The following is a 60,948-nucleotide window of genomic DNA, read 5'->3' as shown; positions in this document are numbered from 1 at the left end:
CTTCATGACCGCCCTATAGAGTGCTGCTGCCACGTTATAGCCGACACATCCAAGACTCAGAGAGCTTGAATAACCTAACCGAAGGTCACACAGCGACCCAGAGCGGTGGGATCAAACCCAGGCCTCGTTTTCAGGGTCTGCACTCTGCACCCACTATAGTGTTTCCCATTTGCCCTGCTTGATTTCTCACGTATGAAGCTTGGGGTTTTCCCTGCAGCAGTGGGGTGCCTGTCCCAGCTCTAGACAAGAGCTGACTATTGCATTTTCAGGAATTTCTAAACCAGTTGTTATACATGCATTGATAAAAATAAATAAATCATATATACTTAGAATTAAATTTTATTGAAAGCAAAGGCAATGGGACTTCCCTAGTGTTCCAGTGGTTAAGAATCCACATTCCAGTGCTGGTGATGGGCGTTCAATCCTTAGTCAGGGAAATAAGGCCCCACATGGAGCTCCCACATGGCACAGGGCAACTCGGCCCCCTTGCAGCAACTAGAGAGAAGCCCTCGTGAGCAAGGAAGGTCCTGGATGCCACTACTAAGCTCCGACACAACTAAATAAATAAATATAAACAAAGGTAATAAATATTCAAAACATCACCTAGCTATTATTTTACTAAACTTCACTATGGTCTCTGTTCTTCCCACTGTTTATCTGTAGAGTAGAGACACCATATAACAGCTTACTATTGTGTATCTTCTCCCCTGGAGGAGGAAATAGCAACCCACTCCAGTATTCTTGCCTGGAAAATCCCATGGACAGAGGAGCCTGGCGGCCTACAGTCTATGGGGTTGAAAACAGTTGGACACAACTGAGCAACCAAAGAGAGAGAGAGATCTCTTCCACACCAGTTCAGTGATTTCAAGTCAGTGGTGTGAAATTGGCCATGGTCAGGGACTTCCCTGGGGGTCCAGTGGCTAAATCTCCAGGCTCCCAAAGCAGGGAGCCCGAGTTCCCTCCCGGGTCAGGGAACTAAATCCCACCTGCTCCAACTAAAGAGCCTGCCTGTCACAAGGAAGATGGAAACCCTGCATGCAGCAAGTAAGACCCAGAGCAGCCAAATACATAGGTATTTTTTAAAAAGAAACAAAGGAGAAATTGGCACTGGCCACCGTGGGGAAAAGGGCCCACACTACGATCTGGGCCTTTTACCCAGAGTCAGCTGTTGCACACTGTAGGCAAGGGTACTATGGGGTAAGAGCTGCCCTTGGCAAAGGTCATGAGGGCAGAGGGACGGGGGACAACGTGCAAACAGGGAGCGCAGGAACCAAAGGACGCTCACCTTAGCAAGCAGGACCCAGACACGCCTGAAGTCCCTAGGAGTTTACGGCCACTGCTGGCTGATGTCCGGACATGGGAGACTAAGCCACTCCAAACTGGGTCCTCTGGCTGGGTGCCAAGGAGGTAGTTCTGATGATCAGTTCGAGTTTTAAACACGCGCGGCCCAGAAGGAACCTCCCCACGGCCGGATCCGCCTGCTCGGTGATCCACCTGCTTCAGATGCAGCCTGGGGAGGGCGCCCAGGGCTCTGCAAGCAGCGGCACTAAGGCCCGGGGACAGGGCACTGAGGGCCATGACCGCTTCCTTCCGCTACCTAGAGGCGGACAGCTGTGCTGGTCAGCAGTTCCCAGCGGATGTCAAGGCTTCTGCTGCACAAGGACACTGGCCACCTGCCCACCCCACACTCAGACCCGGGGAGACCTGAGTCCACATCCCCCTGGGCCGGGGTAACCAGAGCGGGAGCAAGGGTGGGGGTCCCCCCGCCCCGCCCCCACCCCATCTCCACCCCCCACCTCCATCCCACAACCGTGGGGAGGCTGCACGCCCGGCTTCTTAACTGTGGTGTGACTCCTCTCCCAGCCTCAGCTTCCTACCCTGTAAAATGGGAAGAGTGTGGTTTTCAAGGGGTTGTTTTTTTTTTCCTTCTTGCCAGACGATGTTATGGAGATATTGGGGATGCATTGGGTGGCATTTGGAGGTGTCTGGCTGGGGGACCCCATAGTGCCTGGGTCCTGCTCCCTTAGTCACCCTTGGCCTTCCTGGGAGGTGCCCTTGGGAACAGTGGACAAACAGGACACAGAGCCCTTGGTCCCTCGGTGGTTGGTGTCCAGTAGGACCTCTGGGACAGCTGAGCTGGCTGGGGAGCAGCACTGGCCTGAAATCTGCAGATGATCATCCATGCACACAGAGCTGAGGGAACGGCTGGGACACTCCAGGGCACTTCTGGGGTGCAGGCAGGCCATTTGGGGCAGTCACTGAGTCCAACTGTCCACTGACCAGTGGAGTCTGGCAGAAACACACAGGGCTGGACATGACCCTTCAAAGGGAGAGCAGAGATGTGAACACAGTGGCACTGCCTGACATTTGCACCTGTTTTTAAAAAATAGATTATTTTTTACAGCTGTTTTAGGCTCACAGTAAAACTGAGCAGAAGGTACACAGCATTGCCATCTGCACCCTGTCCCTGCACCCCACTTCCCACACACACACACACAGCACCCCCATTATCAACGTCCCCCACCAGAGTGGCACATTCACGAGTTAATGGACCTTCACCAACACATTACAATCACCCCAAATCTGTAATTTACATCAGGACGCACTCTCGGTGTTGTGCATTCTGTGGGTTTGGGAAACTTAGGTGATATTTACCCACCATTATATCATCCAGAGTATTTTCACTGCCCTGAAGATCCTCTGTGCTCACCTCTGCATCCCTCTCTCCCCATCCCAATTCATGGCAACCACTGATATTTTTACTTTCTCTATCGTTTTGCCTTCTCCAGAGTGTTCTATAGTTGGAATCATACAGGATGCAGCTTTTTCAGATTGACTTCTTTCACTCAGCACTTTCACTTAGTAAGATAAATGTAAGTTTCCTCCATGTCTTTTCATGGCCTCATAGCTCATTTCTTCTTAGCAATGAATAATATTCCATGGTCTGGATGTACCCAATTTATTTGTCCATTCACCTCCTGCAGGATACCTTGGCTCCTTCCAAGTTCTGGCAATTATGAATAAAGCTGTTGTAAATATCTGCGTGTAGGTTTTTGTGTGGATGTAAGTTTTCAGTTCTTTGGGGGTAAATACCAGGGATCACAAATGCTGGATAATATGATGAGAGTATGTTTTGTAAGAAGCTACCAGAGTCTTCCAAAGCAATGGTAGCATTTTTGCATTCTCGTCAGCAATGAGCAGGAGTCACCGCTGCGCTACATCCTCACCAGTATTGGTTGTCGTCGGAGTTTGGGGTTTTGGCCACGCTAATAGATGTGTAGTGGTAGTTCACTCCTGGCTAAATTTGCATTTCCCTAATGCCGTCTGTGGGGTCGCACAGAGTCGGACACGACTGAAGCAACTTAGCAGCAAAGTTATCACAAAATAATGGCTGTAAGTTCCTGTGCTATACAATATATCCTTGTTGCTCATCTATTTTATGCATAGCAGTTTGTGTCTCTTAATCTGTACCTGTAATTACCCCCTTTCCTCTTCCCACTACCAACCGCCGGTTTGTTTTCTGGATCTGTGGGTCTGTTTCTGTTTTGCATGTGCTTCATTTGCATTGTTTTTTTGATTCCACATATAAGTGATACCATACAGTATTTGCCTATCTTTGTCTGACATTTTTACTAAACATAATACTTTCTAGGTCCATATACATTGCTGAAAGTGGCAAAATTTCTTTCTTTTTATGGATGAGTAATATTCCAATGTGTGTGCAAATATTAAATATATATACATTATATATATAATATATATATTATATATAATTATATATTATATTATATTATATAATAATTATTATATTATAATAATATAACATATGTGTAATATAATATATATTATATAATATATTATTATATAATAATTATTATAATATTATGATAAAATAATATAATATATGTGTAATATAATATATATATTATATTATATATATAATAAAATATATATAATATATAATAATATATAGTAATAATAAAATATATTATATATTATATTATATTATAGTTATATATATTATATATATTATATTTATATTTATATTTATATATAATTATATATATTATAATTATATGATATTATATATCATATCATATATATATTACAATTATATGATATATATCATATAATATATTATAATAATATATAATATATTATAATATATATCATAATGTATTATATATAATAATATATATTATACATATAGAATATGATATATAAATATATAAATATATAATATTATATATCATATATATCATATATTATCATATAATATATAATATATTATAATATTACAATATATAATATTATAATATATATTATATATATAGAATATGTTTATATATAATATATAATATATCATATATTATATATCCTATATTATCATATAATATATATCATATAATATATAATATATACAATTTAAATATAATATATATAATATATTATATATTATATATTATTATACTATAATATATATCATAATATATATAACATATATAATGTTATAATATATATATACATATAGAATATGTATATATATAATATATAAATATATAATATTTATATATATTATATATTATATATAGATAATCATATATAATATATATTATATTTATATATATTATATATAATCATATATAATATATATTATATTTATATATATTATATATAATAATATATAATTATAATATATATAATATATTTTATATATATCAAATAATATATAATTTATATAATATATATAATTAATATTAATATATAATATTAATAATATAATTATATATAATATTACATATTATGTTATATGTTATATAATTATATTATAATACATTATAATATAATATATTAATATAATTATATAAATAACATTATAATATATAATATTATATATAATTATATATAAAAATATATAATTATATATTATATTATAATGTATAAAATATATAATATTATATATAATATATATTATATATAATAAATATATTATATATTATATATACATGTATATATAATAATATATAATTATATAATACCTATATTATATAATTATATATTATTATATATAATATATAATTCTATATTATAATTTAATAAATATATTATTATATATAATTATATATTATATTATTTAATTACTATATATGTTATAATTATATATAATATTATATAATTATATTATATAACTATATTATATTATAATACATTATAATATAATATAGTAATATAATAATATAATATATATAATAATATAATATTATATATATTATATATATATATAAGGAGCTTCCCTCGTGGCTCAGATGGTAAAAGCATCTACTTGCAATGCGGGAGACCCGGGTTCGATCCTTGGGTGGGGAAGATCCTCTGGAGAAGGAAATGGCAACCCACTCCATTACTCTTGCCTGGAAAATTCCATGGGTGGAGGAGCCTCGTGGGCTACAGTCCATGGGATCGCAAAGAGTCGGACACGACTGAGCGACTTCACTTTCACTTTCTATATATATATAATGTATGTATATATATGTAACATCTTCTTTATCCATTCTCTGCCTATAGGTACTTGGGTAGCTTCAAAATCTAGCTATTGTAAAGAAAGCTGCTGTGAACACTGGGATAAGCCTTTGACTGTCTGGATCACAACAAACTGTGGAAAATTCTTAAAGAGATGGGAATACCACACCACCTTACCTGCCTCCTGAGAAACCTGTATGCAAATAAAGAAGCAACAGTCAGAACCAGACATGGAACAACAAACTGGTTCATAATTGGGAAAGGAGTACATCAAGGCTGTATATTGTCACCCTGCTTGTTTAACTTCTATGCAGAGTATACCATTCGAAAATGCCAGGCTGGATGAAGCACAAGCTCGAATCAAGATTGACAGGAAAAATATCAACAACCTCAGATGTGCAGATGATACCACTCTAATGGCAGAAAGTGAAGAGGACCTTAAGAGACTCTTGATGAAGGTGAAAGAAGAGAGTGAAAAAGGTGGCTTAAAACTCAGCATTCAAAAAACAAAGATCATAGCATCCAGCCCCATCACTTCATGGCAAATAGATGGGGAAAAAGTAGAAACAGTTACAGATTTCATTTTCTTGGGCTCCAAAATCACTGTGGAGAGTGACTGCAGCCATGAAATTAAAAGACGCTTTCTCCTTGGAAGAAAAGCTATGACAAACCTAGACAGTGTATTAAAAAGCAGAGACATCACTTTGCCAACAAAGGCCCATATAGTCAAATCTATGGTTTCTACAGTAGTCATGTATGGATGTGAGAGTTGGACCATAAAGAAGGCTGAGCGCCAAAGAACTGATGTTTTCAAACTGTGGTGCTGGAGAAGACTCTTGCGAGTCCCTTGGACTGAAGGAGATCAAACCAGTCAATCCTAAAGGAAATCAGTCCTGAATATTCACTGGAAGGACTGATGCTGAAGCTGAAGCTCCAATTCTTTGGCCACCTGATGCAAACAGCTGACTCATTGGAAAAGACCCTTATGCTGGGAAAGATTGAAGGTAAAAGGAGAAGGAGGCAACAGAGGATGAGCTGGTTGGATGGCATCACCGATTCAATAGACATGAACTTGAGCAAACTCCAGGAGAGAGAGGAGGACAGAGGAGCCTGGCATGTTGCAGTTCATGGGGCTGCAAAGAGTCAGACACGACTGAGCAACTGAACAACAGTTGAGATATTCTTAAACTCAGAGATTCTTTCCTTAGCCGTGTCCAGTCTACTAATAAGCCTTTTAAAGACATTCTGCATTTCTGAGAGTGTGTTTGATGTATAGCATTTCTTCTTGGTTCTTTTTCCTTGTAATTTCCATCTTTCTGCTTACACTGCACATCTGTCCTTGCATGCTGTCAACTTTATCCATGAGAGCCCTAGCGTATTAATCATGGTTGTCTTAAATTCCTGATCTGATCATTTCAACCTCTCTGCCATAGCTAAATCAGATTCTGATGCCTATTCTCTCTTTCAACTGCTTTTTGCCTTTAGTGTGTCTGATTGTTATTGCTGTTTAGTCGCTAAGTCGTGTCCAGCTCTTTTGTGACCCCAGGGACTATAGCCTGCCAGGCTCCTCTGTCCATGGGCAAGAATACTGGAGTGGGTTGCCATTTCCTTCTCCAGGGAATCTTCGACCCAGGGATTGAACCCACGCCTCCTGCTTGGCAGGCAGATTCTCTACCACTGAACCACCTGGGAAGCCCCATGAGTCTGAGAGCAGGACATAATGTACTGGGTAAAGGGAACTTCCGTAAAGCTGTAAAATTTCTCAGGAACTCTAATAATGCAGTAGTGAGGTCAGGGAGGGGAAGAGTTCACAGCCTAGGAGGTCCCAGTGGGCCTGTGCTCTGGACTGGGAACTTCATGAGTGTGTCTCACTTTTCCCCTCTCTCCCCGCTTAACTGGGACAGGATAGCTGGAGTGGGCTGGAATTGGGTGTTTTCCTCCCCCCAGGTCACTTCGACTCTGATCAAACCCCAGCAGGTTAGGCTCTGGCTAACCATTTCTCCTGAGAGCAAACCCCCTGAAGAACCCAGCGTCTGGGATATTTCAGGATGGTTCACCTCCCCCTCCTCCTGCCAGGATCGTGAGGGGATTGTTCCCCAGTATTCACTGTGGGAACCTGGTCAAGCTCCGGGAGGTCAAACTCACAAAGCGTGAGGTCCTTCTCTGACTGGGTTATCTGGAATCTTAGTTCTCAGATTTGTCCACACTGAGCCTTCAGCAATTCATCAACTCTCATCTGGGTTTTCCTACCCACCGCCGGTTCCCTCAGCGGTGTCTGCTCATGGGTTTCTGCTCTGGGAAGTTGCGATTCTCTGTATTTACCTGTCAGTGGCTTGCCCTGTGACCTCATTGCTCTTGCAGATGGAAGAATCATTGCTTTTGCAGTTTTTCAGTTTTTTTACTTGTTTTTAATACAGAGCAGCAACTTGAAGCATCTTACATGCCAAACCAGAAACCAGAATCAGTCTCTCCTTTTTTTTTTTTTAATGTATTCTGACTGCCCTCTGTGTTTATTTGAAGAGCGTGGAGTCAACTTGGAGTGTGGCTGACCCTCTCCAGGAGGAAGGAACCATTCCCACCTTCTTATCTGTACCTCCCCCTACATTTACCCAAATTCGTTGGTATTCTTCTGGAACCAAAGAGAAGACCGAGTCTGTTGTCTTCCCTCTAACTCGCACCAAAAACCAGTTCGCAATCTTACCCCTTCCCCATTAGAATGATACTCAGTCTGGGGCCAGGCAAGCTCATAGGAGGGTCCAGGGGACAGCGCAGCCCAGACGGTCCCAGTGCCAAAACGATGCAAGGCGAACCCCTGTGAAGCCCCTCTCCTTAGTCAGAAGTTAGAAAGCAAAAGGTCTCCCACAGAAAGTGAAATTTCAAAGCCCCCCACCCCCAACCGCATCTGACAGACTCATCCGTCAGGCTCTGAGCGTGGTGAGGCCAGTGGGGGCTCGTGAAGGACCAGGCGGACCCCCAGCTGAGCTACCAGGGAAGCCCCATCACTTCCCCAGGAGGAGTTAATCCAGCCTCAAGTTTCACACAGGTCCCCAGAGTGGCCAGGATGGTCCAGACAGGCCTCCATACCCCATGTCAGCCCAAGGAAACAGTCACCCCCATGCCCACCCCCGCAGTAGGGGAGGGACTGGGGGCACCTGGGTGGAGACGGAGCCAGGAGGAAGGGACTCCTGCGCTTTATGCACTAAGATACCAGTTGTTCTCAGTTCACATGTTAAGCTTAAAACTCAGAAGAAAAGCTATGGGCCTCCCTCTGCTTCGCACACTCTCGGGAGAGCCTCCTTCACACGGCTGCTTCTCCCGGAAAAGAGGGTTCATACACTCTTCCTCACCGTGATGGGGTGGTCCCGGTGCCTAGACTCACCTCAGATCCTCCGACGGGGGTGTCTGCTGCTTTTGTGTCATGCTATCCATTCTCCCAGCAATCGGGCCCCACTTTCGCTGGAGGAACGCCCCTCTCAGCCATGCCTGTTTGCCGCCCCCAAGACTACAAGACGATGGTGACCCGGGGACAACGATCCAGAACACTCTGTTGGCTTGTGAAAAGAAGAGGCACAGGGCCCTGGGCTTCGGTGGGTAACATCCTGAGGCTACAGGACACACTCAAGCGGCCTGAAGACACCCAGCTGAGCATCCCGCCGACCTCGCTGGAGCCCCTGTCATGTTGCGCCTGAAGCCAGTCTAGGCTCTTCCAGCTTTTGTGAACCGACAGATTGATTTCCTTCTCACTTAAGCAAGGCTGAGTCAGATTTTCTGCACCTCATACAACTAGTGATGTCTTCCTCTAGAGTCCTGGGCATCTAAGAATTCTTTGTTTGTATTTCCTCTTTGACACTGTAGAGAAACAGCAATTAGCCAAGATCCAATGGTCAGGCTCTCTCGCTCTTGCCCCTGCCCCAATTCTGTAAACAATGACTTTGCATGGTTATGTAACGGCTGAGATCATTTACAGCAATGTGCACACGCATTATGGTATACTCACTTGGCCACGTGCCACCTTTGTTCTGTATACCTATGTAAGCATCACCTGAAACAGCCCTTGTGGCTGTGTCAGTCACGGGAGCATAAAGGAGTCTACATGCTTGCTGCGGCATCAGCCATTAGCGAATAAAGCATGTCTGCAGTTCCTACGGCTCCTCGCATTTTCTTCCAGCTTCCCCGCACCTGCCTTGCCTACCCTGGGTTCAGCGATCAGCAAGACAGACACCCTTTGCCCTATGCAAAGGGTGCCACACACGTATGCCCACACAACAGGAAAGTATCCAAGGAAAGTTCTAGACCTCATGGTCCCTGAGCCAATAGCCTGCTATGACCCTGCTCTGCCCTGGGCCTGAAGCTGTTGCCATCTCTTCTTCTAGAATATTCCTTCATGGATGAGGCTGCTCCCAGGCAGTGTTCTCCCAGCTCCCCAAGCTCATCACAGTGGGGAAGTGACCCTCAATGTACTGGCAACTCCCCACAACCTGGCTGGTCCTCAGCTCCTGACTTTCCCTGAATCTCCCAGGGGAAACTGGATCCCCTCCCACCCCGTCTTTCTTCCTGCAGCCCTGGGCTTCCCTGATGTTCCTCTCGCTCTGTCCCCAGGGCCCTGAGGTCCACTGCTCACCAAGTCTCCTTCTACCCGTGCCTGCAGGGTGAACAAACAAAGGTTGGAGCAAACAAGATCTCATCCTTCTGTTCCCCATCCCTGCTTTGCCTGCAGGACCAACTCCTGTTTCTAAATTTAGACCAGGTCCTCCAAGGCTGATGTCCTGCTCCCAGAACCCAGACGACCACCTTCTGAGGCCTGTCCCCTCTTGCTTCATCCCCCTCCCCACCCCGCCTCCTGACACACCTGATCCAGAGTCCATGGGTTCCAACTCTGCTGCTGCTAAGTCGCTTCAGTCGTGTCCAACTCTGTGCGACCCCATAGACAGCAGCCCACCAGGCTCCGCCGTCCCTAGGATTCTCCAGGCAAGAATACTGGAGTGGGTTGCCATTTCCTTCTCCAGTGCATAAAAGGGAAAAGTGAAAGTGAAGTCGCTCGGTCGTGTCCGACTCTTAGCGACCCCATGGACTATAGCCTACCAGGCTCCTCCATCCATGGGATTTTCCAGGCAAGAGTACTGGAGTGGGGTGCCATTGCCTTCTCTAGACCTTGTTAACTCCCTTCTTGTCTCCTGAGATGGTCCTCAGTCTCAGCTCACCACGAAGATGAAGAGTCACAGCTGTCTCTCCCCTTACCTGGTCACTGGACACCCACCACCACTGTAGACTGAGGGTGGAGAGGTGAAGGCAGAGGCTGGGACCCCCTGGAGGTGGCTGCTGCTGGGATCCTGGCCGGGACGATGGCTGCACAGGCGGGGAGTCGGGGTCAGATTCTGGATCTATTTTGAAAGAGAGGCCAGTGGGTTTCCCGGTGGCTTCCATGTGGGACGTGAGGATAGAGGCAGGGCTGACTCTGGAGTTTGGGCCTGAGCACGTGAACGGGTGAGGTTGCCAACCATTGCCCTTCACTGACAGGGAGGAGGGAGCCGCAGGAGAATCTCGGAGGCAGGGGCAGCAGAGGAGAGCTGAGTTTGGGGCTGAGAAGTCTGCCACATCCCCTGCCGCACTGAGCAACAGCTGGGGGTGGGCGGGAGGTGTCAATCCAGGCGATCTCGGCAGGTGGGTGAGACCTCCATGGGGTGAGCGTAGATAAAGACAGGGACCAAGAATGGGGAGAAGAAACCGAAAGCGTGTCCTGGGGACACTGGTGGGCGGGGCAAAAGCCCCCCCCCAAAATAAATTCCAGCTCGATCCCTGGCTGGAGACCAAACAGAAGGAACTTAACTGGGGAAGGTCAGTCTCATGCCATCTACACTTAGATTTGCAAAGCCCCAGATCTTAGATGCCACAGACCACAGTCTTGGAGGAGAAAGGGACGTGGGGATTAAAATACAAGCAGTACCACTCACCAAACAGCCCAGTCTTGGGTCCTGCCTTTATTGAAATGGGGTCTCCCCCACCCCGTGATCTGACATGGGCCCCCACTGACAGTCTCCGCTGCTGCTAAGTCACTTCAGTCGTGTCCGACTCTGTGCGACCCCATAGATGGCAGCCCACCAGGCTCCGCCGTCCCTGGGATTCTCCAGGCAAGAATACTGGCGTGGGTTGCCATTTCCTTCTCCAGTGCATGAAAGGGAAAAGTGAAAGTGAAGTCGCTCAGTCATGTCCGACTCTTAACAACCCCATGGACCGTAGCCTACCAGGCTCCTCCATCCATGGGATTTTCCAGGCAAGAGTACTGGAGTGGGGTGCCATTGCCTTCTCCAACAGTCTCCACTACACTTGCTCAATCACCCGAGGCTGCCGCAGAGAGCTGAGTGGGAGAGAAAGGATGCACTGCCCCAGTTCCCACAGCCGGATCGGTCCGTCCACGTAGGCCTGCCTCTAGCCCAGGCCAGCGCTGGAGACCTGCTTCCCTTCCACCTGCTAGCAGGAGATCCAGCAGCTGGGGAAGATGTGGGGCCTTTTATACGGTGACTGGGCCACCAGACCACACCCACCACGAACCGTGGCTACCACGCCCACCGACCACACCCACCACGTGCTGTGGCTGCTTTGTACTGTGGTCGACCACGCCCACCGACCACGCCCATCATGAACTGTGACTACCACTCCCACCGGCCATGCCCACCGGCCATGCCCACCGGCCATGCCCACCGCCATGCCCGCCACGTACTGTGGTCGGCCATGCCCACTGTGAACTCGAACGCAACCAGAAGCTCACCAACATCAACGCAACCTGAGTTTGTCCCCGCCAGGGGAGGAGCTGGGGAGGAAGTAGGCTCAGAGCTGACCTGGGATCAAGACGATCTATCCCCATGCCCCCACCCCCCAACCCCCGCCCAAACATCTTAGGTGGGACCCACACACGAAAGACAGAAGCAAAGCTGTTCTGGCTGAAAGGGTCGGGGAGCCCAGAGCCCACCTGCTCAACCTCACTAGGACAAATAGGGGTGCACTGCCCTGGAGAATGACGGGCGCCCACTCAGTCCTTCAGACCACCCTGCGAAGCCAGTGTCATCATCGTGCAGAACAGGAAGCCGAGGTTCAGGGAGGACACGGGGCCCTGGAGCTGCAGCCTTGTCAGTCTCCCGTGGGGCTTGTTCTTCATGTGGTTTTCCTGGGCGCACCTCCCCAGGCACAGGATGTCTGTCTGGGAGGTTCATGCCTTGTTTTGTCTAATTATTTGTCATTTTATTTTAAATATAATTGTACATTATATTTTATTTCATGTTATGTCTTGCTGTTCGGATTACATTATTTTTAGCACGAAGAACCTAGAGCCACCTCCTGTGCCTGCCTGGAGTCACCTCCTGTGCCAGCTTGGGGCACCAGGAGTGGGTTGGGACAGGCCCACTCCCCACCAGCTCCCCCAGCCTCTTAACAGCTCATCCAGTCACTGAATGGAAACCCCATCAGGGCCTGTCTCTGGGCCCCCAGGATGGGAGTAGGCAGGTTTAGTCACTAAGGTGTGTACAACTCTTGCAGCTCCATGGGCTGTAGCCCACCAAGCTCCTCTGTCTGTGGGATTTTCCAGGCAAGAATGCTGGACTGGGTTGCCATTTCCTTCTCCAGGGGATCTTCCCAACCCAGGGCTTGAGCCCAGGTCTCCTGCACTGCAGACTCTTTACCGACTGAGCTACGAGGGAAGCCCAGGGGTGAGGGAAGGAAGGGACCAAGTAGAGTAAAGCCCCACCCTCAGCACAGTGCCCAGGCTCAGATGGGAGGCACATCTCTGTTTGGGGAGGGGTGGCAGCCTGGGAGCAGAAGCTGGGGCTGAGAAGACACTCAGCAGATGTTTGCCAGAAGCTTCGACCACGTCTGGGGTGGCCCCTCCTGCAGCCTAGATGTGCAAGCGGACGGGGAGAGGTGCAAGGCTGGGAGCAGCTGGCTTCAGCACAGCCCCACCGCAGTCTCACACCCCGTTTCCTTCCGTCCTCTTTGAACAAGCCCGTGAGAAGCTGCTGGGGATCCCCAGGCGCCACTTGTGGAGCTGAGAAAGTTCTGGTTTGGGGCTGGCCGCCTACTGCCTCCTGGATGATCTTACTAAGCCTCTTCCTCTCCCAGAACCATCCAGAACTGTGCTGTCCCTGTGCAGGTACCGGGCCGGTGGGAGCTGAGCTGTAAGTGCAAAACACACCCTGGGAAGTAAAGACAGTCGTTGTTCAGTCGCTCAGTCGTGTCCGACTCCTTGCAACCCCATGGACTGGAGCATGCCAGGCTTCCCTGTCCTTCACCATCTTCCAGAGTTTGCACAAACTCCTGTCCATTGAGTCGGTGATGCCATCCAACTATCTCTTCCTCTGTCGTCCCCTTGTCCTCCCACCTTCAATCCTTCCCAGCATCGAGGTCTTTTCCAATGAGTTCGTTCTTTGCATCAGGTGGCCAAAGTATTGGAGCTTCAGCATCAGCATCAGTCCTTCCAGTGAATATTCAGGACTGATCTCCTTTAGGATTGACTGGTTTGACCTCCTTGCAGTCCGAGGGATTCTCAAGAGTCTTCTCCAGCACCATAATACAAAAACATCAATTCTTTGGTCTTTCTTTATGGTTCAAATCTCACATCCGTGCATGACTACTGGAAAAACCATAGCTTTGACTGTATAGACCTTTGTTGGCAAAGTGATGTCCGGGTTTGCCATAGCTTTCCTTCCAAGGAACAAGTGTCTTTTAATTTTGTGGCTGCGGGAAAAAAATGCAGACTATCTCATTAGTAAATTTTATACTAATTGCATGTTGAAATGATGCTTCAGATGTGTCGGTTAAATCAAATATATATTAAAACCAGTGTCACCCATTTCATTTTACTTTTTCTATGTGGTACTAGAACACCAACCAGTCCATCCTAAAGGAGATCAGTCCTGAGTGTTCATTGGAAGGACTGACGTTGAAGCTGAAACTCCAATAATTTGGCCACCTGATGCGAAGAGCTGAAAGATTGAAGGCGGGAGGAGAAGGGGACGACAGAGGATGAGATGGTTGGATGGCATCACCGACTCAATGGACATGAGTTTGGGTAAACTCTGGGAGTTGGTAATGGACAGGGAGGCCCGGCGTGCTGCAGTCCATGGGATCACAAAGAGTCGGACACGACTGAGCAACTGAACTGAACTGAACTAGAACATTTTAAATTATATGTGGGGACTTCCCTGGTGGTCCAGTGGTTAAGAAATCTGCCTCCCAGTGCAGGAAACACAGATTTGATCCTTGGTTGGGGAACTAAGATCCCACATGTGTACTGCAACTCCTGAGCCTGCGTGCTGCAATTAAGACCCAACGCAGCAAAATAAATAAATAAAAAGTACGTACATGGCTGTCATTCTGTTTGTACTGGAGGGCGCCATTCTGGAGCGTTCTAAGGCCTTGAGTGCTATATGAGGGTGATACCCACCCCATATACACACACACAGTAAGGAGGATCTTGACCTTGTTTTCTGGTTGACTGATGAGTTAAGGAAGCATGATATTAAGGTGGGGAGGGCCAGGCCACCTGGGGAAACAGGGGCTTCAGGAGGATCTCGCTTAGCTAGGATGGGGAGGGGCTACTTGCCTTTCTCTCTTTGGGTCTTCCAGAGCTTGCCTGGAAACACCAGTCAGGATTGGTGCGGAGAAAAAGGTCCAGATCTCAGAGTTTGCCTTCCCCAGAAGCCCCACTCTGCAGAAAGAGGGTCAGTGTTGATGACTTAGCCTTTCGGTGGAGGTCCCTGACAAGGTCACTTCCTTCCTCAGCTTCTAGAGCTGAGACGCCACCAGCAGCTCCAGCAGGGGCGCCCTGTCTGGCCCAGGCCTGGCCAGCTCCGGCCTCAAAGGGGCTGGAGGCAGTCACCGCCCGTCAGCCCTGGACTCTTCATCCCTGCGGAGGCTCAGCTTGACGGATGCACGCCCCCAGGTCCCAGTGACCCGAGAGTGGCTGCAGGAAGTGGAGCCGCCCCTGGGAAAAGCCCAGGATGGGGGTCAAGGGCTCTGGGTGTGGGGCAGCGGGGCGGGCCCTCTGGGAACGGGGCTGGCTAGGGAGAGGGCCCCGGCCCTTCCTTGGGTCAGGACAGATCCCTCTGACCTGGGCCCCAGGGCTCCAGGCCTCCACCTAGGAGCTGGCCACAGTCTGTCCTTCTCACGCAAATTTACTCCAAGACTGTGGCCTCTCCGCCTTTTGAGCCATGGGATATCGAACTTCCAACAGGCTGGGTGGAACTGCTAACAGGGTGGTCACCCCTCTCCCCATCCCCAAACCCCCCCACCCCCAGGGTTTCCCCTGCTGGCCCCAGCCCTCCATTCTGTTCCCACCATGCCATTTCAGCTCAGCTCACCCCTGTACTGGTGGCTCAGACAGCAAAGAATTTGCCTGCAACGCAGGAGACACGGGTTCAATCCCTGGGTCAGGAAGATCCCCCAAAGAAGGGAATGGCAACTTGCCTGGAGAATTCCGTGGACAGAGGAACCTGGTGAGCTACAGTCCATGGGGTCACAAGAGTCAGACACGCCTGAGCGACTTTCACTTTTACACTTGTACCTTTGTCCCCCCTCCACAGCCCTCATCCATCCCAAGCCTCCCAGCTCTCCCACCGCCCCTCCTCCCTGCATCCCTGTGACCTCTCCATCCCCCACGCCCTCCACCAGACAGTCTTCTCAAAATGAGACTCTGCCCAAGACCCAGCCCAGCATTCCCTCCTGGGGCACCTCCCTCGACTTCTAGAATGCCGCCCGGCCCCCACCCCACCTGGTCAGCCTACAGGGAGTCTCGGTGCCAATTAGGAGAAGGTGCCCTCTGTGGTTGCAGGGGAGGGACGTGGAGGAAGTGGGGGTGCCGCCCTCCGGCAGCAGTTACAACACTGCCTGCCGTCTGTTCTTCCCTGGCCGGACGTCCCCCTCTGACCGTGAGCTCTGGGCGCACTGCTGGTCCGCAGGTGCTGGTCCCCAAGTGCTGGTCACCGCTGCTTCCAGGATGAAGCGTCCACCAAATGACGCAGTAGAATTGGGGATGTGCAGGCATCTGTGTGTTGACCAGCCTGGGTGGGCTGCTGTGTGGCCAGGGCGAAGAGAGAAGTGGGGAAGGAGGGGGACCCGTGGAAATGGGGGGACAAGTGGACAGCCGCCTAGAGGTCCTGAGAGCTATGTTGGGACTACGTAGAGCTGAGGCCAGTGGCCACTTAGACACAGATATGTCAGAGATTCTTCTGGTTTCCTAGGGCTGCTGTGACCACATGCTGAGGGCTGTGATGGACTGAACCATGTCCCCTGAAGTTCATCTGGTGAAGCCCTCACCCCAGGAGCTCAGAAACTGTTTGGTGACAGAGCCTTTAAAGAGGTGTGCGTGCTCAGTCCCTCGGTCTCATCCAACTCTTTACAACTGCATGGACTGTAGCCCACCAGGCTCTTCTATCCATGGGCTTATACCAGCAAGAATACTGGAGTGGGTTGCCATTTCTTCCTCCAGGGGATCTTCCTGACCCAAGGATCGAACCTTCTTCTCCTCTGGCTCCTGCATTGGCAGGCAGATTCTTTACCACTGAGCTCCCTGGGAAGCTCCTTTAAAGAGGGGATTAAGGTTCAATGAGGCCACGTCAAGCCTTTGACTGTGTGGATCACAATAAACTGTGGAAAGTTCTGAAAGAGATGGGAATACCAGGCCACCTGACCTGCCTCTTGAGAAACCTGTATGCAGGTCAGGAAGCACAGTTAGAACTGGACATGGACCAACAGACAGGTTCCAAATAGGAAAAGGAGTACGTCAAGGCTGTATATTGTCACTCTGCTTATTTAACTTACGTGCAGAGTACATCATGAGAAACACTGGGTTACAGGAAGCACAAGCTGAAATCAAGATTGCCGGGAGAAATATCAATAACCTCAGATATGGAGATGACACCACCTTTATGGAAGAAAGTGAAGAAGAACTAAAGAGCCTCTTGATAAAAGTGAAAGGAGAGTGAAAAAGTTGGCTTAAAGCTCAACATTCAGAAAACTAAGATCATGGCATCCAGTCCCATCACTTCACAGCAAATAGATGTGGAAACAGCGGCTGATTTTATTTTTCTGGGCTCCAAAATCACTGCTGATGGCGATTCCAGCCATGAAATTAAAAGAGTAAGCACTCTTTGGAAGGAAAGTTATGACCAACCTAGACAGCATATTGAAAAGCAGAGACATTACTTTGTCAACAAAGGTCCGTCTAGTCAAGGTTATGGTTTTTCCAGTGGTCGTATGGATGTGAGAGTTGGACTATAAAGAAAGCTGAGCACCGAAGAATTGATGCCTTTGAACTGTGGTGTTGGAGAAGACTCTTGAGAGTCCCTTGGACTGCAAGGAGATCCAACCAGTCCATCCTAAAGCAGATCAGTCCTGGGTGTTCATTGGAAGGACTGATGTTGAAGCTGAAACTCCAATACTTTGGCCACCTGATGCGAAGAGCTGACTCATTGGAAAAGACCCTGATGCTGGGAAAGATTGAGGGCAGGAGGAGAAGGGGACGACAGAGGATGAGACGGTTGAATGGCATCCCCGACACAATGGACATGGGTTTGGGTGGACTCTGGGAGTTGGTGTTGGACAGGGAGACCTGGCGTGCTGCAGTTCATGAGGTCTCAAAGAGTCGGACATGACTGAGTGACTGAACTGAACTGAGGCCACGTGGGTGGGTCCTCATCCCTGTGCCTGGTGTACTGATAACTAGAGGGAATTGGACCCATGAAGAGACAGCAGGGAAGCTGAGTACAAAGAGGAGACGATGGAAAGACACGGAGAGAAGATGGCCACCTACAAGCCAAGGAGAGAGGTCCCGGGAGAACCCAGTCTTGCCAACACCTTGATCTGGGCCTTCTAGTCTCCAGAACTTCGAGAAAGAAATACGTGCTGTTTAAGCCCACCAGGCAATGGCATTTTGTTATGGGAACCTGAGCAAACTAACACAGGCGCTTAGGTTAGAAATGCAGCGCCCACAGCTCTGGATGTCAGAGCTCCAGAATCAAGGTGTCAGCAGGCCTCCGGTCCAGGCGTCTCTCCCAGCTGCTGGTGCTTCTTCGGCCATGGAAGCAGGACTCTGGTCTTCCCGTGGCATGCATCTGTGTTCAGAGCTCTTCTTCTTCTTCTTCTTTTTTTTTAGAGCTCTTTTTCTTATAAAGACCTTGGTCATGTCAGATCAGGGCCCACTCTAATGGCCTCACCTTAGTTACCTCTGCAAAGACTCTATTTCCAAATGAGGTTACATTCTGAGGCCCTGGAGGTTAAGGCTTTGGTCTGGGAATTTTTGGGGACACAAATCAATCTGTTAAGGACTGAACTATTCCCCCCAAATTCATATGCTGAATGCCTAAGCCCCATGTGACTCTGTTTGGAGTTAACCGTTTACAGAGGTAATTAAGGATACTTGAGGCCGTAAGAAGCATGTGCTCAGTTGCTACAGCCATGTCCGACTCTTTGCGACCCGTGGACTGTAGCCCACCAGGCTCCTCTGTCCATGGGATTTCCCAGGCGAAAATCCTAGAGTGGGTTGCCATTTCCTCCTCCAGGGCATCTTCCCGACCCAGGGATCGAACCCGTGTCTCCTGCATTACATAAGAGAAAGGCCCTAATCCCATGGGGCTGGCATCCTTATGAGAAAAGGAAGAGACACAGAGACCTCTCACTCTCTGTCTGTCTGTCTGTCTCTCTTTTCACACACACACACACACACAGAAAAAGGCTCTGTGAGGACAGAGCAGGAAGGCAGTGTCTCCAAACCAGAAACCAACCCTGGCAGCACCTTGACCTCGGATTTCCGGCCTCCAGAACCGTGAGAAAATAAAATTTCGTTGTTTAAGTCGCTCATCCTGTGGGGTATTTTTTTTTTTCTTTTTATGGCAGCCCAAGCAGACTAAAACACAGCCCATAACAAAGCCTTATCTATTAAGTCATTTTGTTACAAGTCACAGAAACTCAAATTAAACCACTTTAAACAAAAAGAAAAGGTCTTAGATCGATCACTGAACAGACCGAGACCCAGGCACTACAAGACTCAAGAGTTCTCTCTCTGGCTGTTTATTTCTTTCCCTCTTTCTGCATCTGCCTCTCCTGGGTCTGCTCTCCCCCAGGAGGCTCTGTCTGGGGTGACTCCACACTAGCGTGGGGGGCCGTGGCCATTCCAGGCCAGCTCTGTGCCCCCCTTAGCATCTTCTGTGGAAGGAAGCACCTCCTGAAGGAGGTCAAGGTGCTGAGGGGTTCAGTGGCCAAGACCACACTCGGGGTAGGGGTGGGCAGCTCAAAAAAAAGAAGCCAAAGTGACCACAGAAGTGTGCTTTCAGTTTGTGGTGCTTCTGAACTGCGGTGCTGGAGGAGACTCTTGAGAGTCCCTTGGACAGCGAGGAGATCCAACCAGCCCATCCTAAAGGAGATCAACCCTGAATATTCATTGCAAGGACTGATGCTGAAGCTGAAGCTCCAATACTCTGGCCACCTGATGCAAAGAGCTGACTCACTGGAAAAGACCTTGTTGCTGGGAAGAATTGAAGGCAGGAGGAGAAGGGGCCAACAGAGGATGAGATGGTTGGGTGGCATCCCCAACTCAATGGACGTGAGTTTGAGCAAGCTACAGGAGATAGTGAAGAACAGGGAAGACTGGCATGCTGCAGTCCATGAGGCTGCAAAGAGTCGGACTTGACTTAGTGACTGACTTGAACAACAACAAAGTAATCACACAGGGACCCAGGAGCCAACTGAGAGAGCTCCTAATGGCCAAAACTGGAACAGATTGAGCAAGAAAATAAGTAACCTAGTCTTAGATTATAACCCAAAGTAGAACACAAAGATGCATGAGTCCATAGTCATGGAAATAAATGATGGGATAAATAAATAAATAAGTGTGGGGGAAGGGGTGAATCTCTCACACAGAAGGATTCTAGATAATTTACGTAGCTGCTCCGCCCTCGAAGAGGTGGGCACAGCTCCCCTCTCCTCAGGGGTCAGCTTCACAGTGACTTCCTTCCAGAGACCCCAGTGTGGGAAGTGGAAGATAACTTTTTATTTTTTTTGGTCAGGAGAAACCTGATAAACATCTCAGTCGGGTTATGAATGTCCACATCAACTGGGTTGTTGATAGCAAGTGCCCTTGGTACAATGCGATGGAAATGAAATTTACCTCTGTGGTCGTCCTTCCCAAATCCCATAACCCCGGTGTAATCACGAGAAAAACATCTCTCAAATCCTGGTTGACATCTTATGAAACACTCCACCGAGTCACCCTCAAATATCAAGGTCGTACAAACAAGGAAAGTCTGAGAAACCGACACAGCCAAGAGGAACTCAGGTTGCCGTGACAACTGAATGTGATGCGGTGTCCTGGGAGGGATCCTGGAATTCGGAGAAGGACATTAAGGAAAAACTAAGGGAATCTGAATAAAGTATGCAATTTGGTGAAAAACAATATGTCAGTATAGGCTCAATTATTGTGACAAATGTATCCCGCTGACATCAGGTATTAAGAATAAGAGGCACTATGTGGAGTTTACAAGTGCTCTCTGGACAATCTTCATAATAATTCTGTAGCTGTCCTCAAATAAAAAGATGATTTAAAAGTTTAAATAATGTGGGGACCAGTGAGATTCTGTAAGGGTTAATTTTACGTGTCACCATGATTGGCCACGAGGTACCCAGATCAAACACCCTTTCCGGCGTGTCTAGGAGGGTGTTTCTGGATATGATTACCACTTGAATCAGTGGACTCCGTCAAGCCAATGTCCCTCGCCAGTGGGGGGTGGGCGCCATCCAATCCACAAAAATGACCCAAGAGCTTCCACGTGTGCCCTGAAGGAGATGGTCATCTTCAGAGCTGCCGGGCTGGAACTGCTGACAGTCAAACAGTTCATCCTGTGATTAGCTGAACTACAACACAAATTGAACTCTCAGCCTCAAAGGGCAGCTCCTGTTAAAGTCAGGACATTAAAACTGTGCTCTACACCAAAAACTAACACAACGTTGTTAACCAAATATGTGCCTGTGTGTGTCTGCTCAGTCATGTCTGACTCTCTGTGACCCCATAGACTATAGCCCACCAGGTTTCTCTATCCATGGGATTTTCCAGGTAAGAATACTGGAATGGGCTGCCATTTCCTCCTCCAGGGGATCGTCCCTGACCCAGGGATTGAACCCATGACTCCTGCAGCTCTTACATTGGCAGGCGGATTCTTTATCACAGAACCACCTGGAAAGCCCCAGTATAAAGTAAAATGTTTTAAAAACAGAACAAAAAAACTTGTTAATATTAAATGTAGAGCTTGAGTTACATAATTGTTTTAGATGACAATTGCAGATCATTATTTACTTTAACACATTTTAATATTGCACACTATTTTAGTAAATAAAGATATATTTGGGCTTCCCCGATGGCTCAGCGGTAAAGAATCCACCTGCAAGGCGGAGATGCAGATTCCATCCCTGAGTTAGGAAGATCCCCTGGAGAAGGAAATGGCAACCCACCCCAGTGTTCTTGCCTGGAGAATCCATGGACAGAGGAGACTCGCAGGTTACAGTCCAAAGGGTCTCGAAGAGTCGGACATGACTGAGCAACAGAACACACGTTCTTTCTCATGGCTGCACGGGGTGGTTGCTGCTGTGTGCGGACTTTCTCTAGTTGCCTGTTCCGGCTTCTCATTGCAGTGGCTTCTCTTGTTGCAGAGTGCGGGCTCTAGGCGCCAGGGATCAGTACTTGTGGCAAACAGGCTTAGTTGCTCTGAGGCAGATGAAATCTTCCCTGACCGGGGATCGAACCCATGTTCGCCGCGTTGGCAGGCGGATTCTTGACCCCTGGAGGACCAAGGAAGTCCCTAGGTGTATTCTTAGATGTTTTCCACAAAAGTAATAAAGAGAAGGTGTAGACCGTGGGGCATGAGGATGTGAGGAGAGACCCTGATGAACTGGGAACACGGAGCCTCAGGTTCTGGTGGTCTTCTCTCCCAGTAGCAGGGTCTCCCCACCTTGCAAGGGTGTTGGCCTCTCCTGGGTAAGAACCCGGCTTTCTACCTCGGAGGAGATGAAAACTGCTGGCTTCCTGAGGCAGGTGTCGTGCAGGACAAGGCTGAATCTCCTCAGGATCCATCTCATCACCCCTCTTTGCTTCTAGACCTACTTTTTGCTGTTGTTAGTCTCTCAGTCGTGTCCAACTCTGCAACCCCAAGGAATGTTGCCCGCCAGGCCCCTCTGTCCATGGGATACTCCAGATAAGAATTCTGGGTTGCCATGCCCGCCTCCAGGGGATCTTCCCCACTCAGGGATCGAACCCGGGTCTCTCTCATTGCTGGCAGATTCTTTACCATCTGAGCCACCAGGGAAGCCCGTTACTAGAGTCTAGTCCCAGGAGGACCCTAAAGTGACGTACAAAGCATGGCTCATGAAGGGGAAGCCCTGTGTTGCAAGAGAACTATGTGAGTTTCCTAATTCATAAACAGAAACCAGGAGACGTGTGTGGGAATCGATACTAGGGGTATGGGATATGGGGGAAGAGACAGGTTGGTTGGGCTGAATTTTTTTACATGGACTCACTACGCAGAAATTCTACGTTCATGGAGCAGCTTGGAAAGTTAGAAAGGGCTCCGATGGCTCCAACATGGACCCAGAGGTGGTCCAACCCGAGTGAAACTGCACCATTCTAAGGGGCTCAAAGGCCTAGGGAGACTGGGAGGTTAGAGTGGCTTTATCATCGAAGATCTACTCACCCACAGTGGGAGGGTCCAGAAGACACCTTTCACCGAGGGTGCGAGGAATCAGTTGCTGACGGGAGTCCAGCCATCCCAGCTGGGCTCTGTGATTGCCCTCCTTTGTAGACCAGACCCCCGTGAGAACTGGGGTCACTGAGGTGGGAACTCTAAATGCAAGGGGAGGATTGGACCATGGGATTCCAGGGGCCACGTGGCGGCACTCATCCACCACAGGCAGGAGGTGGGGACACGGTTAGCTCGGCGGACGCAGAGTCAGGGCCGCGGTGAGGGTGGTCTGACTCGCGCAGACCTCTGTGCGATGATCCCGGAGACTCGAGTTTATCATGAACTAGTTGCTTTTTCTGATGCACTGCGTATATCCAGCCAAGAGATTTGAAATCTAGTTTTGTGAAAAACATAAACAGAGTTTTTGTGAGGGCAAACTCTTGACTGAAGAATTAATACCTAGAGTCATGACATCTTTTCTGTCTTGGAATATCAATTTGCCTTCCATGATCATGTCTATGATAAACAGAAAATGAGTTGCTGAGTCATTATAGCCTCTTAAAGAAAAATTTCTCCAGTTGTTCCTTCAGCTGTCTTCCATATACTGGGTACAATTTCGGACCATATACTACAATAAGAAGTAAAGCATTTAGTCTTTTATTTATGTAAAAACTCTATGGAGGCATGGGTCAGCAGTGGGCCGCCTTGGGGACAGGGGCGCTGGCAGCAGCAGTCCTGGGAGGCGCAGGGATGGTGATGTTCCTAGAAGGGAAACGGGCAGGAAGCCTGCTCAGTTCTTACGAGGTCTCTATAAACAGAGCATTTCTGGGTCAAGGGAACACATGACTGACCACAGTCATAAAAGCAGAGTCACAGCCCCTCAGTGGATTCCCAGACTTGGGGCAGTTTACAGACCCAGGACCCCTGAATGAAGGGGAGGCCAGGTCCCAGCACACTACTGAAATGTATCCGGTTAGGTTTCCTCCCAGCCTTCCCCCAGGCCACTGCACCCTGGGGAAAAGGGAAAAATTGGACCTTTTGAGGCTACTGGACACTGGTTCTGAACTGGTTCCAGGAGACCCCAGATGTCACCATGGCCCTCCAGTCACACTAGGGTTTATGGAGGTCAGGTGGTCAATGGAGCTTTAGCTCAAGTCTGTCTCACAGAGGGTCCCCAAGCCCGTCTTGTGGTCATTTTCCCATCCTATCCATAATTGAAAAACACACATTCAGCGGCAGGCAGAGTTCCACATCGGTTCCCTGATCCGTGGAGTAACGGCTCTGACGGTGGGAAGGGCCAAGTGGAATCCCCTAGAACAAACTCTACCCAGGACAATAGTGAACTCTGGAGGGATGTGGAGAAGTGTGCCATCATCAAAGACCTGAAAGATGCTGGCTGGTGATGCCCACCACAGCTCAATTAGCTCATCCATTTGGCCTGTGTGAAGACAGGTGGATCTTGAGAATGACAGAGAATCATCATTGGCTTAACCAGGTGGTGACTCCAATCACAGCTGCTGCACCAGATGTGGCTTCATTGCTTTAGCAAATTGACACATCCCCTGGCACCTGGCATGCAGCTACAGCCCTGGCAAATGTCTTTTCCTCCATCTCTGTCCATGATGCTTAGCAGGAGCCAGATGCCATCAGGTGGCAAGACCATGCACACCTGCACTGCCCTGCCTCAGGGTTGAATCAGCTCTCCCACATGGGCCGTAATTTAGTTCACGGGGACCTCGACCGCTTTTCCTTGCACAGGCATCACACTGGTCCAGTATACTGATGACATTATGCTGACTGGGGGGCTTCCCAGGTGGTGCTAGTGGTAAAGATCACGCCTGCCAATGCAAGAGACATAAGAGATACAGGTTCAATCCCTGGGTCAGGAAGATCCCCTGGAGGAAGGCGTGGCAACCCACTCTGGTATCCTTTCCTGGAGAATCCCATGGACTCTCCTGGCAGGCTATGGTCCATGGGGTTGCACAGGAACAGAAGTGACTGAAGCGATTGATCACGCACTATACCCCTAGTGACCACTAGCAAAATTTTGTTTCCTGTTCTCACAACTTTATGATCTGCTGGCATAGAGATTTGACTTCCAGAGGGAAAATTGCTTCCACCAGGAGGCACAATAATGATATCACTGAACTGGAAGTTAAGACTGTCACCCAGACTCTTTGTCTCCGAACCAACAGGCAAAAAACGGAATTATGAGGACTTCTCTGGTGGTCGAATGGCTAAGACTCTGTGGTCCCAGTGTGGGGGCCAGGGTTCAATCCCTGGTCAGGGAACTAGCTCCCGCATGCCATATCTAAGAGTTCATATGATGCAACTGGAAAGATCCCATTGCCCCAACTAAGACCAGCACAGCCAGATACAAGAAAAGAGGGGGGGAGCTATGGTGCTGGCCGGGATGCCTGATCCTGACTTCAAGGGGAAATTGGACTCCTAATCCGCAATGGAGGTGGTTGCTGTTCGGTCGCTCAGTTGTGCCTGACTCTTTGTGACCCCACGGACGCCAGGCTCCCCTGTCCTCCATTACCGCCTGGAGTTTGCTCAGATTCATGTCCACTGAGTCGGTGATGCCATCCAACCATCTCATCCTCCGTGGACCAGAGTGTGTCTGGAAAACAAGAGGTCCCTTAGAGGGTCTCTGTGATTAGTGTTTATGAAAAACTGAAATGGCCCCCATCCAGGCAGGACTACCAGTGGCCCAGACCCTTTAGGAATGAAGGTTTGGTCACCCAACCGTATAAAGAACCATAACCAGCTAAGGGGTTTACAGAAAGCAAAGAGAAAAAAGAACAGGTAGTGGAAGTAGGTCATCATAAACACCAGCTGTGATCACATGACCCATTACAGAAACAAGGACTGTTACTGTCATGAGTACTTCCTCACTGTTTTGCTATGAATACGCGTGTGTTTTCTTTCCTCTCTTATTCCTTTATCATGTAAGATATATTGACTTTGTATCATAGTAGTTAAATACTGTTCATTTTACATCATAGTATGTACATAACAGGACATCAAGGAGAGAGACCATGTCAGTTAAGGACTTTACCTCCACTTCTAGGGAAAGAGTTAGTGTTTTTCTGTTGTGCACAGGATAGTTATATCGTTAGGCAGAATTATGACCTTGTTCTGGTTTATCTGGAGATAAAGTAGGGCTTTAGGAGGTTTGTGTGGTGCCAGGTTGACAAAGAATGGACTTGTGATGGTTAATTCTGCGTCAACTTGACTGACGCAGAAGGTGCCTGGGTTAAATATCGTTTCGGAGGGTGTATGTGAAGGTGTTTCTGGATGAGATTAGTATTTGAATCAGTGGACTTGCTAGAGTAATTGCCCTCTTAACGGGAGTGGGCATCATTCAGTCTATTGAAGGCCTGAATGGAAGAGAAGCTGGGTGGAGGAGGGGTTTCTCTCCTTTTCCCCCTGCTTCACTCTTGATTCCTGCCGTCTCCTCCTGCCCTCAGGCTGGGGTTCACACTGTCCGCGTCCTGGTTCTCAGGGGCTCAGACTCAGACTGAACTGCAGCACCAGCTCTCCTGGGCCTCTAGCACATTGTGGGATTCCCCAGCCTCCAAAATTGGATGAACCAAGTCCTCATGAGCAACCTCCTTTGATATACATAAATATCCTATTGGTTCTGTTTCTCTGGAGAACAACACAGCTCCTTAAAGGAGCACTGCATGCACGGGCACTATGTCTGCACACAATCTTAAATCTCACATCAAAATACGTTCTGGGTCCTGGATGGGCATAAGATTCAAATATATATGAATACGTATAATATTATATATATATATAATATCTGTATATTTTAACAAAGCTATAAAGTACAACTAAGAAAGTAGTGGTAGATATTTATATAATCTTACAATAAAGTTTTTCCTGAACATCACTTTTAAGGGCAAAACACATAAAAGATATCTCTTCCTACATAAAATTTAACCTCTGCAGATGGCTGATGGGCACATGAAAACACACTCAACATCACTAATCATTAAAGAAAAGCAAATCAAAACGATAATGAAGCATACTCATGCCAGTCAGAATGACCCTCATCAAAAAGTCTATAAAAACAAGTGCTATGAAAGGTGTGGATAAAAGGAAGCCCTCCCACACCGTGGTGGGAAAGTAAGTTGGTGCAGCCATTATGGAACACAGTGTGGAGTTTTCTCAGAAAACTGAAAATAGAGTTACCACATGATTCAGCAATCCCACTCCTGGGCATACATCCACACAAAACCATAATTCAAAAAGATACACGGGCCCCTATGTTCATAATAGCACTACTCACAATGGCTAAGACGCAGAAACAACCCAAATGTCCACCAGCAGATGCATGGATAAAGAAGATGTGGCATGTATACACGAGTGAATCCTGCTCAGCCATAAAAAAGAATGGAATAATGCCATTTGTAGCAACATGGGTGAACCTAGAGCTTATCATACTAAGTGAAGTAAGTCAGAAATAGAAGGACAAATGTCAGATGAAATCACTTATTTGCAGAATCTAAAATATGCCACAAATGAACCTATCTACAAAACAGAAACAGATCACAGACGTCAAGAACAGACTTGTGGTTGCCAAGGGGGAGGGAGTGGGGGATGGGTGGACTGGGAGTTTGGGGTTAGTAAATGCAAACTATTATATATAGAATGGATAAAAAACATGGTCCTACTCTGTGTCACAGGGAACTATATTCAATAACCTGGGATAAACCATAATGGAAAAGAATGTAAAAGAGTATATAGATAGATAGAGAGAGAGAGAAAGAGAGAGATATCTGAGTCACTTTGCTACATGGCAGAAATTAACATAATGTTGTAAATAAGCTATACTTCAATAAAAAAATTTATGTAACCTTTGTGTGGCTAATAAAAAATAATATACATACTAATAAAAAGCAAATAATTATCTCATATATATTGTATTCCAGGCACTGTTATAAGCATGTTATTAAGTCATACAATCCTCATAACAAGCCTAGAGAGTATTAATATTTCCCCCAATTATAGATGAAAAGGGCTTCCCAGGTGGCACTAGTGGTAAAGAACCCACCTGCCAATACAGGAGATACAAGAGATGTGAGTGTGATCCCTGGGTCAGGAAGATTCCTTGGGAGTAGGAAATGGCACCCCACTCCAGTATCCTTGCCTGTAAAATTCCATGGGCAGAGGAGCCTGGAGGGCTGCAGAGTCACACACAACTGAGCACACACACAACCACAGTTGAAAAACAAAGGCTCCAGTAGATAAAGGATGAACCCAAAGTTACACAGTTAGGAGGTGGTAGGGCAGTGTGACCGAGTCCTAACCACAAAAGAGACACATAGCACAGACTGGGAAGCCTGAGAACATTTTGTGAAACACACACAGAAAGCAAAGATGAATATCTTTATGATGGTAACACACGTAGGCACTCTCATCAATAAGGAAACAAAAAAAGACGAACACCTTAATAGAAAAACAAGCAAACGAAGCAATTAAAAAAGGCAGTCCACAAAGGAAGTAATTCAGTCAATGCCTATAAAACAGATGCAACCCCACCAATTATCAAAGTGGCAAATTCTTATGGGCACCTTTCCACCTTATCAAACTGACTCTTTTGAATTCATCCCTGTGGGGTGAGGATTGCCAGTTGGGTTCTTTGGGAAGCAGGGTCTGAGATGGAGTTAGCGATGTTTATTTGGGACTGGCCTCGGGATCATTACCTGTGGACAGGAGGGGAGGGCAGTGCAGGGCAAAGGGAGGGAGAAACTGCAATGCAGACCCCCATGGGGTGTGCATGAGCTGGAATTGTCCCCAGAGAGTAGTCCTGAGTTGGGTGGAGTCAGCCAACCTTATAACCCCAGCAGCTGGGATGACGGTCCTTCCAGGAAGAGGCATCTGGATGACTCATCACAAAAAACAGTAAAATATTAAAAGTTGGTTAAAAAATACACCCCACTTCTCCAGACCCCATGAGAGCGATGCAAAGGCAGCTCTCCATCATTCTTGTAAGACCTCCATGCCTCCCTCCCCTGCCTCCAGCCTCTGCTCTCAAGTCCCCCTCATGCCATCTGGTTTGGAGACCACCAGGATCTATCCTGCATGCTCTGGAGACCACCAGACCCTGTATCCAGTGGTCTGCTGCTGGAACCGGTTTGTACCAGCTTGCAAGAGTCAATTGTTCCATTTTTAGGCATGCTGCAAGCTGGTTGTTAAACCACCTGTAACTTGAAGAATATTTACACCATGGAAATGGGCGATTGCTACAAATCAAGCCAAAAGAGAGTGTTTTCATCCCTGGTCTCCTGATTCACCAAAGAAGCCCAGAGCTCCTGGGTCGTCTCTTAGGAGTGTGGTCCCCACAAGGTTAAGTTCCAGAGGGCCCAGTGAGAAGAGTGGAGAAGGGATGGAAGACGGGTTTGGGTTAGGAGATGAGCAGAATCTTATGGTGAGTATCTCTCCCATGCAAGTTCTCCCCATCTTCTTGGTCCGTGTCCAGAAAGACCCGCTCTTGGTAATGTCCTTATTAACAATAAAATACTGTTTATTTTATTGTTATAAACAACAACAATATTGTTTACTGTTATTTTTAAATGACAAATTTTTTTGTTATATAAAAAACAAAAAAATATAAATTTTTTATATTTACTTTCAGGTTATCATCCCTGCCAACCTTCCACCAACCCTCCAGCTCCTGCCTGTGCTCTCAGCAAATCCCTGGTCCCCCTTACCAGCCAGCTCCTAGAGATCTTCACCTCTGGCTCATTGTCACTCACTCTAAGCCCCTCAAGTTCTGGTTCTGGGTGATCTGAAATCTACAGAGGCAATGTCTCCACTCCTTGACCTCCGCTCCTCTAATGATCTCACCTTCCACTCCCCTTTGGTCACACTTGCCCATGGTCATTCTCTCTGTCCAAGGAAGTGGCCACAGCCACTTGAAACCATGCTGGTCAGTGTGATTTCAAAGACCTAGTGTGGGAAAAAATGTAAAATATCTCACTAATAATTTTTGAGGCCTCAATTAGTCTCAGAAAGTGTTTCCACTTGTATTGACATATAACCGACAAATAAGAATTATATACGTTTACAGTGTCCATGTGACATTTTGATATATGTATACATTGAGAAATGGTTACTGCTGCTGCTGCTGCTAAGTTGCTTCAGTCGTGTTCGACTCTGTGCGACCCCATAGACAGCATCCCACCAGGCTCCTCCGTCCCTGGGATTCTCCAGGCAAGAATACTGGAGTGGGTTGCAATTTGCTCCTCCAATGCATGCATGCACACTAAGACGCTTCAGTCATGTCTGACTCTGTGTGACCCTACGGCCAGCAGCCCACTAGGCTCCTCTGTCCACAGGATTCTCTAGGCAAGAATACTGGAGTGGGTTGCCATTTCCTTCTCCAGAAATGGTTACTACAATCAAGCTAACTAACACATCCATCACCTTACATAGTTTTGGGGGTATATGTGATGAAAACATTTAAGATCTATTCTCTTAGCAAATTTCGAGTATACAGTATAGTATTATTAACGAAGTCAGACATTCATCATACATAACTGAAACTTGATACCCTTTGACCAATACGTCCCCATTTACCCCACTCCTCATCCTGCGATAACCACCATTTACTCTCTGCTTCTATAAGTTTAAATTTTTTAGATTCCACATAAAAGTGAGTTATTGCAGTATTTGTCTCTCTTTGCTTGGCTTTTTTCACTTAGCATATATATATATGTACATGGGGGCTTCCCTGGTGACTCAGATGGTAAAGAATCTGCCTGCAGTGTGGGAGACCCAGTTTTGATCCCTGGAGAAGGAAGATCCCCTGGAGAAGGAAATGGCACCCCACTCCAGTATTCTTGCCTGGAAAATCCCATGGATGGAGGAGCCTGGCTGGCTATAGTCCATGGGGTCCCAAAGAGTTAGACACAACTAAGCGATTTCACTTTCACTTTTCATATATACATGTATATATTGCTTTAGTCCCTGAGTCACGTTCAAATCTTTTGTGACCCCATGGACACACCAGGCTCCTCTGTCCACGGAATTTCCCAGGCAAGAATACTGGAGTGAGTTGCCATTTCCTTCTCCAGGGGGTCTTCCTGACACAGATCAAGCCTGCAGCTCCTGCATCGGCAGGTGGATTCTCTACCGTTTGAGCCACCTGGGAAACATTTTTCACAGTGGCTGTGCCAATTTATGTTCTCACCAACAACACAGGCCAACAACTTTCATATCCGCTGAGCTCTACACGTCATTAATTTCTCTTCCTGCTTTTCAGTTGCCCCTACCCCAGCCCAGGTCCTGGCTCCCTTCCTCCCCGACTGGGGTTCCATAAGCCGTCCCTGCAGCTCCTGTCTTCTCTTGGGCAGATTTTCAGCTCCCTCGCCTCCCTCTCACTTTACTGTATTTGCCTGGGAAAACCTTGAACTTGGTTAAACCATGGCAGCACCTGTTAAGTTGAAGGAGGATGAAGGGAAACTTGCAAACATGGTGACTGGTCTCACTTTAATTCCCGCACATTGGTCTCAAATGTGCCCTTAGTGCAGGCTGGCAATCCTGTCCACTCGTTCTCCCCAAAGCCCCAATGGCTCCCTCCTCATTTCAAGACACTGTGTCCAGCTGATGAACTTATTTCCCTTTTTCACTGAGAAAGGGAAGCCATCCAAGAGCATCAGCACAGTCCCTTCCACATCTTCCCAGCTGCCTGCCCTACGGTACCTTGGCTGTGCCCTAAGGCCAACCCCCGCCCCCCCTTAGGTACCAGCTCCTCAGTCTTCAGCAACTTCCCACCAGCCCTCATTCCCGTCTCTATAGTGGGGATAACTCCCACTATTTCCCATTGAAACAAACAAGAAAACAAACTCATCATTCCTCATTCCATTTCCCCCCTCTTTTCAGTAAGACTTGGAATGTACTGATTTTTGCTATTTCCTATTTTTCTTCTCCCGTTTTCTCTTGAACCCATTTTAATCAGGTCTTCATCTCTTACCACTGCATTAAACTGCTCCAATGCCTCTATTTCACCTGGGATAAAAGCTAAGTCCTTACAATGGCCCACAAGACCCTACCTGATCCCTGCGTGAGCTGGTCTCCTGTCACCATCGCCCCTCAGCAGCCACTGCTCCATGGAGCAGCCAGGCCAACTATTTCTCGGCTCAGATCAGGGAGAACCTGGAGAATATATGTGGACAACAGGACCCCTTCCTCCTGGCTACCAACAGGACCCAGAAATCCTACAGCTCTCCCCCCATATACCAGAGGCAGTCTTGAGAAGTCAAAGATGAGAGCAGGAAGAAATTTGGTTGATCAAGCATTTCAGCCTAAGACTGAAGAGTTTCTCAAAAAAAAAAAAATGTGTACATTAAAATCATTAGACTAAGGTTACTAGAATGGATTCCTGCTTTTCCCCCTTCTTATTACCCAGCAGATGGCATCTCTCAAGAATGATCAGATTAATTAAGTAGGAAAATAAAGAAGCTCTGTTTTCTTTGCACATCTGACGTACTGTGAGTGGTTTTCTGACCCTGCTACATGCACACTTACCCACAGAAAAAAGATGACAAAACGCAGACCAAAGCATTAACAGTGGTTATGGATGAGATGACCTTAGGAGTGATTAGGATTTTCTTCTTTATGTTTTTATTATTTTCTGATTCTTTTTCATTGAATGTGAACTCATTTTGTAATTGGAAGAGTATTTTCAACTTTAAAAGAAGATGAAAACTTTCACTCCCAGACAAGACGGAGTCGTAGAGAATGGATTTACTCTCCTACCTGAAACAACCAAAATAAACTGGACCAAATGTAAGAAATAAAGAGTTCTCAACTCACTAGACATCAGGCAACAGAACACACTAATCCTTGAGAATGTGAAAACAAATGAAGTGAACCCACAATTATCCTAGAATTCTGCACCCAGAAAAAAATAGGTTTTTAATGAAAGCAAAATAAAGATGATTTCAGACATATACGCATGCTTAAAGTATTTACTAGCAGATCTTTACTATAGGACATGTTAAAGGATATCATTTATGCAGAAAGAAAACGACATCAGGTAAAAAGATGGATTTACAGAACGGAATGAATAGCACTGGAAATGTCAACTACGTGGGTTCGCCGTTAAGTTTTTTCTTATTATTTAAATTTTTAAAAGTATAATGTATCATCTACACAAAATCAAAATGATGTGTTGTAGGATTTTATAATCTATATGTAAATAAAATGTATGAGGGCTTCCCTGGTGGCTCAGTGTTAAAGAATCTGCCTGCCAAGGCAGAGACGAGGGTTCAATCCCTGATCTGGAAAGATCTCACATGCTGTGGAACAGCTAAGCCCATGAGCCACAACTACTGAGCCTGTGCTCCAGAGCCCGGGGGCTGCAGCTCCTGAAGCCTGAGCACCTAGAGTCCGTGCTCAGAAACAAGAGAAGCCACCGCCACGAGAAGCTCACGCTCCGCGACAAAGAGGAGACCCCTCGCTGAAACTAGAGAAAGCCCGAGCAGCAACGAAGACGCACCACAGCCAAAAATAAATAAAACAGAATTATAAAAAACAAATAAATAAATGGCTTCCCCAATGGCTCAGTGGTAAAGAATCTGCCTGCAATGCAGGAGACCTAAGTTCAATCCCTGGGTCGGGAAGATCCCTGGAGAAGGAAATGGCAACCCACTCCAGTATTCTTGTCTGGAAAATCCCATGGACAGAGGAGCCTGGAGGGCTATAGTCCATGCAGTCGCAAACAGTCAGACACGAGACTGAGCAACTAACCCACACTCCGGTATTCCTGCCAGGATAATCCCATGAACAGAGGAGCATGGCGGGCTACAGTCCATAGGGTTGCCGAGTTGGACTCTACTGAGCAACTGAGCGTGGGCGCACTTAGACACTGGATGGTTCCAAGAAATAAAAGATCAAATGTCTTGAAAAACAAAGCAGCTGTCTCAAAAAGGAATAGATAACCTGAATAGGCTTATCTATTATCTCATTACCTTTACCTATTGAAGAAATACATTTACAGTGAAAAATTTTTCCTCAGGGAAAGCTCCAGGCTCATATGTCTTCATCGGTGAATTCTACTAAACATTTAAGAAAGAAATAATGCTCGTTCTACTGAAACTCTTTCAGAAAATTGAAAAAGAGTATTTCCCAACTCAGGTGAGACCAGTATTACCTTGACATGAAAACCACGATTTGTTTTTTAAAGGAAGAAAAGAAGAAAGCAAAGGAGGGGAGAAGGAAGAAAAGGACAGACCCTTTTTCTCACGCGTGTCGACACCGAAATTCAAACAACACTGCAGCAGCCATGAAACCGATGACATAAAGCTGGATGGTCCATCATGACCAGGTAGGGCTGATCCCAGAAAGCGCTGTTACTGATAAATGCAGCAAACTGGATGAATCCCAGAACCATGATCCTGAGTGATAGAAAGCAGATGTAAAATGTGCCTACCCTGCACAGTTTGTGTATGAATCTAGGACATGTGTGTAACATATAGTCACAGGGAGCAGCCCAGTTGTTGCCTGGGAGGGGAGGGTCTTTGGGGAAGCAGGAGGGAGGGCTCCAGACAGACACAGGACACTCTGGGGGTGCCCGCTCTGCCTTGTCTGGATGCTAGGGGAGATTTCACGGGTGGATGTCTCCGTTAGAACTTCCCGAATTGTTCACCTTAATTATGGGCAGTGAATGTCAGCCCACTGTGTGCTCAGTCACCTCAGTCGTGTCCGACTCTTTGCCACCGCGGACCGTAGCCCGCCAGGCTCCTCTGTCCATGGGCTTCTCCAGGCAGCAACCCACTTCAGTGTCCTCCTCCAGGGGACCTTCCCCACCCAGGGATTGAATCCGTGTCTCCTGTGTCTCCTGAAATGCAGGCAGATTCTTTACCTCGGAGCCACCGGGGAAGCCCCTTGTTTTAACAATCCCCCCCAAAAAATTTCTAACACCCACAAATGTTTGCCAGCCCCTTGCATGGGTCTGCAGTGCTGTTCCCTGACTGCAATGTGGAAATAAACTCTCCCCCAGGGGTGGCTCAAAGGAGGAGCCAGAGGAGGGCAATGTTCAACAATAAAAGGAAGGATCGCTTTCCCGGAGGCATCTCAGGCAGGAATCACCGCCAGGGGTGTGGACACTGGGAAAAGCGTGGGAGGAAGATGGGTTTCCGGGAACTCTTGGTGCCCAGCGGGTACCAGACAGCCTCAGCCAGACCAGATGGAGCCGGTTTCTACTTTCAGCAGGAAGGGAAGGCCTCCTGTCGACAGCAGAACCATCAGGCTTTCCCTGCCTTTCTCAACTGCTTTCAAGTGGTGGGAGGAGGAAATGAGAGGCTGGAAGGAATGCCCTGTGCTCACCTGTGCGAGCCAAAGACAGCAGCCCGGGAGAGACGGCAGGAGGGCAGGATGGAGTGGGGATGTCCCCAGTGGCTCAGCGGTAAAGAAACCACGTCAATGCAGGAGACGCGGGTTTAATCCCTGGGTCAGGAAGATCCCCTGGAGATGAAAATGGCAACCCACTCCAGTGTTCTTGCCTGGAGAATCCCGTGGACAGAGGAGCCTGGCGGGCTACAGTCCATGGGGTCTCAAAGAGTCGGACTCGACTGAAACGACTTAGCTCGCGCAGGCAGGATGGAGCCGAGCCCAGATGGCAGCGACCGGCCAGAGGACCCCCACGATGGGGCAGGTGCCCAGATACTCTGCTGTTCTGGCAGCCGCTGGCCACCCTGCAGCAGAGAAGCTGGGAGCAGAGTTCAGCTCGCACTGCCGTCTCCCACAGACCTGACTCTTTGGAAAGTGCTGCGTCCCGAGCTTGGACGTGGCCTGCTGTTGCCCATGACCCAGGAAGACTGGCGTGTCACAGAAATATCTTGGACTTTGCATGGACACCCCGGGCTTCAGATTCCAGCATCATCATTTACAGGCTCAAAGGAAGCTAAACAGTTTACCTTTGCGACCCCTGGTTCACGTGGGCCGGCCCAGGGCCTGGGACCTCACCTTGTATTCTAAAGTGCTTCTTTCCCTTCCAGAATCCACCGTAGCTTGAAAGCTTTAGGACTCATAAAACTGGACGCACCCCTGAGAGGTGCCCGGGTCTATGGCGTGGGGACAGTCATTCCCATCTCGCAGGGTTGTTCTAAGGATTTAATGAGGTTGTGAGCAAGGGCCCTGCACCCAGAAGGCAGCCGAGCCCGGCTGTGCGGTGTCGTTACCAGAGCACCTTGCGTCACCCCTGACCACAAGGATCTGACTCATTCGGATTGCTCTCTAAAACTTAGGGCTCTGGAGAGAAACTCATGTTGCCAAGACATCTTGGCAGCTTTTGGAAGCACACCATTTCAATATTTAGACATTGCGGTTTTCCGATTGGTGCTAGGATGAAAATAATAAAAACTCAGCCAGCAAAGGGGGAAGAATAGAAATCAGCAGATTTATTATTTCAGATTGTTCCTCCTAGGTAAACACGCCTAATAATATCTGCTTAACGAGTGAACGCTGCATTGTCTTTGGGGCCTTGGGCTCCACGGATGTTCTGTGTGTCTGTTGCACCCCACACCTGCCCATCTCAGGGTGCTTCGCTGATCATTAAGTGGGCAGAGGTAACTATGCATCTAATAGGCAATATTATGTGTGCATGTTCAAGCATGCCATGTGTAAACAATGGGGTGAAATCGATCGTGTTCGCTTGGTTGGCGCCTCCTGTAAGCACCGTTTCCATCTATTCCAGTTCCTTATTGTTGCCTAATGAACCACCCCCAAAACTTAATGGCTTAACACGACAATAAGCATTTTCAATAAATACGGTGTCATCACCTCCCCGGGCCCTGGGGGTTGACTGGGCTCAGCTGGTGCTCTTGCTGGTGTGCAGCAGTCAGCAGTTTCCCCCAGAGCGAGCTTGGTGCTGCCAGGACACCCACACTTGGCCTCCACGTGTGCACCTGGCTTCCTTCTAGCGTGGCAGCTGAGTTCTAAGTGCAAGGTCCTGCAGGAAAGCCTTTTATGACCTAGCTTTGGTGGTCATCCCACATTACCCACCCTCAGTTTCAAGAGAATGGATGAGTGGGATGTGATTGTCATGTTGTGGCAAAGGGAAACCCGGGACCACAGCGGAACATGCAATCGGCCTCATGTACCTCCCGGGTGCACGCATGCGTGTTAAGTCGCTTCAGTCGTGTCCGGCTCTTTGCAACCCTGTGGACTGTAGTCCACCAGGCTCCTCTGTCCATGGGATTCTCCAGGCAAGAATACTGGAGTGGGTTGCCATGCCCTCCTCCAGGGGATCTTCTGGACCCAGGGATCGAACCCCTGTCTCTTACATCTCCTGCAGGTTCCTTACCACTAGCGCCACCTGGGAAGCCCACTTTCTAGGTACAAACAGTAAATCATTACTTTTTCCTTTAGTTCAGTCTCCAGGGAGGCCTGCTAGATGATTCTTTGTGAGTCTGGTTGCCACTGCTGTCTGTATAAGAAGCTTATAACTATGAGCATGCATTTCTCTGAATGATAATAATCTGTAATTCTGACTATGTACGTTCAAAATTGTCTTCTTCCCACTTTACTCAGGGAGAGCAGTTTTCCATATTTCAGGGCAGATTCACACCCCACCCCAGCCCTGGTCCCCGACACTCTTGCTGCTCCTGAGGCTTCTGCTCCACTGAAGAAGGGCTCCCCCATCACACGGGTTAATGCTAGTGGGGACACAGTGATCTGGGAGCATAAGAAAAAGACCGCAGTTGGGATTCAGCTGCAGCAGCCTTGGATCTTTGCCTGTTTCAGAGTCAAATCAGCAGAGATGTGGGACTTCCCTGGAAGCCCAATGGTTAGGACTTGGAGCTTTCACGGCTGGGGGGCCCGGGTTCAGTCCCTGGTCAGGAAACTAAGATCCCACAACCTGCGTCAGGAGGCCAAAAAAAAAAAGAGGAGGGCTGACAGGTCCTCTGTGGCCCCAAGGCCATTCTGCTCAGGCTGCAGCAAGTGTGGACAAGAAAGGCTCTATCTGGGCAGCTGTGGGCAGGAGACCTTTCCCAAGAGGCCTGGATGCTTCTCTGGGTGCCCTCAGTTCTCTGAGCTCAGGCTGCCCTTCCTGCAAGGTAGCTTATGGTTCAGGCCCCCCAGCACTGTCATCACAGAGGAGAAGTCCTTTCTGCGTCCCACCCCACCCCCCGCCCTCCGCACTTATCACCTGCAGAAAGCCCCTCTCACAGCCCGCGTATGTGACTTTGAACTCCTCCAAGACCTGCAGCACTTGGGATTCAGGGATTGACCCATTTTCTCATCAGTTACCCCTACCTCCACCTGTGGCCTCCTAGTCAAGCCCTCTCCACCTTTTCTCCCCTTATTGTAACAGCCCTACTCCTCCCCACCAACCCCCATAGTCACATGGTTTAGAACTTGACCTTGAGGGTTTCATACTCGAGAGACGCCACCCCAGCAACCTCAGTTTCAGAGTGAGGTTTCCCCCAGGCAAGGCTCCCTCTCCTCCAGGGTCACGCTCCCTCGGGGCCCAGGTGTCTCTCGGCTCTGGTCCCCAGGGCACTGACTGTCCCTCCACCTGGTGAGCCTGGTGGGGCCTCAGGACACACGAAAAAACCCGAAGTCTGAAGCAAAAGGCTCTGTTATGGGCTTGTCCCAGCCACGTGACCCCTGCGTCCCCCACCCCCACTGCTCCTGCTGTCATAGTTCGAATCGTTTACCTCCCCCTAAAAACCACGTTGGGATCCGAACTCCCAGCACTTGAGAACACAACCTATTTGGAGATGAGGTCTTTGCCGAGGTCATCAAGTTGCAGTGACGTCATCAGGGGAGGCCCCTCATTCCATACGACTGGTGTCCTCATCAAACAGAGAAGCTGGGACCCACACACACGGGGAAAACAACGTGAAGACATAGGGAGAAGACAGCAGTCTAGAGGCCGAGCAGAGAGGCCTGGTTTCCCTCATGAACCACAGAGGAAGCAACCCCACCGGCATCTTCAGCGCAGACTGCAGCCTCCAGACCTGGGAGGCAATAACCGTCCCAGGTTTCAGCCTCCTGGGGTGTGCCCTGCAATACTAATACCCCTGCCTGGTCGACATCCCAAAACGAGATAATACACAGAGGTGCTCTGTAAAGGGAAGGTGTTGAGGATTGATTCTTGCCATGAACAATCATTGAGCACCTACGGTATGCTGGGGGCCGTGCCTGAGTGCCAGGGGTCTGCGTGGCCAACTCCCATCAAGTTTTCCTTTGCTTCCTCACAGGCATCTTATTCTCAAAGCCCTTTTTTAAAAATTCATTCATTAATGAATTATGGCCGCCCTGGGTCTTCATTGCTGCGCAGATTTTCTCTAGTTGCAGCGAGAGGGGGCCCCTCTCCAGTTGCCCTGCATGGGCTTCTCAGGGTGTGGAGCCGGGTCTCCAGGCACACGGGCTCAGTATCTGTGGTGCACAGGCTTAGCTGTCCCACAGCATCTGGGATCTTCCCGGACCAGGAATCAAACCCATGTCCTCTGCATTAGCTGCTGGATTCTTTACCACCGGACCACCAGGAAAGGCCTCGCAGCTCCGTTTTAAGTGGAATCGGTGTCAGACTCTTACGGTCCTCACGGCTCCTAGTTAACCATTAAGCACACAGTAGGTACTTTATCAATGCCTATTGCGTGGACTCAGCTCTGGATGTGTAATAGCTCCAAATTATTTACGGTACAAGTCTGCGTGGGCGTGCTGACTATTTTACAGTCTTCAGCAACGTGCAGAACAACTAATCATAGTTTAGGTTCAAAACTGCCTCATCTATTTCTCTCCACGACAGGCCTGCCTTGTTCTGTGGGCCACGGGACCTGGCCCCGAAGTGGCTACATCTGCTTGGCTTTTGTGGCCTCATCCCACCCTGCCTGGGTGCAGATCATGGCTTTGGAGGGGGTTTTGCGATGAGGGTACAGTTTCTAGGCAGAGCTGACTGTAGGTGAAAAGCATGTCATGTGATGCATTGCACAGAATGTTACTTCTAATAACCCTGTAGCTCATCTAAAACTGGTGGAAGGAAGGAAGGAAACAAGGAGGGAGGGAAAAGAGGGAAACAGAGGAAGGGGTAAAAGCAAGCAACATATCTGGGGCAAAAGCAGCCTCTGCAGCCATGCCACAGTTCAGTTCAGTTCAGTCACTCAGTCGTGTCCAGCTCTTTGCGATCCCATGCACTGCAGCACACCAGCCTTCCCTGTCCATCACCAACTCCCGGAGCCTACTCAAACTCATGTCCATCACGTCAGTGATGCCATCCAGCCATCTCACCCTCTGTCGTCCCCTTCTCCTCCTGCCTTCAATCTTTCCCAGCATCAAGGTCTTTTCCAAAGAGTCAGTTCTTCACATCAGGTGGCCAAAGTATTGGAGTTTCAGCTTCAGCATCAGTCCTTCCAGTGAATATTCAGGACTGATCTCCCTTAGGATTGACTGCTTGGATCTCCTTGCAGTCCAAGGGACTCTCAAGGGTCTTCTCCAGCACCACAGTTCAAAAGCATCAATTCTTCAGCGCTCAGCTTTCTTTACAGTCCAATTCTCACATCCATACGTGACTACTGGAAAAACCATAGCTTTGACTAGACAGACATTTGTCGGCAAAGTAATGTCTCTACTTCTTAATACGCTGTCTAGTTTGATCATAGCCTTTCTTCCAAGGAGCAAGCGTCTTTTAATTTCATGGCTGCAGTCACCATCTACAGTGATTTTGGAGCCCAAGAAAATAAAGTCTCTCACTGTTTCCATTGTTTCCCCATCTATTTGCCATGAAGTGATGGGACCGGATGCCATGGTCTTTCGTTTTTTGAATGTTGAGTTTTAAAGCTTTTTCACTCTCTTTCACTTTCATCAAGAGGCTCTTTAGTTTCTTCTTCGCTTTCTGCCATAAGGGTGGTGTCATCGGCATGTCTGAGGTTATTGATATTTCTATATTGATATTTCCCTGCTACAGCTCATGAGGTGGCAGAGTAGGACTGCCAAATACAGTCCTGTCAACAACACAGTCTGAGAGGGAAGAAAAACTCTGAAAACTGGGTAATGGGGCTGCTCCATCACTGCAAGTGCTAAGACCTTGCACAAGGTACACAAATATTTCTTTTTTGTTTTAGGATCATTCACACTACCCACAACCATATCTCACCTAAACCAGGCATCCAGGTTGAGAAATTCGATTGTAAACCCACATAGGATCATATCAATTACTTATCATAGCATTTCTATTTATCAATAAAATTCATGTTAATTATTGTAAAAAAAAAACAAAACAAACAAAGAATGAAAGAGGCCAAGCATGGAAAGAGTTTTCGACGATCTTATTTCTAATTTGGTGTGAATGGTTAAAAATTCTTCTCATAGATCAGGTTCGCATTAGGACTACTTAGGTAGGATAGTGAGGCACAGAGGGACACTAAGGTCACCCAGAGAAAACCGTCTTAGAGGCCTAAGCTTGGCTCAGGCCAGCCTCTGGAGTCACCATGTCAAAGCTGAGGGGGCTGCTCTCTCCCAGTGTGTACCTGAAGAAAGACCCAAGCGTGCACAACCTCACAGGAATCGAAGGAAACATCAGACCACAACATGCGGAACGTTCTGCCCTTTAAAAGGGGGCGTGGGGGACTGTGCTCTTTTAAAATGTTAGTATCAGAAAGAAAGGCCTGTAGAAATATCCTAAATATTCCAGATTGAAGGAGGATGACGAGACATAACAATTTAATGCAGTACCTGACCTTAGGATGGATCGTAGAGGGGGAAAAACATTCTCTAGAAGGTATAATTAGGTCAACCGACAAAACTGGAATATGGGAAGTAGACTATAGTACTGTATCAATGTAAATTGATGCATTATGCCTACGTGAGAGAATTTCCCTACTCTTAGGAAATACAAACTCTAGTATCAGGGAGAAGCATGTATTCTAAGCAACTCACTCTCAAATGGCAAAAGAAGAAAATTATGTTTATAGATAGACGGATAGATAATAGATATGAGAAAATGGGGTCAAGTATTAACAATAGGTAAATCTGAGTAAAGGGTGTGTGGATATTCTTTATACCATTTTTGCAATTTCTTATAATTTAGAAAGTATTTCCAAATACATATTTAAAGGGAAACCTTGAGAAGATGGTTACCGAATGGCTTGGATGGATTAAAATATGGTTTGCTTTTAATACTTTTATCTTGTTTCCAATGATACACAGACACACGCTATTTGTTCGATGGCAGCTGACTTTATTGATATTGATATAGACTTCTTCAAGCACCTCCTAACTTCCTACATGATGATGTTCATGTATCATTTAGGCCTCACAACAGTCTGGAGGGGGTGCGTGACCATCTCCATTTCGCATGTATGCAGGGGCTCAACTTCAGTACAAGCCACTCTCACACCAGCGTTCAGGTGCGCTCCTACGGACGCACGCTGCAGCCCAAGGAAAGGAACAGTCAAAGACGCTTCTCCCCTAAAACTTTTGGGAGACCCCAGAGCCCCACGTAAGAGCCCCTGCCCTGGAGCTAGGAAGCAGAGCAATGACAAGAGAGGGTCGGGACCCTCCCCACCCCGGGCAGGGCATGGGCGCTCCAGGACCCCAGGGGCATATGACACTGGGTGTGTACATGTCGAGGCTAGGAGGGCAGGGGTCTCCCAGGAAGCCTCTCAGGACTCAGAGGGCTCTGGGGGGCAGCGGGGAGAGGATGGGCACGTACCGGGTGGTACAGAGAGGGTGGGAACAGCTACCTCCTCTGCTGACACCCCAGCTCCCATCACACGGCAGACACAGGACGGCAGCGTGACTCAGGGAGACCAGTGCAAAACGAACGCCTGGGGCCCCCTGTTCAAAACTGTCAATAAGTACAAGAAGATCATGTCTGAGCCTCAGACCAAGCCTGTGGCCTTCTGCACACGGGCCCAACACAACCACACAGTCACAGGCTCAAGAAACCCTGACTAGACCCTGTCCTGGGAACTTTATTCTGCCAAGTCCTTGAGGGAGTGGGGCATTTTTATCTCCACTGACTCGATGAGGAAGCTGAGCCCCAAGGTGATTAAGTGAACAAGACATAGCTGGTGGGGGCTCAGTCAACAGTGAGTGGAAGGCACTTCCCTGATGGTCCAGTGGCTAAGACTCTACATGCTCAATACAAGGGGCCCGGGGTTCGATCCCTGGTCAGGGAACTGAATTCCAGATGCCACAACTAAGGGTCTGCACACCACGACTAAAAGACCCCATGTGCCACAACTAAGACCTCGTGCAGCCAGATTAATACATATAAACACTCTTTTAAAAACAAAAAAAAGAGTGAATGGAAAATGAATGAACTTGGTAAGACACACAAACAAGAGGCAGAACTAGGATTCACGCAGGGCCCTCTGCATGTAACCCCCATCCTGCCCAGGGATTCACAGCTGCCAGGGCCTGCAGACACCCCGACCTAGGAGCTAACCATGTGAGGGGCCCATCTGTCATTAGTCCTAAGTTCAGTTAATTTACTGTGACTTAGAACTCATATTTTTATAAGCCTGCAGCCGATTCTGTTATATACCTGTGCCATGTGCTCGGTCGTGTCTGACTCTTTGCGACTCGATGGACTGTAGCCCGCCAGGCTTCTCTGCCCATGGAATTTTCCAGGTGAGAATACTGGAACAGATTGCTGTTTCCTACTCCAGGGGAGCTTCCTGACCCAAGGATGGGAATCCACAACTCTTGTGTCTCCTGCATTGGCAGGCGGATTCTTTCCAAGATCTCCACCTGGGAAGTCCATTATATACCTGAAATGGTGGCAAATCTTTATTTTCTGAGTGTGGACTTGGTATCTGGAAATGCCAAAAGTCATTCTATGCAAACAGGGTGAACTTGAGGCTAATGTCTCCAGTTGCTTCTCTTTTTTTTCCTGTTTAAGAAGAAAACAAACTATGGCAAAAACAAAAGTCTCCAGAGTTTATTATTCCAAAAAAGATGTTCTAAAAATCTGAGAAAAGCACATGGATATAAAAGGTACATACTCCTCCAAAGTGAAGACCTATTCTCCTGAAGGGGGAATTTGGATATAAAAATTATAATTCATTCTAAAAGGCAGTTTCATTGAATTGTTAAGCAAAACCTCTCAACAAAGAAAAGTCTAGGACCACATGGCTTCACCAGTGAATTCTACCAAATACTTAAAGAAGAATTAACATGAGTTCTTCTCAAACTCTTACAAAAAATTGAAGAGAAAGGAACACTTTCTAACTCATTGTATTAAATTAGCATGATACCAAAGCTAGGTGAATATATTATAATAAAAGAAAACTATAGACATCATCCCTAATGAATATTGATGCAACAATTCTCAACCAAATACTAGCAAAAGTAAGTCAATAGCAAATTAAAAAGACTATACACCACAACCAACTGATTTATTCCTGGAATGCAAAGATGGCTTGACATGTGAAAATCTTACTGACATAATACACCACTTAGAATGGCAACCCACTCGAGTACTCTTGCCTAGAGAATCCCACGGACGGAGGAGCCTGGTAGGCTGCAGTCCACGGGGTCGCTAAGAGTCAGACACGACTGAGCGACTTCACTTTCACTTTTCACTTTCATGCATTGGAGAAGGAAATGGCAACCCACTCCAGTGTTCTTGCCTGGAGAATCCCAGGGATGGGGGAGCCTGGTGGGCTGCCGTCTATGGGGTCGCACAGAGTCGGACATGACTGAAGTGACTTAGCAGCAGCAGCAACAGAATATAGGAGGAAAAACACATGATGACTTCAACTGATGCAGAAAAACCATTTGACAAAATTTAATACCATTTCACGATAAAAAATACTCAACAAACTAAGAATAGAAGGAAACTACCTTACCATTAGAAAGGCTGTGTATAGAAAGTCAACAGCTGACATACTCAATGGTGAAAGACTGAAAGTTTTTCCTCTAAGATTAGGAACAAAACAAGGACATCTGCTTTCACCACTTCTATTCAACACAGTACTTGAAGTCCTAACCAGAGCAACTAAGTAAGAAAAAACAGGCACCAAAATTGGAAAGGAAGAAATAAAATCACCTTTGTTAGTAGAAAACATGATCTTATATGTAGAAAACCCTAATGATTCCATTAAAAAAGACTGTTTGAGCTAATCAATGAATTCAGCAGTTGCAGGATATAAAAATCAACACCCAAAAAAATCAGTTGTGTTTCTATAGACTAACAAAGAACAATGAACACTTCAAAAAAGAAAATATGAAAACAATTCCATTTACAATAGCATCAAAAAGAATAAAATACTTTAGAATTTACTCAGAGGTAAAACAACCTTATATAGTAGAAACTACAAAACATTGCTGAAAGAAATGAAAGGAGACACAAATATATTTAAAGACCCTGTGTGCATGAGTTGGAATGCATAATATTGTTGAGATGTCAAAACTACCCAAAGTAATCTAGAGACGTAATGCAATCCCTATCAAAATCCCAATGGCATTTTTTGAAGAAATAGAAAAATCCACCTTAAAATTCATGTAGCATCTCAAGAAATCCTGAGCAATCCAAAAAAATATTGTAAAAGAAGCACAAAGTGAGAAGTCTCACACGTCCTAATTTCAAAGCATATTACATAGCTACAATAATCAAACAATATGGTACTGGCATAAAGACAGACATATAGAACAACAGAATAGAAGAGAGAGCCCCAAAATAGATCCTTATATATATGGTCAAATGGCTTTCAACAAGACTGTCAAGACCATTCATGGGGAAAGGACAGTCTCTTCAAGAAATGGCTGTTGGAAAACTGGGTATCCAAATGCAAAAGAATGAAGTTGAATGCTTACCTTATACTACATATAAAAATTAACTCAAAATGTATCAAAGATCTAAACATAAGAGCTAAAACTATAAAACCTTCAGAATGAAACATAGGGGGAAAGTTCTATGACATTGGATTTGTCAATATTTCCTTGAAAATGACATCAAAAGCACAGGCAACAAAAAACCAAAAAAAAAAAAAAAGGGATAAACTGATTACATGAAAATTTAAAATTTCTGTGCATCAGAGGACACAATCAACAAAGTGAAAAGGCAATTTGTGGTATAGGAGAAAATATTTTCAAATTATACATCTGATAAGGGATTCATATCCAGAATACATGAGGAATTCCTACAACTCAGCAACAAGAAAACAAACAACCTGATTGAAAAATGCCCGTGACAAGATATTTTTCCAAAGAAGATATGCTGTTTAGTTGCCAAGTCATGTCTGACTCCGCAACCCCGGGGACTGCAGCACCCCAGGCTTCTCTGTTCTTCACTGTCTCCCAGACTTTGTTCAAACTCATGTCCATTGAGTCAGTGATGCCATCCAACCATCTCATCCTCTGTCACCCACTTGTCCTCCTGCCTTCAATCTTTCCCAGCATCAGGATCTTTTCCAAGGAGTTGGCTGTTTGCATCAGGTGGCCAAAGTATTGGAGCTTCAGCTTCAGCATCAGCCATTCCAGTGAATATTCAGGGTTGATATACAAATAGACAACAAGCACATGAAAAGATGCTGAACATTACTAATAATTAGAATTCAAATCAAAACCACAATGAGATAACACCTCACACAAGCTAAGTTGGCTACTAACAAAAAGGAAAAAGACAAGTGTTGGTGAAGACGTGGAAAAATTGGAACCCTTGTGCACTGTTGATGGGAATATAAAATGGTACAGCCTCTACGGTAAAAGTATAGCTCTTCCTCAAAAAATTAAAAATACAAGTACCATGTGATGCAGCAAGTCCACGTCCAGGTATATCTTCAAAAGAATTGAAAGTGGGATCTCAAAGAAATATTTACATACCCATTTCCATAAGAGCCTTTTTCACAATAGCTAAGAGGTGAAAGCAACCCAAGTACCCATCAAGGAATAAATAAATTTAAAAACTGTGGTATATCCATACAATGAGCTATTATTCAGCTTTATAAAGGAAGGCAGTTCTGGCCCACACTACAACATGGAAGAACCTTGAGGATAGTATGCATAATACAAGCCAGTCACGAAAGGTCAACTTATGTGTGATTCCACTTCATAGAAACAGAAAGTGGAATGGTGCTTGCCAGGGCCTGGGGTCCAGGGAGAGAAAACAGGAAGTTGTTTCAGTTTTGCAAGATGAAAAAAATCTGGATGTGAATATGTGAGTATACTTACTGAACTGCGATTTCAAAACGGCTCACATAATAGATTTTATGTGTATTTTACAATCAAAAAAATTTTCTTCGAAAGCCAGTCTCATTACCTCTCAATTAAAACTTGGATGGTCGTTCGTGCAGAAAGGCAGTCTTTTCAAGTCTACCAGCATGGAGTCATTGTCTGGAAGGAATTTTGCTCACTAGACAAGGTGTTACGCTCAGGTCTTTAAAGCACAGTTGAGGTTTTCTCTTTCTCCACATCAAGGGCAGAGAGATGGCAATAACATGTGTATGTGTGCATGTGTGTGTGTGAGTGCATTCAGCAAACTGTAACGTTCCGCCCAGATGGAGAATTTCTTCTTAAATGAAGTGTGTAGACACAGTGTCAACCTATTATATTCTGTTGTGCTCACAGTAACCACGGAGGGAGCCGGGCGGATTGTGTCATATCTGTTATACGTGGGGTTAGACCAGGGTTTCTCTGTCTCAGTTCAGGCGGTTCAGTCACTCAGTCGTGTCCGGCTCTTTGCGACTCCGTGGACTGCAGCACGCTAGGCTTCCCCATCCATCACCAGCTCCGGGAGCCTACTGTCTTGGTAGTGTTGACATCTGGAGCAGAAGGATTCTTTGTTGTGGGAGCTGCTCTGTGCACTGTAGGGAGTTTAGCAGCACCCCTGGCTTCTAACCACTAAAGGCCAGTAGCAGCTCCCCCCCAGGGGTGGCAACCCAAACTGTCTACAGACATTGTCAGATGTCCTCCAGGGCATAGAAAAACCCCGTTTGAGAACCACTGGTTCAGAAGATCTGAGTCAAGATCACACGGAGGTGACACATAAACTTGCGTCTTTGGATTCCTAATCTCCCATTCCTGTATGACACGGGGTTATTCTCACTTAAGGTCCCTCCAGAGCCCCCCCACCACATACACACCCTTCTCTGCCCTGCTCCATCCCAGGGACCATATCGCTGGTTCTCTGGCCCACTGCTCCTGGTGGTTAGGCCACCAGTGGGAGGCACTGATGGGGGAGGGGAGAGAGGTCCGAGTATTTACTCCCCCTCTTTGGCTTCCCTCCCTGCACAGAGGGCTCTGACCGTGACTCTGCCAGGCTCAGGGAGGACCACGGCCCCACCTCTGCCCAGGTAGGCGTGGGGACATGGACAGCTCCCATCACCCCAGCCACCACGCTGGCCCTCCCTCCAACATCTGCTTGGCCCCTGCCTGCCTCTATCCATAGATCTTGCATTCATTTATTCCTAGTTAGACCTTTTTGACTGGGCCATCTGTCTCCTGCCTGTTGAAGTCACTAACACCAAACTCTGGACAAGAACTCAAAGTCAGCACTAGCACGCTGCAGCTATTCCCCAATGCCTGGCCTTCCCGCAAGCTTTCTGCTGCCTGCCTCCTGCCCTCCTCTCTCAGAAACCTCCTAATCCCAGGTCTCTAATGCTCTTAAAGTGTTCTTCTCTCCCCACCTCGGGTTATTTCTGTCCTGTCTTATCTCCTCCACTGGACTTAGGGATTTGGGAGGAAAAAAAGAAAGGCATTTTATCTCCATGAAAATGAAATTATATTTTGTGTAGTTGCCCAGTTTTCTTCTGTACTTAGTTAAAATGTTTTTAGAACTTTTTTTATGACTTTGATAGATTGTTTTAGAGCAGTCTACAAAACTTTAAGTTTTAGAACCTTCATAAATGTATCACCATTTGGCTTTCACGGGGAAAGTCCTCCAGGTTCACCCTACACGGTTGTTGTTCAGTCGCTAAGTCGTGTCCGACTCTTTGTGACCCCATGGCCTGCAGCACCCCAGGTGCCCCCATCCTTCACACCGTCTCCTGGAGCTTGCTCAAACTCAAGTCCGTTGAGTCGATGATGCCATCCAACCATCTCATCCTCTGTCACTCCCTTCTCCTCCTGCCCCCAATTTTTCCCAGCATCAGGGTCTTTTCCAATGAGTCAGCTCTTCACATCAGGTGGCCAAAGTATTATTGGAGCTTCAGCTTCAGCATCAGTCCTTCCAATGAATACTCAGGATTGATTTCCTTTAGGATTGACCAGTTTGATTTCCTTGCAATCCAAGGGACTCTCTAGAGTCTTCAGCACCACAATTCAAAATTCTTTGGCACTCAACTTTCTTTATGGTCCAACTCTCACATCCATACATAACTTATGGAAAAACCATATATGGACCTTTGTCAGCAAAGTGATGTCTTTCCATACATGACTTATGGAAAAACCATATATGGACCTTTGTCAGCAAAGTGATGTCTTTGCTTTTCAGTACGCTGTCTAGGTTTGTCATAGCAAGGACACCCTGCAGAGTTGGGTGGTTTATTGCCAGATGGCGACTCACCGACTGACCCCTGGCACTTATCACAGCTCTTAAGGGGCTAAGCAAGAGGCTTTCCTTAGTCTAACTGAGTAGTCTGGGTACCACTTGGGCCTCAGGTTGGTGACTTTGGGGTGTTTCCTTGGATCCTCAGAACTGAACAGCACTTCACATCAAATCATTGTCCGTTCTGTGGCAACTAAACTGAGTGTGTGCCAGGTTCTGTGGTCAAAACTCCTTGTGGACAATTCATTTTGGTATAATCTGACTGAAATGTATTCCCTACCCCTCAACCCCCACTCTGCAGGCAAATTTGTAATGTGTGAATAAATAGATCAAAATTCCACAAGAAATGAGTGTTTAATGACCAATCTCTAGAGATGAAGTGAGGAAACAGCAGAGGGGGAGTAAACCAGTCGAACTTCTAGAGTGGAGAAGGCTCAGGGGTGGCCATGAAGAAGCTGCTGCCCCGTCCAGGAGTGGGGGGCTTGCAGGCCACCCCAGGCTGATGGGGAGACGAGAGGCAGGGGGAGGTCACAGAACAGTCTGAGACGATGGGCCAAACCACAGAAGCAGGGGAAATCAGTCTCTTCAACAAACACCGGACCCTGGGAAACCCAGAACGCCTGTGATGTGATCACTCCCCCAGGAGCCTCAGCTGAAAGTCTGAGTGTGCAACGTGATGAGACCCAGGCTGACGCCCAGGGAGCCCGGATAGGAAGCTCTGGGTCAGGGAGGCCCAGGCGGCAGCATGGCGGCAGGACCGAGGCCTCAGAGGAGCATGTGGGGTGAGGCCTGTCACAGATGTCTTTGAAGGTAAGGGAGTGGCGAGAACTCCTGAGGGTGGGCGCACAAAAGGGCCCCATGGCTGACTGTGGGGCAGGAGCCATCTTCTCTCTGCTCTGGCTTTCTGCACCAGCCAACCCTCTGCCCCTGAGTGAGGCGGCAAGGCTCTGTGGTCCTGCAGCTGATGGCTGCCATGCAGCCCAAGACCCGAGTCCTCCAGGACCTCTCTGGCCCTGAGAGACCTCAGGGCCGCAAATGCAGCAATCCAGTGTACAGAGGAGCCGGACATGGAAAAAGCCTCTCTGGGTTACTAGGGGCCATCCTCAGGAAAAGTGTTTCAGAAGCGGGGGGGTCTGAAGAGAAGGGGTTTTGTGTAATATGCGCAGTGTCTTTATGAACACGGAGCATCTCAGACACACGTGCACTCACGACACATATGTACATACGAGGATGAACATGCACACACTATCTCTGTATCCCTTTGACAGCCTGTATTTTAAAATGCATTTGTTTCTTTTTGGCTGTGTTGGGCCTTCCTTGCTGTACATGCGTTGCCATACACCTTTGTCTAGTCGTGGTGCGCAGGGGCCAATCTCTCCTTGTGGTACCCGGGCTCCTCGCTGCAGGGGCTTCTCCTGCAGAGCACAGGCTCCAGAGCACACAGGTGCAGTGGTCGCGGCACACAGGCTTAGCTGCCCCGTGGCACGTGGGATCTTCCCAGACCAGGAATGGAAGCTGGGTCTCCTGCACTGGCAGGTGGATTCTCAACCCCTAGGCCACCAACAAAGTTCAACAGCCTGTTTGGTTTTTGCTTTTTTTTTTTTAACTTTGTATTTTGTATTGGGCATAGCCGATTAACTGGAGAAGGAAATGGCAATCCACTCTAGTACTCTTGCCTGAAAAACCCCATGGACAGAGGGGCCTAGCAGGTGACAGTCTATGGGGTCACAAAGAGTCAGACACGAATTAGCAACTGAACAACAGCAACAGCCAATTATCAATGCTGTGGTAGTTTCAGGAGAGCAGCAAAGGGACTCAGCCACACACACACATATATCCGTTGTCCCCCAAACTCCCCTCCCATCTAGGCTGTGACAGCCTATTTGAATCCCTCCTTTTGAGACCAGGATCTACCTCTACCTTCAGCGTTCCTATAAACACCACAGTAGCCAGGGCACGGCACGGTTCCCAGCATCCCCTGGGAACATTCTAGAACTTTTGGCTATAACACTGGCTACGAGATGGCCCTCTCTAATGTGGACAAATGAAAACCAGCTCAACGGCCACTGAGGACCACATATGGTAGGTTTACAGTGTTGACTCCAGTTTCTCCAGTCACTATGGTTTCAAGGTAACTAGGTAGCTTTTCTGGTATCTTGCCCTACATTTTCCCTCAACTCAAGCTGACCTGATAAACACCTACCCTGACACGCACTGACACTCTGTCAGATCTGCATTTCCATTTGCAGTAGACACCCCTACTAGCATGTTGCAGCTGCAGCTCAAATTCGGCATGTCCCAAGACTGGTATCACATTTTCTCAAAAGCCTACTCTCCACTCCTTATCCCCTTATGTCCCTTCCTCGTCCCAAACTACAAACACGGGCATCAGCCTTTCATCTTCGAGTCTGGCTCTCCTGCCTGAGCAAGTTGGCCTCCAGGGTATTTGGGACCCTTCCTCCTGTTATTGTCATCGAGAGGCCTCACAGGGAGCATCTGGACCAGAATTAGAGCCTGGTTGCTCCCCTCCCCCAATGCTCCTGCCACAATGTCTTCTAAAGTGCAAATGTGAGCCAGTCTCTCCCCAGCTTAGTATCCTTTAGTGACCCGGAACCATTATACATTCAAAAAGAAGTCCAGTTCCTTGCCAAAGCCTACTAGTCTTAGTTAGAAGTCTTTGTTCCTTCACTCTCATCTCCGGCCATAAAAACACTCCTGTGTTCTTTCACGATTAAAAGCCAGGCCATTCTCCCTCCAGATCTCACAGGCTTGCCATGTCACCATGTCACATCCTGTGATTACTGACTTTCTTGTTCACACCCCCAAGGATCTGGTGTGCTTCAAGACAAGGGTCATGCCTTGTTCACCGTGGCATCCCTTGCACTGTGCTTTGCACACAGTGGGCATCCAACAAAATGTTTGTTGAATGAATGAATGAATGACAGGCAATACTGCATCAAAGGCTATGATACAAGAATACTGGTGGCACAGACAAGTCTCAGGGAAGCCCCTGAGCCCCTTTAGAACTCTGTGGTCATCAACTAACAGTTTCAGAATTATCCTGATATAGACTTACACTTGATTTACTAAATTGTCAGCATATATGTCATTTTAAAAATGAAGTGTTATTACCCAGAGGCATTGCTCTACCCTCTCTCCACTTTTTTTTTTTTTTTTCTCTCCACTTTTTTTAACTTTTTTTTTGGAGAAACTATTAACCCACTTAAAAGACTAATCAAAAACCGTTTCTTCTGCACAAATAGCTGTTTGGGGCTGTGCAATTTACCCGAGGATATTCGTCTAAAGGCACACATTCAGACACCTGCATGCAGAACTTACTTTCAGGACCTCCCACGACACTCCTCACCTTAGTTCTTTTTTTCTTCTTTTAGCTTTCTCACGGCAGAGCCGCACAGGATAACCGAAAATGCTTTGCCTGGCAACTTTCAAGAGTGAAAACCCAGGCCTAAGAGAACACAATGGTTTCGAAGTGTCCAGATAAGATTCAGTTCCTAATCGTCACAGGTGAGACACCAACGGTCCCTGCACGTGAAATCCGCTCACTCCTAGAGTCTTAATACCTAAAGTATTTCTGCACTACACAAACTGTGGGAGTATCAAAAAGTTAGCCCACTTCCCTTGGAAAACTCATCTCCCAAGAGCTGTTGGCGAGGTAAAATGAACCACGTGATTCCTGGTCATAATGCAGAGGTTTCTTCACATGGCTTTCGATCAAGCCAAATTAAAGAATAAAATAAAATCCCATTGGCAAAGCAGGAGCCTGACCTGTGGGGCGGGGCCACCAGAGGCGGGGCGGACCCGGGGGCGGGGCCAGCAGAGGAGGCGGTGCTAACCCGGGGCGGGGCCAACGCAGGAGGCGGGGCCTAGCGGGAACGCGCGAAACCGCTGCTCGCGTGGTTGTCTGGCCTCCTCAGCCGCTACCCAGCGCCGCGGCGGCCAGGAGCCGAGGTCTCCGTTCGCGTCCCTCTGGCCGCACAAGTTATTGCCATCCGTTTCAAGTGTGCCCCTGCTCTATCTGTCCCGAACCTCCACAGCAGTCTCCGGTCTGTCGCCTCAGCTGCAGCCCCACGCTCCCTCCCCAGCCGCCGCCGCTGCCCTGCAGGAGACGGCCCCGAGCCGGAGCGCGGCGAGGGAGACCCAGGCCGCGCGAAGGTGCGAGGAGAGCGGAGGGCGTTAGGGCACGTGAGGCGCCTCGGCCAATGGCGGGGTGCCTGGAGGGCGGTGGGGCGGGGCGGGGCGGGGGCGGGGCCGCGCCCTGGGGCGGGGCCTGTGCGGGGGCGGGGGCGGCGCGGGGGCGGGGAGAAGCCTGGGGGAGGGGAGGGGAGGGGAGGGGAGGGGAGGGGAGGGGAGGGGAGGGGAGGGGAGGGAAAGAAGCGGAGGGGCGGGGCGGGCCGGGCCGGGGGAGGGGCGGAGAGAAGCCGGCGCTGCCTCCGCCGCCGCCGCCGCCGCCGCTGCCGCCGCCGCGGCTGCCGCAGCCTCTGGGAGCCTGGAAAAGGGGAACCGCCAGCGAGCGATCGACTCAGTCCCCGGGCGGCGGCGGCGGCGGCGGCGGCGGCGGCGGCCGGGGGAGGGAGGCGCGACGGCCGGGGCGGGGGCAGGCGGCGGGGGAGGCGGCGGCGGTCCGCACCAGCCATGCCGAATAAAAACAAGAAGGAGAAAGTGAGTCGGGCCCCAGGGCCACCGGACGGGGCGGGCGCGGAGGGCATCGGGGAACTGCCCGGGAGCGGAGCCCCGCGGGGCTCCGGGATCTCGCGGGCGCAGGGTGGGGGCGGGGGGCAGCGGGTCCTCCCGGGGCCGCGAAGCCCAGGCCGGGACCGGCCAGGGGCGTGGGGGGCGCGGCCGGGGTTGGGGGGCGGCGCGCGCGATGGGCGCGAGGGGACAGGTGGGGCCGCGGAGGTGGTTGACCCATCCTCGCAGGCGCCTGGACAGGGGCTTCCGAGGCCGGGGTGCAGGCGTCTCAGCAGGGACCCCCCAGCCGGGGAGGAGGGCAGCGAATGGACCGGGCTTAATGCTTAGGGAGAACGTTTGCCCTCCGGAGGGACGCTCCGGGGCTCTCAAATACTATTATTATCCCGGGTGGCGACGGCGGCGACGGCTGTGACTGTGCTGCGTTTGCATGCGGGTGAGGGGTATGTTTTTGCTTCAGGTGGGGCTCTGTAGCGTTTCAGAATCACCCCAGACATGCTCGCTCCCAGAGTTGAGTGTGGGAAGGGGAAAAAAGGGTTGTGATGTGCATCTTTCAAGATGCCGAGAGCATGGTACAAATGTGCGTTTACCTGTTTCTGCTTCAAGTTTTGAGCGCCAGATAATGCAGACGAAGAAAACAGGGAGAATCTGAATTGTGGGTGGGCCGGTGGGTGTCACATCACAATCCTGGGTCTCTTAACTCAACCATATAAAGGAAGGATGTCGTGACGGTATTGAGGAAAACTATCAAGAGTCATAGTTAAATTGTCTAAATACTTGTGAAACTGCATTTTGGTTTATCTGATGTTACGCAGTCTAAAAATTGAGAAGCCTAATTGATTCTGCTTGATGTTTCCCAGGAATCACCCAAAGCAGGGAAAAGTGGAAAAAGTTCAAAAGAAGGACAAGACATAATAGACTCAGAGGTAACTATTCTTAAATATTGTTTCCATTTTTTTCATAAACACCTTTTTAGGGTAGGAAAAACTGAGGGTGAGAAAATCTAGGCTCTTCTGAAATGTTTCACTGTATGAGATTTTTTTTCTGGTGTCGCTCATAGCCCTCCATTTTAATTATTTAGCTTTGTATTATTCGTCTTTGGGGAAATAAGAACGTTTGCAGACAGGTTGTATACTGGTGCAGCTGGTATATTGAAGTTCACCACCCCACCCCCGCCACCACCACCTGAAATCTAGCAGCCCTGCTGTGGGGCCTGGTGTCAGGGACTCTTTCAGACTGGGTTCGAGTTCCTTTCAGGTTTCCCATCCTCCCTCTTCCTTTGCAAGGGGCCAGGTCTGTCTCTTAGCTTCCCCGGCAGCTCAGTGGTTAAGAATCTGCCTGCAATGCAGGAGACGCAGGATCAATCCCTGCGCTGGGAAGATCCCCTAGAGGAGGAAATGGCAACCGACTCCAGTATTCTTGCGGGGAAAATCCCATGGCCAGAAGAGCCTGGTGGGCTCCAGTCCATGGGGTTGCAAAGAATCGGCCACGACTGAAGCAACTGAGCATGCTCACAGGCAGGTCTGTCTCAACAGCTCGTCCTCCCCCTCCTCCCATCACCCTTGCTTTCCAGGGTGCAGACTTTGCTGTGTTTTTCCCTGTAAGTGTCCTATCCCATTAGCCTCTGTCCCTAACAGTGTTGAGTATATTTTGGGTTTTCTGGTATTGCTGTTTTTGTGTGATCGTCCGTCATCTTTCACATTGTTTTTCTTTGTGTTGGCCAATTCTGACTTCTTTTGCTTCTTGCCTTTGGGCTTACTGAGGAAGCAGCTGGGGTGCTTCGTGGGGCCTGTGTCTACCTGGTGGGAGTGTGCTTTGAGGGCGTCTGCAGAGCTGGTGCTGGGCTTCCCCTTTTCTTCCTTGCAACCTGGTGAGCTAGAGCACCTTGGGCTGAGGGTCTGGGAGCCGCACAGACCCAGGCAGAGCTAATGGGTTGTTTTGAATCCTTGGTAGCAGAGAAGCTGCTTAATTTGGTGTCATGGTTCTCCAGAGCTGGACTGTTTAGGTCCCTAGTCTTATCACCAACGACAGTAATTTACAAGTGTCAGACCCTTTCCTATAAGCCAAATTAGAATAGAGTTCAGTTCTGTCTGGGAAATGAGTTAACGGGCCATTATCTGCATTGGCCTTTTTTTTTTTTAATATATATAGCCCCAGGTTATCTTTTCCTTATCATTTGGTACATTCTAAGTCTCCCTCCTCTTCAGGAGGTGGTTTACTCCAGCAAATCTGTTGCCCTCCCCAAAGCAAAAAGCAGAAATCCAAAAGGTTCCTTAAATACCAGTTTCTTTGTGCCAGTCTCTCCCTGTCCTTCCTTTACAGCAGAGAGTCACGTTTCACTGTGGCATTCTTGCATCTGACTTGGCTTACTTCCGTGTCACTCTTTTGACTAAATTGATTTAAATGAAATTTAGCTGCTGCGCGAAGGTATATGCCTTTTCTTTTCCCTTTTTTGGTTTGTTGATCTTTCATTAAAACTGCTTAGTCTTCCCAGTGCTGCCCCAGACCTTTCTTGCTCACATACCTGTCTCTGTTAGTGTTGCGCACACACAGATCAGTGCGTATGGTTCATTTATTCCTGTTTTAATGAAAAGAACCTGACTGTAAGGATGGAAAATGTTAAGTTTGAATCTGGAAAAAATAAAATAAAAACAACTTCTCAGCAACTCAGCAATCCCAAAGCCACTCCTAAGTCAAGTGCCTGTTTAAGGTGGATTGGGTTCTTAGGCTGCAGTTGCTTAAGAGTCTGGAGGTGTGGCCTGCAGCGTCTTGAGTGTGATGCCCCTCTTGTCTTTTTGTATTTTTTCTAGCACTACTGTCTAAGAGCTGGAGCTACAGAGCTTGAAATTACCATTGAAAAGTACTGAAATGTTGGGCCCTTCACTGCTTCCTCCTCAGGATCCCAGAGGCAACATGGCATATTAAGCCTGACACTCAGCAGGTCACTGTATATTTTGCAGGAGCACAAACCGAAGCTCTTCTGTTCCTCTGAACTCTGACCGTTGGCCGTTGCTTTCCCATTGTTGTTTCTCTCCCCTCTGTCTTCTTGTCCATCCTTCACTTCTAGTCCCGCCGCCTTAGCCAGTGCGATTGACTCACACGGGTGAATGAAACCATCACACACTCTCTTCCTCTGCTGTCTGCCGATGTTACTTTGAGCTGGAATGTTTTAACCTGAACGGTTCACATGGGTTTACAGTTTCCCACGGGCTTCCCTTGTAGCTCAGTCAGTAAAGAATCCGCCTGCAGCGCAGGAGACCTGGGTTCAATCCCTGGGTTGGGAAGATCCCCTGGAGAAGGAAATGGCAACCCACTCCAGTATCCTTGCCTGGAAAATCTCATGAACAGAGGAGCCTGGTGGGCTGCAGTCCATGGGGTTGCAAAGAGTCAGGCATGACTAACACTTACTTACAGTTTCCCACGCTGCTTTTCAAACATTTCAAATGTCACATCACCTTCACGGTCGGCATTGGCTCGGGTTACCTTGCAGACACACCTCCGTTAAGACAGTTAGCACATCCTGGGCCGCACAGCCCGAGGGGTACAGAGCAGGTGCTCGTCCAGGGCAGACAAATCATCCTGACCGAGAACACGCGGAAGAACTTGGCCTGTGGCTGACTCAGTATACCAGCCACTTCATGTGTGGGGGAAGGTCTTTATATAAAGTCCTGCCTGGCGACCATCTGGCCTCAAGGAATACAAAGGAGCTGGTGGCTAGCTTCGCAGACCGCTTTGTGGTTAGAATGGGGGCCATTTGATGGCATGAGTCTTTAGCAAGAAGATGAAGTCCTGCAGGAAGGAAAAGTGTGGCTAGGGGCAGTGTCTCAGCCAGGGGATCGTGAGTACAAATGCTGACTCTTGGTTGCCGTCAGCAGTGGCACCTAACTTCCGTGCCCGTCTCCTCATCTCTAAAATGACTTGGTGAGTTTCACATTTGACCATTTTTAACTGTATGGGATAGATCAGGCGTGACCTCTCTTGAAAGTTTTCCCCGCAAGATTTATGGCAGGATATATCTCTCAGGGTAGCAAAATACCATTAAAAGTTGTAACTGCTGTACAACTTTTGTCTTTTAGTAGAAATTTCTACTCCTTGACCGACATGTATTTGGTACATCTTTGATTTTTTTTTTTTTCCAAGAAGATTTTTTTTTTCCCCCTTTCAAACAGAATGGTGAATGTTTGACTTGCTTTTCCATAAGTGTCCTGGGAATCAGTTTCTGCCCATTACTTCCTGCTGGTTTATTTCAAGCCCGCTTTTTTTTTTTCTTTTGATATTTTAATAGTTTTATTTGGCAAAGAGAAGCCTAAGAATTTTTTAAAAAACATTTCCAGAGGGAAGACCCTCTACCATAAAATAAATTTGTTTAATTTGGGAGGACAAATGTATATTTTTGACATATGTGCCAATTTTACAATTACTACAAAAAAGATAAAGTTAGTTGAAATATTTTAAAAATGTAAAAACCAGTCCAGGCAACATAACTATACAATCTTGCTGTAAAAGTTCTTATATCAAATTCCATCCAAAATATTTATGCAGTAGACTAAATTCAGTTGCTCAAGTCACTCTTTACTGCCGGCTGGCTTTTCCATTTTCTGTTGTCTCCATTCCATTTTCCTCTTTAAGATGTTGATATAACTCAGCTCTGCTATTAACAGAGTTCAAACGCCCAGCAAACTCCTGATGCTTTCTGGAATTGGCAGTGTTGATTCTATTACTCCATCAAGATAATAAGGACACTGGCCCTTTTGATTTTTCTACTGGTGGAGTTTCATCCATCTCAACAAGAGGCTTTTTATTTGGGGCTCAAGCCCACTTTTAAGGAGTGAGGACACAGATGAGTTCACGGGGACCTTGACCTTGTAAACCTGTGGCGACTGACAGAGCTAACTCATCTTTGAGCAGCTGTCCTCTGTGCAGCATCAAGTCTGTAGACACATGGCTCAGCTCGTTGGATGAGCATATAGAATCCTAATAAACCTCTTGGAGAGTCCTGGAGTCCACTGCAGAGGTTCAGACCACGCGACTACGTGTTTTGTTATCGTTATTTCAGTTTGTGTACCGTGTCCAAAGTTATGTTTTTAAAAGCGTCGGTGCTTTTTGCAAAGTGGTTGGTTGTGAGCACATTCAAGGTCGTTCAAGTGTTGTTCTCTGGTCGTGTGTCTTCCTTATCCTGTTGCAGCTCAGTTTTGTTTGAAAGTCTCTACGGCAACTCTTACATAATATCTGTTGCTGAAATGAAAGCTGAACAGCCCTCTCTCCTAACCTGTGAGCTTGTTCTGACCCCTTACACCTTCAGCAATAAATCGTCTTCCTCTTTGTGACCTGGCCCTTGGTCCCTTTGCATTCTCCACCCCCTCTCCTCAGGGTTCCCGGGACAGGGAGCCAGGCTTGCTGGGGTTCTGTCGGCACTGGTGGTAGAGTCCCCTTTTAGAAATTTAAACTGAAATTTTAGAGATGCTTATTAATTCACCTAATAGTGACAGTAATGCCTGTTACATGTTAACAGGACTAACGTTTTTGTGAAAGATACCTGTCCATGAAAAGTTTTTTGACTCCAGCCACGTGACTCTGTAGCAGGCTCTCTGAGCTGCATAAGGTTGGAGGAAGACGGGAAGGTGGTTGTGCTGCTGCGTGTGTTGTCTGGGGGACAGCCATGGTCCTCCCATCCCGAGAGGGGAGTCCCAACTCCCATCCCCAGAACACCAAGCCTCTGCGTGGAGGCTGAATTCTGAACTCGGGCTCACCGGGGGCGTACGCCGCCCCTTCTCCCGTTGTTGTCGTCCTACCGATTTTTTCCAATACCACCCCGAACTGGGAGAGGGCTCCCAGGAGGAGTACTTTACGATGTGTTTTGATGGGACTTCCCTGGTGGTCCGGTGGTTAGGACTCTGCGCTTCCACTGCAGGGGAATCCCTGGTCAAGGAAATAAGATCTCTCATGCCAGTGAGTGGGGCCAAAAAAACCCAACTTTTTTGAAATTCTTATGTAATTATTTTGTTGTTAGCTGTTCAGTCGCTCAGTCATGTCCAGTTCTTTGTGGCTCCATGGACGGCAGCACCCCAGGCCTCCCTGCCCATAACCAATTCACACAGCTTGCTCAAACTCATACCCACTGAGTCAGTGATGCCATCCAACCATCTCATCCTCTGTCGTCCCCTCTCCTCCTACCTTCAGTCTTTTCCAGCATCAGGGTCTTTTCCAGTGAGTGGGCTCTTTGCATCATGTGGCCAGAGTATGGGAGCCTCAGCTTCAGCATCAGTCCTTCCAATGAATATTCGGGGTTGATTTCCTTTAGGATTGACTGGTTTGATCTCCTTGCTGTCCAAGAGACTCTCTACAAGTTATTTTGTTGGGGATGGGAATTTCGCATCATCATTGCTTAGAGCCCAGGTGTCCAGGAGGATGGCTGCTCTGCAGAGAGGATGGTCGGATTGGAAGGACGTGGGGTCTGGAGGTGCCAGGAGCTCACTGTCCTCAGGGAGTAAGACTGCCTGAGCTCTGCCCTCTCTAGAGCCCACTCCTGTCCTGTGCTACAAGCTGGACACGGCT

The 60,948-nt window shown here is 47.7% G+C and overlaps 1 protein-coding gene and 2 long non-coding RNA genes across 44 annotated transcripts in view; 1 reads left to right on the top strand and 2 right to left on the bottom strand.

The window, feature by feature from the left end:
• Positions 1-323: 323 nt before the first annotated feature.
• Positions 324-11,999, bottom strand: LOC145529109 (uncharacterized). 2 transcript variants are annotated; one of them, XR_014070930.1, is made up of 9 exons: positions 11,760-11,999; positions 11,469-11,677; positions 10,600-10,898; positions 10,367-10,514; positions 8,897-9,366; positions 2,159-2,320; positions 1,797-1,878; positions 1,286-1,597; positions 324-556 (listed from the first exon to the last, which is right to left on the bottom strand). It is a non-coding gene; the product is annotated as an uncharacterized LOC145529109 (long non-coding RNA). The 2 variants fall into 2 exon arrangements; XR_014070929.1 differs by lacking the exons at positions 10,600-10,898; positions 11,469-11,677; positions 11,760-11,999 and having other exon boundaries at positions 10,350-10,522.
• A 32,120-nt stretch (positions 12,000-44,119) lies between these two features.
• Positions 44,120-53,746, bottom strand: LOC145529112 (uncharacterized). Its single transcript, XR_014070933.1, has 2 exons — positions 53,054-53,746; positions 44,120-47,962 (listed from the first exon to the last, which is right to left on the bottom strand). It is a non-coding gene; the product is annotated as an uncharacterized LOC145529112 (long non-coding RNA).
• Positions 51,699-60,948, top strand: part of PPP2R5C (protein phosphatase 2 regulatory subunit B'gamma) — a 150,918-nt gene continuing 141,668 nt past the window's right edge. For 11 of the 41 annotated variants that reach the window (XR_014070925.1, XR_014070924.1, XM_081548846.1 and 8 more), the window contains exons 1-4: positions 51,699-51,768; positions 53,079-53,211; positions 53,742-53,859; positions 55,254-55,319. Coding sequence is in view for 12 of the 41 variants with exons in the window: in XM_081548815.1 (XP_081404941.1) it covers positions 54,340-54,366; positions 55,254-55,319 (93 nt within the window). In the remaining 29 variants the exon portion in view is untranslated. Of the gene's footprint in view, positions 51,769-53,078; positions 53,212-53,565; positions 53,860-54,100; positions 54,837-55,253; positions 55,320-60,948 lie in introns of those variants that run through there. The other 30 variants (XR_014070920.1, XR_014070919.1, XM_081548815.1 and 27 more) reach the window with 8 other exon arrangements.

This window comes from Giraffa tippelskirchi, chromosome 12 (assembly GCF_054371585.1).
Source record: "Giraffa tippelskirchi isolate mGirTip1 chromosome 12, T2T-mGirTip1v1.2.pri, whole genome shotgun sequence".
In the NCBI taxonomy this organism is placed as follows: domain Eukaryota; kingdom Metazoa; phylum Chordata; class Mammalia; order Artiodactyla; family Giraffidae; genus Giraffa; species Giraffa tippelskirchi.
Note: the sequence above shows the minus strand (reverse complement) of the source record. Positions and strands in the feature narration are given on the sequence as shown.